The following is a 71,865-nucleotide window of genomic DNA, read 5'->3' on the forward strand; positions in this document are numbered from 1 at the left end:
CCTGCTGCTGATCCATTCTCTTGACACTGTGGTGCATGAAGTCTGTGAGGGTATTGGTGCTTGCTGCTTCCATGGTAGTGAGATCGTTATGTTGCGGTGGGTGAAAGGAAGTCTGGAAGCAAATGCGAGTTAACAAGTTTTAATGGGAAAATATGAATCTGAGTACACAAACAAACAGGGACGATGAGACAACGATAATCTGTGGTGATGGTGAAGAGGTGAGGAATCCAGTTGATGGCGGAGAGAAAGTGAGTGATCCGGATGACTTCAGCGTGTAGGCAGCAGGAGAAAGTGGCACAGGAACTGCGGGGAATAGAGCCGAAGGTAAGTGTCCGTGGCTGAGTGAACGTGCGGAGAGTGGATGAGGTTGAGGAAACACAGACATCCAAACGCAAACAACACTGAGAGCCAAACGAACAGGGGAACCCCATCGAACATTAAACAACGATCTCACAAACACAAGACGTGAGACAAGCCATTATATAGTGGATGAGTAAGAGTGGCAGCTGTTGCTGATACAATTACTTTTACATAGCGAGTTTTTTGCAGCCTGCAGCCTGTATCTGTAGGTTCGCATGATAAAACGCATGATGGTGTTACGAGGTGCTCCCTTAGTTCCCTAATCTCCTTTTCAAGTTCAGCAATCTTGACAGCATGTATCTTGACCTCTTCACTCATATGATATATATATATATATATATATATATATATATATATATATATATGAGAGATGTTTTTCACAAAAAGAGAGAAGAGAGTTTTTCACAAGAAACTGCAACTATTTTATCAATAGAGATCCCCTTGTTGTGTGTTTCATCCAGTTTAGCAGTTAGCTTCTGAATCACATCAACTTCATTTATGCCTTTTGAACTCACAAGATTCTTCAATGGAGTAGAGCAAATAGGCCTCGCAAGAACCTCTTCATTGGCAATGATTTCTGTGTCAAGATTAATATTCTCCATGTCGGTCGACTCTGCAGCATTCTTTCATGAAGTGTCCAGCTAGTATAGCGCTTTCGTGAATGAACTGATTTTTTTCTCTTTTTTGCCCATTATATGACATCAGAAGGTGCAATTCTTGCCAGAAAAATATTGAAAAATAATTTATTTTCTAAATTGTAACTTTACTTATTCAAATTTCAGTTTGTTAGCTTCAAACTCCTCAAACTACTTTAGACACCTATAAAACATGACCACTCACACTTTTGAAAGTAAACTATTTATGTGTTGACTAACAGAATTTTTTAATTTTAATGGACCCACTATATATTGAGTGTATTTAACTACTGTGTAATTACATTTAAATTTATCAATAGATACATTGTTATTATTGTGTACATTGTGTATATCGTGATATGAACTCACTCAGTTCCTGTACTATTATAAGGTCTAATTCCTGACTGGAATTCCTCAGATGTTGTGTTTTTATTTTTTTAATGAGAGGCTTAATAAAAGCCAATTTTATTGTTTTAGGGACATATCCTAAAGACATTGATGAATTAATCATATTCAGAAGATGATCTGTGACTTCTGGAAGCACATCTTGTATTAACTTAGATGAAATAGGGTCTAACATACAAGTTTGAAGTGTTTGATGATTTGACAAGATTATACAATTCTCCTCATCCTAGCAGAAAATGAGTGGAACTGTTTCTCAGGGGATCTCTATAGTAGCAATACAATAAAATTAGCAATACAATTATTTAGCAATACAACATGAACATACTGTACTTTATTTATTTATTTTTTACACAAGTACATAGCAGCAACAAACGCCAAATTCAAACTGGGACCATTTTGGCCACAGTGTATTAATGCAATGTGTAAAATTTTTCAAATAAAGTTTCATTTGTTAACATTAGAAAACAACATTAGCTGACAGGAATTAAGAATGTTAAAGGGGGGGTGAAAAGCTCGTTTTCACTCAATATCCTGTTAATCTTGAGTACCTATAGAGTAGTACTGCATCCTTCATAACTCCAAAAAGTCTTTAGTTTTATTATATTTATAAGAGCAAGATAGTCTGTACCGTTTTTTCCCGGAAAAACACGAGTGTCTGGAGGCATGACGTGTGGGCAGAGCTAAAGAATCACGAGCGCGAGTAGGCTTTTGCGTTGAAAGTGCTAGAAACTGTGACATTACCCTGAGGAAAAAAACATCATCCAAAACAAACCATGGCTAACAGTCAGATTCAGCGTATATTTATGATCCAGAATCAGATCCAGAGGCTGAAATTTATCAAGAGCAGCAGCAGCAACGACTACAGCAGGACGTCTCTATGTGGTATGTATTGAAACTGTATATATTTGCTTAGCGGTTTTGGAAAATGACTAAGTTCCACTTTATGTCTTTTTTTTTTTTTTTTTTTAGGTGTACATTCGAAAAGTGCAGTTTTATGCCAACATTGCATGTTGTTTACTTGATGTGCTTACACGCCGATTGCTAAGTTAACAACACAGAGATATTTGAAGCAGTTTTACTCACCGCCTGCGGTTCCAACACACGATCGTGACCCTTTTTCATTGCACTTGCACTTGCACAGCTCCGTTGATGCTCTGTAAAAATAAACTCCATTCACTGGTCTCTTAATGCTGTTTTTTTTGGAAATCTGTGCAGGGTTGTCTTGCCCTGGAAACCAAAAACACACGTCTTTTGTGACATTTCGCTCTCGCTCTGATCACTGAATGCCTCTGCTCTCAGTGCTCTGCTATACGGGAGCGCGCGCTCTTCCGGGAGAAGTGCCCTTAGGACCCATATAAGGTAATTCCGCTCCATCTAACGTCACACAGACCCATACTCGAAAAAAACTTTCTGAAACTTGTGACCAACCGGAACGTACAACTTAATTTTTTAAACTTTGTCCATGTTTAGCATGAGAATCCAACTCTTTAACAGAGTAAAAAACTCAGTATGCATGAAATAGCATTTCACCCCCCTTTAAATACTTATAAAGTATTTATTAATCTTAGTTAATGCTAATTTTGATATTAATACATTATTAACATTAAGTTCATATTTATTATTAATAATAATCATTCATTTTCATTGCTGTAGAACGAGATTACATTAGAGCATCAACCGACACAGTCCATTTTCATAAGTGCAAATGCGAAGGAGTGACATTGACACTGATCACAGTGACATAATAAGGTCCAACCTTATCAGCCATTGCACAGTATGTAAACAGGACAATACGACACTGGTAAGGAATACAGTGTATAGGTTAAATAAACAGAAGTAACCAGAAAGATGTCCCACTTAAACCTTGTCCTTTCAGTTCAGTTTTGTCGGGTCTACTTGCTACTTACATGTGTCTCCCTCTGTGATCCATGTTTGGAAAATGCCTATTGTCACGGCGCAGTAGAAACGGCACCGTGTAAAAGAACAAGATCTGGGTCCAAGTGCAGGGAAGAGACACTTTATTATAACAAGAACAAATGAGAACTAAAAGGCCAACACGGCAAAAACAAAACCAAAACGAATCACAGGGACAAGCCGGAACACGAGCACGAGAAACACAGGTAATCCACAAAGACATTACAGTATAGCCGGCCAGAGTGGGGGGTGAGACGAAACTATATACTCGTGAACAAATAGGGAACAGCTGTGTGAGTGATTATGTGCACGGGTGTACAGAGTGAGTGGATGCAACAGGTGTACAGAGTGAATAAGGTAATAGTCAGGGAGCAAGGGAGAAACACAGGTGGAGCAACTAAACAGTAATGAGGTGACAAGGTGGGCGGAGTCAGAAAAGGAAAGAAGAGAGCACATGGCACCAAATAAACACAACACAAGCCATGTGCTCACAGAAAGACAAAGACAGAAAGACAGAAGACTGTGACACCTATGTTGGATATAATAAAGCCGCAGGAATTCGCCGCATTCGTGTAGTGGACTCTGACTCTGCCCACCACGAGGGAGCAAAATGTGGAGCACCAAATGGGTCAAAATGAGGAGGAGGATCGTACAGACTGGGAATCTGAACTGGAAGAACTTTCCCCTCTCATCTCTCCGACGTCTCCACTGGTCCCGTCCAGCCCTCCTTCGTCCTTGGTTTCCTCGTCCAGTCCTGAGGGGGTTTTCAATTCACCAATGCCAGTTTCCCAGTTAAGCCCAGGACGGGCTCCAGTTCTACAGTTAAGCCCAGGACGGGCTCCAGTTCCACAGTTAAGCCCAGGACGGGCTCCTGATCCAGAGTTAAGCCCAGGACGGGCTCCTGATCCAGTGTTAAGCCCAAGACGGGCTCCTGACCCCCAGTTAAGCCCAGGACGGGCTCCTGACCCCCAGTTAAGCCCAGGAAGGGCTCCAGCCCCAGAGCTCGCTCCAGTGCCTGCTCCTCCGAAACTCCCACCCTCCCACCCGCTCCTGCCTCCTCCTCCGTTGTCGTCTGGCAGCCCCTCTGCTCGCCCTCAGCCTACCATCATTGTGGTGCGAGCTCAGCGGGACTCCGGCTCCGCCTTGGTCTGACGTCGTCCATCCTATGCCTCGGGACTCCACTCCTCCGACTTCGCCTCATCCCTTTGTTCCTCCGGCTCCGTCAGGCTCCTTCATCCCCTCGGCTACACCTCAGTCCTCTGTCACTCTGGCTTCACCGCGGCCTTCCAGATCCACATCGCCGTCTCAGTCACCAGAGCCATCAGTTCCACCTAGGACCTCCGGCTCCTCCCCGTCACCCTGGCTCTTCGGCTCTCCGTCTCCGCCTCGGGCTCCTCCTCCACTTGCTCCGTTGCCATGGGTCGAGCCCCTGGAGTCGGCGACCATTCCTCCTCCATGGCTCCTCCCACCGTCGGCCCCACCTTGGGCCGTTATGGCTGTGGCCTGGGTCCTGCTGGGTACCTCCTGCTCCAGATCCCTCCTGGCTCCTCCCTGGCTCCTCCCTCCGTCGTCTCCTCCCTGGCTCCTTCCTCCGTGGTCCCTGTCTGCTGGCCCCCTCCTGGGAGTCTGTCCTCCACCGGAACCTCCTCCCAAGTTCCCACCCACGCCTCCCTCTGTTGTTTCTACGGTGCAAGGACGCACCTACCGGGAAGGGGGGAGTAATGTTACATACCTGGACTCATTTAGTGTGTTTTTGCCCTGTGACCCAGTTTCTGTCTTCCGTATTTGGTTTGATTAGTTCCCAGGTGTGTCTATTCTATTCCCCATGTGTTCCATGTCCCTGTTAATTTAGTGATTCCATCCACCTGTGTTTCCCCATTATCCCAGGTACTTAAACCTTGTCCTTTCAGTTCAGTTTTGTCGGGTCTACTTGCTACTTACGTGTGTCTTCCTCTGTGATCCATGTTTGGATAATGCCTATGTTGGATATAATAAAGCCTTATTTCTTTTATTCCTCGGCTCCCTGTTCCTTCCAGCAGCGTAAACTGTAACACAGACACAGTGAGACCCAGGAATTTAAAACTGATTAAACTCTCTACTGCCTCTCTGTTGATGTAGAGAATGTCCAGGATGGTTTAATTGACTAAAGTCACTATATTTTATCTTGTCTTTCTGATGTTGAGAGCCAGGTTATGCTTTTTACACCACCCTGCCAGTAGTTCAGTCTCCTCCCTGTATGCCATCTCATTATTGTTTGTTAAGAGGCCGAACACATTTGTGTCATCTGTAATTTTAACGATGTGATTTGCAGGGAAGGAGGCAAAACAATCATGTGTGTAAAGTGTGTAGAGTAGTGGACTGAGCACACAACCCTGAGGGACACCAGTGTTGTATATGGTGTTTGAAATGTGCTTGCCTGTTTTCAAACACTGAGAGAGGTTGGTTAAAAAGTATCCAGTTACATAACGAGTTGTTCAATCAAAGGTTGCGCAATTTCTGCAGGAGTGTGTTCAGCCTGATTGTATTAAAAGCCTAACTAAAGTCAATGAAGAGCAGCTTTGCATTGGTGTTTTTGTGCTCCAGGTGTTCCAGAAGTAAGTGAAGCACAACAGCAATAGTATCCTCAGCTGATCTGTTCTCCCAGTATGTCCTAATTACTATAACAAGTATATAGTATATACATAACTAAACTTGACAACTGCCTTACTAACTTTTAATAAACTGCTAATTAGGAGTTTGAGGGAAAACTAAAAAGTTAATAGTGAATGTGTGTTCCCTAATCTAAAGTGTTACCATTTAAACTGTAAAGCATTTTCATTTAATTGCAAATAACTGTGTTCAAAAATATTAAATTACCGTAGATTTGCATTCAAATCTATTTGTATTATTTGCATAATAAATGCTCCTTTTTAATGCATACATACTCCTTTTTCACAAGGGATAGCTATTTGCAATGCAAGAGAGCCACTAACATATATTTTATTTATTCATTTCATACACCTTCCAAAATAATCTCTTTCTAGCTCAGATCTGTGTATTAATAAAAACATGGACTAATATAACCAGCCAATTCTACAACAAATGGTCACATCTAGAGACTGATATTAATGTGAACTAAAAGACACATTGTTAGGCAAAGGTTTAATGTTTAAGTTTCTACAGTACAGACGACCATTTGTTTCATACACTGTTCACATTTACAGACTGTAATGAGAAAGTATGTACTGGGCAAAAGCAAAACTGCTTTCAATCAAATGACCTACAGAAGGACACTGCTGCCACCTGTAGATGTGAGGGCTTTGTGTAAAGTAGTGTGACTAAGAGCTGCTTTCACTTTGACTTGATAGCTAACACACCTGTTCATAGTACACCTAACTATAGCTTAGATTACAATATTATAGATATGGACAATCAGAAGAAACACTGGACATTTTTATTATTTTGTTTATTTGAGAAAAGCTCATATACATTAAAAAAATGTACAGACTCTGTTCCACACTTCCTCCAAGGAGTCAAAGAATAACACAGAGCACCGTTTTGGCATAGGTCAAACGTAACAAGGCAATAAGAATTTTTTGTTGAAGATGGACTACTTCATGACAGATTAGATGCAATGACTGTACACTGCGGCTGATGAATTTATTTTTGTGAATGTTTTATTTTTTTTTAAACAGCTTTCTCACATGCATCTTTTTTGGCACACCTGTTATTTCACTAGAGCATAATATTTCATTGCACTCTCATGTTTTTTTGTTCTTTTAACTCTTAATTGTATTTATTGATCGTATTGTTTTTTGTTCTTTTATACTAAATATCTTTTCAGCGATCTGTAAGTCAAGGTTTATACTTTTTCCCTAACATCGACAAACATTTCAGATTTTTATTTTATTTAATGATGGATGTGACATGGAATAATTCAAACCTACTGTCTTAACCAGCAAGCCTGCGGCACCACATTTCATTAAAGTGCTGACAAAAATATAATACAAAAAAGAGAAAGACAAACATTGTCAGGGAGACATTTCACAGGTAAAAACCCTGACTGGGAGAACTTTGTTGGCATATTTTGGCCTATGATTTGCAGGATCTGAGAGTAGCAGTGCACTCTTAAGGGTCTAATCTTAGTCAAGACAAGACTGAGAGACCTACACTTAACACCTTCAAAGACATTCTTTGAACAAATCACAGCTCAAAGATCTGTGGCACTCTTCTCTGTCTAAACTGTCCTGATCTTAATCTGTTCCTTGTGGCTTATATCATTGTATGAATACAGTTATGCAGAGGATGGGCACTGACCACAGAACAGCACATTTACTCTGAGATGCTCATCTCACATAGGCCCAGATCTTATCCTTAAGTGAGGCAAATCCTTAGCCTAAGATGAGAGAGGATTTACCCCCTGGTGGGTTTCTACGACCAGAAGGAACCTCGGCGGTATGCTGCTCTCTTGCAGAGAGGTAAGGTGGAGCTGGTGTGTCATCCTGCTCCTGAACAGGTTCAGGTTCTTCTGTGCTATCTGTGAACATCAAAAATGAAAAGAAATATCAATTAATTATCAGATCATTTAATAACATTTCATTTCAAATATATGGAAATATTTTTTTTCTACTACTGTTTGTCCATGATCCATTTGTCTCAAGTTTAAAAATATCAAACTGATATCCTCCGACTGGATGGAATCATAGTCTAATGGAATTATTATGATTTTTTTTATTCTAATTCTGTGACCATCATACACTACATGATTTTCTATCTGTGAACTCAAATCTACAGACAGGCTCTTACCCAAAATTTAAATAGGGGAAAAATCAGGGCAAAGGTTGTGTAGTATATTCCAGCCTAAAAAAGTATTGGAAACATCTAGCACATGTCAAGTCACCTTTATTTATATAGCACTTTAAACAAAACAGATTGTGTCAAAGTAACTGAACAACATTAATTAGGAAAACAGTGTGTCAATAAAGCACAATGACAGTTAAAGGCAGTTCATCACTGTATTCAGCGATGTCATCATCCAGCTCAGTTCAGTTTAAATAGTATCTGTGCAATCATTTGTAATCAATGTCCCAAACTGTATGTACTCATTATATTCATGTTGAATACATATGTGTACACATCTTTATTATTATTATTTTCAACAATACATTTTTATATATATTTTTAGAATATAATGCGTTTTTGCATATATCATTAAATATTTATTTATAAATAATATTATTATATTAATATTATTATTCTTGGGGAGTGACATAGTAAAACCTGAACTAACCTTGCTTTGTCATAAAAATATCAAATAAATTGATATTTTAAGAGAAGAGGGTTTGCATGCATGCTCCTGCATGCTATCTTACCCACATGATTTTTTTTCTTTATGCCCTCAAAAAATTATATGAAATGAAATATAAACACTCTAGATGTGCATTCAAGTCATTTTTTTTAAATAAATGAATAGATCCAAGGAAAAAGTGTCTTGTCTTTGATGCAAATATATAGAGTTAGAACACTCACCAACAGTGATCGAGTTTTCCTCACCATTCTGTGCAAAAATAAAGGACATTCTCAGCAATATTTTTTACAGAAAGTTCATCCAAGGTCAAGTTTGTTTTCATTCAGTAATGAAATTGTCTCCATATCTTACCACAGCTACATTATTTTCGTCTGTGGTGTTACTTTGATTGGCGGGTTGAGCAGTACATCTTCTGAGAGGGGCAGATGGCTCTCCACACAACACACCTGTAGGCTTCCCACCTTAAAAACAAATAAATGTCCTGTGTATTGAGGTTATAAACAATAGTGAATACCTACAGCCCAAATGTTCAGACTATAAGTTGTATTTTGTTCACTGTTATGCATAAAATACACCATTACACTTTGGTAAAAATTACAGGACAGCTATACTTCGTTTCAATAACAAACGTTATTGTCAGGAAGTGTTTTTAGAAAAGCTCATGAAAAGACCTGCATTACTTATCACACATTGCAGCCTGTAAATCCATGTAACAAAATTTACATAACAGCACCTGGTGGATTGTTCCTTCGATGGGCATGAGGGTCCTCAGGTTCGGCAAATATACTAGATGCCATTTTGTTTTTCTTTACAGCTTTCAGTTCATCTGTCCCAAAGCAGATGTTTGAATCTCCACCTGGTGGATGCAGCACTCTGTTGGGGTAAACAAAGACACCTTAAGATACAACAAAATATGTAGTAAAACACAATTTTTAGATATACACCTTGTTTAGTTTTATTTTAAAAGTTCATTGGTTTGGAGGATGGTTTCCTGTTCATTTCCTGTCAGCTTTTATGTTTGGCTTCTAAGGACTAAATAAATACAAATTTTTAGTATAATTTAAGCCAATACTCCGATACTTGAATATACACATTCCCTAACAAAGAGATATATCACATTGGTTTTTGGGCAATATCAATCCAAAAGAATGACACAGCTTTTTCTTAAATAAATTTGAGTCTCCATCTCTAGTGAGCACCATATTACTTTACCTTAATTAATGACCATATAATTATTAAGGCCCTTATGAATGTTGAGTAAAATTGCTTAGTTCACCTAAAAAATAAAAATAAAAAAATAAAAAATGCTTTAGTAGAGAGAAAATAAGATTAGTTTGGGTAAGGGGGTTAAGCAACAGATACAAACAGGCCTATATGTAATGTAAATATATACCAAATGCTCATGTACATGTATTGTTTGTTTTAATTAGCTTAATCATATTCTGTAAATCAAAATAATTCTCATACTTCGTGCCAAGAAAATCTTCAATTAACTGAGCTGAAACAGCATGCTCCCTACCAGTCTATTGAAGAAACGACTGATAAACGATGGCGAATTCACTAATATGCACGTCATTAGTGCATTAAGTTGATGAAACGATAAGACGGATACAACAGGGAGCGTAAAGAAAACCTCTACTACACCAACTGAACCGCACCCAAACATAAATACTCATGCTCTCAAGCATCCTCCCGTACGATAAGACGGAGAGGGACCGGTTTCAAAAAACGATTTATGTAATGCATTAAAGAAGCTGTATTAATTCCTCATCAATCATTTCATTAATTATGTCCTTTCGGAGACGCTGCAGTCAAAGGCCGTGTCACAAAGCCTAGCGAGATGCCCGATTAGACAGCATTATAATAAAAGCGACCGTAATGCTTCAAATGCAGCACGCGATTTATCCCCCAAAAGACGTCTAGATCAGCAGCTTTTCAGACACAGACACGATTTTTAGACACTGCCGGAGGATGCACATACTGTTAAAATAAAACAGGGATTTAAAAAAAATCCAGTAAACTTTACCTGTAATCTAGTGTCATTTCATCTCCAAAACGTATTTGTGCATATGATATTGCTCATTTCTCATTAGCGTCTCCACCCGATTTTAAACTAGTAGCTATCGTAGATAGCTGGAGAGTAATTTTGTCGGTTATATTACATCTCAAATAACGTCTTTGGACATTAAAGCGATTAAATGAATTGTTGTTTGTTGCAACCTAAAGCGAATGAGCATTGTTATCTTCCTTCAGACATCTATCAGCACCTGGAGCTGCTCCTCCCGGTCGGGTCCTTGCCTTGAAAAGTGGTGGTGGTCGTCATCTTGAACACCCAAGTTTTCTGTTCACGGCTTTTCCTCAACTATATTCTACGGACTACTGTCATCAAGACACAAAGAGCGTCCCCTGCTCAGGTCATCAGTCTCTTGGTGCTGAATCCTGGTCGTACACGCCCATTAGACGCGATTAGAGCTGCACTTCCGCAGATTCGCCACTGGAGCGGCGCCAGACAGCAAACTGTTTTTGGGAAAATACACCTGCGGTCGTAATTTGGTGTAGAATAAAGCCTGTCCACAACTTACAAATCTATACAAAATAAGCAAACATTAGTGAATGTTCATGAACACGATGATCAGGGTAAATTGCATTTATTCTATATAACGAATAAAAAAAAAACATCACTGCTTGAGAAAACATGCAAATATTTTTCAAGCAATTACTTTGTGTTGTGGACTAAATGTAAACATTTGTTTTATCTATTGCAATACAGAATCACTATTTTTCAAGAGCCCTCTTAATTTTGTTTCATTTTGCAGATTCTCCAACGTGTTTAAACCACAACTGCTGGTTCCATTAAGGAAAATAATAAACAAGTTATAAAAACAATGACCCAAAAGCAACAAAAGATCTGCCTCAAGTGGTTTTGTAAAACGGTTTTATTCCAACAAAAACCTAAACATTTCAATTCACAACACAAGATACCGAATAAAACTGGTTCAGTATCTGAGTGCAAAAGAGAAATACATAAACATATGTTATACATATAAAAAGCCTAATGGCTTCAGAGCAAACAAAACACTGAAATTCTCTCTACCACCCTCCCACCCCCTCCCCCAAAAAAGATCTGATCACTGACTGATCAGAAGCATTTTAGAAGTAACACCCTTAGGTCCACATCTGATTAAATAAATATAAGTTTACATCATCTCAAGGTATTTCACACAAGCTTTTGATGATGTGAAGAGAGGTCAACCAAAATGTATAAAAAAAATAAAACCCGGCAAACAGGGAGGATTGTGGAGATGGAAGGTTGTTAAGTTGATATTTACATCAGGCCCGCTGTCTGTTCCTGAAATACTTCAATTGAATCCTGATCCTCCATCTCCAACTAGAAATAATAAATAAATAACAATTAATCAGACTTTATAGCATACTAAAAGCACTGTGACATGCAGATTGGTCATATCAGTGAACTGTACCTGAGCTGGTGTGTCAGTCTCATTAATTGTCTCCCCATCTAACTTGAACCGAATATACCGCATTGTTAGCCCCTGTTCAAAACAGATCAAATGTGGACCTGAGAGTTAAGTGAAGTAACCCTGAACACGCTGATTAGCTTGTTCTGGTGTGTTTAATTGGGGTTCAAATCTGCAGGACCGTAGGTTGGATACTGTGCTGCTTTTATTTATCAAGACATAAAATCAGCCATTCCTGTGGCCAAAACAAGCAATCTGTGGATGGGACTATTAAAGTGAGGACTGATTATGATGTTGTTCTGCTCCATTTCACAGGTGACAAGTTGAGGAAATTTTTAGAATAACATGACATTCATATATCACAACAGCTTTTTAGATAACTTTTCAATCATTTTCTCATGCTGCCACAACTGGAGCCTGCTTTAACAGGTGTGGATTATTATTATTCTGGGGAAGGTAAAAGTTGCAGGTGCATAAAATACTTACCTGTCTCTGACAATATACTTTCATCAGTTTTTTGAGGGGTGTGTGCCTCTTGATTTTGAATTGAATCACTGAGCCATCCTGGTCTGTTACTTTCAGATTTATGTGGGCATTATCTGTTTTCATACCCTCCTGAAACAGATGTGAAATAAAGTCACCAAAAATAATTATTGTGTATATATATATATATATATATATATATATATATATATATATATATATATATATATGAGAGAGAGAGAGAGAGAGCGGAACAAACAAAAAGTTATTGATTGATTTAGTGCACCATATCATATTAGAGTTTAGGGCTGCAACAAACAATTATTTTGATAGTCGATTAATCTAACGATTATTAGAACAATTAATCGACTAATCGTCGATTATTTCACTGTTTAATCAATAGAATTTGATAGATTATCAGATCAGTACGCCCGACCCCCAGGAAGTGCGTGCTTCTAATTGACTTCATTTGTCTCTGTTGAATCCAATGGGTCGCTGTGTCCATTTCTTTCATAGACAGTAAAAGAAATGGACACAGCGACCCCATTGGATTCAACGGAGAAAAATTAAGTAATTTAGAAGCACGCACTTCCTGAGGGTCGGGCATACTGCGCAGACTCAAACTGAGCTTGATAACGTAGATGTCACGTGAGCAACCTGTAAGTCTTCTAACTGCTGTGCCAAGAGAAATCTGAATCACCCACCGAATCTTGCAGAGAAGGCTAGTGTGAACTGGAGCAAATTTTGGGAAGTATTCTGATTAATTATCTCCCTTGACTTCATGCCTCCACGGACCCCCAATTGCCTCACAGACAGTAAAAGATTGCATTCGAGCTTCTCCTCCTGTGCATGCGGTAATTTCTCTAGTCGCTGGTTATAACGCAATCGTTAGCCTATTTTTTACAAAAACTGCTTCTACGGGACCATAACATAAGATACAAGGTAATATAGCCTTTTATACATTTTTGTGTTTCTTTAGAAATAATTAATGGACAAATGGAGTCTTTAAACGCCTCCGATGTAAAGTTATTCACTGTCAAAGTGACGCCAAAATGAATGGGAGTCAATGGAATACTAACAGCAGGTGGGGGTCCATGGCAGCGCCCAGGGGTGCTTCAAAAAATATTAAACCCTGCCCGCCTGATTTCTTTTACTGTCTATGGTTTCTCTGAACAGTGCTGAGGGCTGTGTCTCTTTAGCATGTTTTTAACATGCGTAGAAACAAATCCACTAGAAGTCAAGCCTGCAACCTTTAGCCAAATACACATAACAGCAAATGCTATTTATTTTTACGTTTTTATGAGGAAACAACTTATTTAATGAATCCACTAATCTTCAACATGTTTTATAATACTTTTGGACTGAACTTTTTCGATTTTACACTGAAAATCTGTTTTTATAAGAGAAGTCACTGACTTCTTGCGACAGGTGGGATTTATCTTACAGCACTTTTCATTTATTCCCATGGTCTCCATAACCAGAGATTGAGTATCACAAAACCCTGACTGAAAATGATGACTTAATGATGACTCTCCAACAGTTAGTAATACAGACCCTCTCTTCTTTTTCTACACAACTCTTCTACACAACTTTTTTCAAATATTGAAAGTCTAAAAACAAAACAAATAAAATGAAATAAAAATGGCTATGATGCAGTTAAAACACAAAGAAACTCGGAACACACCTTATCATACACTCCAAAACCAAAAAGTTAATTGATGCACTAGTGATGGGAAGTTCAGATGATTTTACTGATTTTGTCCTTTGGAGTCTCATTCAGCAAAATGAACAAATCTTTTTTTAAATCATTTTGTTAATTTCAGCAATTCATTTAATAAAAAAAAAAATAAAAAAAACAGCATTCTTCCATCTTAGAAACATTGCCAAGCTACGAAACATGTTACCTGTTTCTGATGCAGAAAAGCTAGTTCATGCATTCATGACCTCTAGACTGGACTATTGTAATGCACTTCTAGGTGGTTGTCCTGCTTCTTCAATAAACAAGCTACAGGTAAACCAAAATGCAGCAGCTAGAGTCCTTACGAGGTCAAGAACATATGATCATATTACCCCAATTTTACAGTCTCTGCACTGGCTACCTATTAACTTCTGTTGTAAATTATCATTACTTCGCTATAAGGTCCTAAATGGTTTAGCTCCTGCGTACCTAGCATTATACCACGTTACAACCCATCACGCACCCTAAGGTCACAAAACACACTTTTGGTAGTTCCTAGGATAGCAAAGTCCACTAAAGGAGGTAGAGCTTTCTCACATTTGGCTCCCAAACTCTGGAATAGGCTTCCTGATAATGTTCAGGGTTCAGACACACTCTCTCTGTTTAAATCTAGATTAAAAACGCATCTCTTTCAGGCATTCAAATAATGTATCTCTTAAATTGTAACTGCAGTTGCATCTGATCAAATGTGCATTCTTATTCTTTAGCTTGGGTTAAACTAATTAATTTTACTTTGTTGGAACAGCAGCTATGCTAATTATGTTTCTATTTGTTTCTCTGTTTTGCCACGGGACTAGGATTTACACAAGCTCCAGTCTGAATCCAGAACACCGGAGAAGAGATGATGCTGACCCTCAGAGGACCCCAGTTGATGCTAACCCCGAATCAACAAACAGAACTTACAAATATTGCTACAAGTGTGACTGCATCATATAATAATTATTAATAATATTAATAATGTTCATAGTCTGGCTGACTGCGTCCTGTATTAATTTTTCTGAAAAATCCTGTCATATGTAGGTATAGGTATTTACCTGTCATAGGTAAAGCTTAAGGGGTTGTCAGGTGATGAACAAATGACTTGAAAACGCTAAATACTGATAGATGAACTATTCAAATCTCTTTCCACCTCAAACTGCATTTGTTAAGCTATGGGGCTGTCAAGTGATGAACGAACGACTCCAAAAACCCGAACACTCAAAAGAGGCGAACTAATTTCAGAACAGAACCCATAGGAATGTTGCGCATGCGCGACTGAACGAATCACTCCCCGAGACGACTCGTTCGTTCCGAGTCATATTAAAGATTCGTTCAAAATAAAAGAACCGTTCAAGAACGACCCATCACTACGAATGCACCGAAAGGGTCCAGCGTTCTGCGCGTGAACAATCGCAGTGGTCCCCTTTGGCACAGTGCTTCATTCACTTTTTTTTCACAAAAAAATTATCATCACTTGCCTTTTGTATGATGTGCGAGTCACGTTAGTGAACTAAGATCATTCGAGCGTTAGCTTTATGAAAGATAATATTTAATAAATGAGAGACAATTAACAATAAATGAAAGGGGAAAATATCCTTAGCTTAAACATACCAAAAAAAAAATGCTTGCGCTTATTCGAACATTTATAAAATAAAATAATAAACTAGTACTGCACGATAGATAAATCCCATGAGATAAAATATGATCTTGGTTTTGCAACTTCTCAGTGAACAACGCTCTGTGTAGTAAATGCTGCTCCATGTGAAAGCGCGCAGGTGATAGTGATTTAACATTACAAAACCAGCTTTACTGGCAAGATGTGCATTAAATATGGCTTGCACTTTTTCACGCACCTTTGACTTCTCATCTGCCATGACTGCCTCTGCTCTGCCTCAAATAACACAAGACGCGCGTAATGACACCGGAAGTGACGACATTTAAAAGGGTCCATTTCCGGAGACCTATGTTACTGACACCTATCCTCAATATTGCCTTTATAGATAAACTAAATCAGGGAGGAATGTCACCAGATGCATTTTAGCAGCTAAGTTGAGTGTGCGTAATTTGAAGAAAAAATAAAAAAATAAACCATATGCCACTGTAAAATTCATAATTTGATAAAAACAATATATTTATTTGTCTTTAAAACAGTATACATTGCATTTAATTGTAGATTTCCCTTTAAAATCTAACAAGAACAGGAATCATTGGAAAATTTACAAAGCTCTTCTTTGAAATACTTTTAAATAATTTAGAATGTCTATTTCATTTACATGATTTCCCCCCATCTCTCATACACACATGCACACAGACAATCATTCAGTAGAACACACTAATAGACATATCTAGGCTTGTGACTGTCCCATAGAGTGCCAAGTAAATAACAGTGTCAAGATCCATAAAAAGGTATGAAAAGTCGTCGTCAGAATACTCCGTCTGCCATCAGACGTGCAATCTGGGTTATATGAAGCAATGGGAACACTTTCAAAAAGTGTTCCCATTGCTTCATATAACTCAGATGTCACTTCTGATGGCAGATGGAGTATTCTGACGACGACTTTTCATACCTTTTATGGACCTTGACACTGTTATTTACTTGGCAGTCTATGGGACTCTCTCAAGCCTCCAGGTTTTCATCCAAAATATCTTAAAAAATTAAATTAATGAATCAAAACAACTGCAAGCATGTGTAAACAAAAGCTAATCAGAACTGCAAAATAAAATGAGTTAAAATACTTGTTTATTACAGAAAAGTAAAGGTGTACTGTTACCGTTTCAATAATACATGGAAATGTATGAAAATGTAAATCAAAAAATCATCAGAACATTAAAAAATACATTATGTGCCTCTCACCTTTGGCGCAGCAGCCTGAAGCACTATGTTCTTCACCAACAGAGGTGCTGTGTTCAGCACTGACACCACAATCCCCAGAACATCAGGGTGACCAGGCGGGTGGTTAGTAGCAAAATGCCAAAACATGCAAATGCCGTCCTTATCATTGGCTGTCAATTCACACTCCTTACCTGTCAAAAGATACAATTTAACAAAACATAATACGAAGCCTTACAGTCAAGTAATTAACCTGGAATAACTGATATAGTTATCAAATATCAGAACAAAAGGAACCTTTTACCAGCAGCATCCACATTTATTTATTGGCCTTACTTGGTTTAATGGCCTCCAGTGGCAAAGACAATGGTCAGGGAGATATCTGAGCCTGAGGATGACTGACTAGTGGGCAATGTTGGGAACAAGGATCTGAAGTCAGGGCTGTCCGGCGCAAAGCTCTGAGGTTTGGCACACTAGAATATACTTTAAAATCTATTTACTCCTGTGATAAGCATAATGTTCAGTAGCCGTTACACCAGTCTTCAGTGTCACATCATTCAGAAATCATTTCATATGCTGATTGCTATGCTCAAAAAACCTTTCTTATCATTATCATAGTTGAAAATGGTTGCTCATAAAGTGTAATGAATCTTTCTGATTCTGAAAACCACAATGCTTATCCCTTACTTCTACTTTATTTTATTTAATCCTCTCACTACCTAGCCTTTTCCAAGTTCAGTATGGCAAAAATGCAAAGTAGCTGCGATTCTGCAAAGTAAGAAATGTTAGTGGATCAACATATTTTGTTGATCCTGGATCAACATTACTGTCCCAAAATATAGACTTAATACAATCCCTAAAACCTAAAAAACCTAACCCTACACATAATATTTTAAGCAATGGTTTAGATAAATTTGGCAAACTAGGGCAAGTTTGTTGATGTCACACTACTTTTGCCATATTAACCAATGATACAGTATAATTTTAAGAACATTTTGTTGCTTTACAGACTGCAATTAAGACAGTTTTAGTTTTATCCAGATGTGCAACATAACATCCAAGTAAAATATATAATACCAAACATGTCAGAAAACAACAACTCACTGAATTGGAAAAAGGATCTCCTTCTTATGTCAGTATTTAGTTGAAACAACTTTGGCTTTAATTACAGCATTAAGTCTGTTGAAATATGTGTCTACTAACTTTGCAATATTAACCCACTGTTCTTTGCAGAACTGCTCAAGTTCAGTTAAATTTAATGGGGATCATTTGGGTACTGCAGTCATTCCAGTTCAAGTCATTCCACAGATTTTAGTCTGGCATTTGACTGCCATGCAAGGACATTTACCTTTTTTCTCCTCCAGCTACTGAGTGCTCAGTTTTGCTGTGTGTTCTAGGTCGTTGTCATGTTGGAAGGTAAACCTTCTTCCCATTGACAACTTTCTGGCAGAGGGCAGCAGATTTTCCTCAATAATTTGATGGTATTTTGCCTCATTGTACAACCATGTACTTTATGGAATGCTTATAACTTGGCAAACAGACAGAGAATGAGAGAGCCAGCAAAACTTATACTTATGAAATTCAAAATAGCAGACTTTATAGTATATAAACAAGACAATGTAAACGCTCTCAAATTTTGAAAAATAACATTAGAGCAGCCAACATGACTGAACGTATTTCACACATATTGGCCCATTCAGAAACTGTAACAAATGTATGCCATTATAAACTAATATAAAATTAAGGAACTTTCACAAGGTATCCTATTGTTTTACCAACAAAAGAAAAGGTCAGACAATCATCCTCTGAGTTTGCAAAATGACCCCTTCTGCCTGTAAAAATATGAAGAATGTACATTGTATCAAACCTCTAAGAATAACAAAAAAGCCATACAAGTCATCTACCATTCAAAAATACTGTTGGTGGCTCACAGGTTTGGCTCTGGTAGTGATTGCTTTTCTTATTGCATCAAATCAATATCCAGTGTGGATTCGTGATGCCGACTTCAAAAGAGAACACCAAAACTGAACATTCTGAGCTAAACTCAAACTCTGAACACAACACATGCAAATGCATGAACATGAAAGCTGTCATAATTCTCCATAGTACTATTACCTTTTTTTTTTTCTTCTTCTCCCATTACTCTTTAGACCTTTTGAAAACACTGAATGCTTGAAATCCTAATCCTAACAAGGAACATCACCCTCTTCACAGTCCCCCTCAGTCAACTACTTCACTGTAGTAGTACTTGTGTGCAGTGTTAGTGAGGGTCCAGCCACTGGCCCTGAACTCCAAGATCTCCAGGAGCAAGAGTCTTGTCATGGAGCTGAGGTCTTCCTGAAGGAGAAAACCATCCCGTAGCAAATAAAACAGCTGATTCATGCGCTGGGAGTTTGTTTGCTCCAGCTGCTCGCCAACACGGTGGAGTTGTACGACCAGGCAGTCCACCTGTTAGAAACACACAGCAAATCCATGCATTTAGCCGTCATGGATAAAGCTGAAATTTGTAAAAATCATTTTTTGCTGCTTCCGAAATCACGTACTGACAAAGTAGGTGCTACATTCAAAAATTTGCATAGGGATATCAATGAGTAATTGTTTAGTCATCTTTAATAATGTAATCGGTTAGGATTATCTTTTGCGGATTCATCAATTTCAGCAAAAAATTGTGATTAGATGGTAATAAGAACTTAAATTGTAATTATTTACAGTCTTGTTACTCTGCCTCTTTATTCATAAGCACTTTATCATATGTTTAAATTAGTGCTGTTTGTGAGGAATCAGGAGAAAGCACTCAGTGTATTTTGTTAAAAGCTGGAATACACTACACTACTTTTGCAGTCTGGAGGAGTCAAAGCTAGTTGCAAGAAGTTACATTCAGTCTCCAGATTTTCAATAGATTTAGCAGAAAATGCAGAGTGAAATGCAGAGCACAATTAGGACACCACACTTGGCTACGTGTCATGTCACTTTCACACTATGTAGTGTATGATAAGCAAAAACTTTCATCGGATTCTATCCAATCAGAAGATATCAAACAAATTTTGATGTTTTAAGCCAATTTTAAGAACACAATTTATATGCATCATATGCCTACCAGCAACATTTGTTCAGAACCACTTGAAAGTCTGGTCGTGTATGGTCCTCGGTTGTTTAGTGATTGATGCCCAGTTTTTTCCATCGTCAAGTGGCCTATGGTGTCCGTCATTTATGAACACTTTCTCACGATTTCATAGGATCGCAAAGAGTCTATTGGAAACGCACTTCAGAATATCGGCAGAAATCATAAGTCAAAAATCATAAGGGTATTTTTCAACTACAGTTTTATGAATAGGGATTACTCCTAATTTCACATGTAAAATATTCCACTAAAGTATTTTGCAAGTATAAAGCTAACATTAGTTTGTCCTCTGACATTCTTTAAAACCTGTAGCAGAAAATCTATCAAGCATTTGACAACATTAATTTGAAACAGGGTTAAGGTTCCAAAGCAGCAGACATTCAAAAAATGTACTTTCAAATATGTGTGTGTTGAAATACATCTTACCTCTTCCTCATTCATCAAGGCATCTGGCTGAGCCAACCTAAAGAGGCAGTCATATATTGGATCCACAAGGGCCACAAGAGGTGCATCGTTCACCTAAAATTAAAACCTCATATAAGTGTCTAAAACCATAAAAATAAATTAAAAATTGAAAAACCTTGCGAATGAGATCTTTTACCTTTATGTAATCAAATATGCTGCAGATAAATGTGACCAAACACACCCACTCCTGCACGGAGTGGCTTCGGGTCTGCTCCCTGCCAGTGAACTCTTGCTGTAGACGCGTCAACAGATTTCGCCTGAATGCACTGGTAGCAGCTTTCTGAGCTTCTGCCTATTTAGTGATTAAAAGATTATTCACCATGTAATAAAAAGGGGTTTCAATGGAGGTTGATTTCATCCTGTGTGTTTTTGAAGACAGCAGCAACAAAACAACATGTGGGTTCATGAAAACAGCTTTATGTTTTGACTAAGTCACAAGTTAATGAACCTGAACTTACCTGAACTACAGCATAACACATTCGGCCAGCATCCTTACAGAATGAGAGGTCTTTCAATGACTGCTCTACAATAGCGTCAGACAGCTTCTCCAAATCAACTGTCTTGGGATCTGTGAAGAAGTGGTGTAAAAATAAATTCATTTGTACTTCGTAAGTTCTTAGCCTGCAGACCTAAGATAATAGAGTTTTTTTTTTTTTTTTGTTATGTTGCCAATGCAATTTAGGGAACTATCAGAAGAAGTCAGGTAAAAGTTTACATACCAGCAATCGCTTTTTGAACCATAGTCTGAGTTACTACATCAAGAGCCGTCCATGCTGAATCCATGCTGCTTGAGGTTAGAAATAATATAAGCTAACGTAATCAGAACAGGGCAACGATCACAGACATGCATTCATTTAACAAATAAATATGAAATCATTTGCACTGCATGACAACAAAACAACATGACGAGGTTCGCTCGCTTAAAACAATTAGATAAATGTTTCGGCAGTTTTCAACTTAGCACAAATTCCAGCTTCGTTGAAAAATACATGTATCAAAACATTTATGTCCAATATCACACCCTTACTTCAAACGATGCACGAGGAATCCTCGCGCTTGTTTGTTTGCGTCGTTTCCTTGTGTTGTGGGGGACTCGCCGGTGCGCATGCGCTTTTAGCTATCTCTCAGAATTTGGTGGATTTCAATCTATGATTTAAACACTAACATGCACACATCACCAACACCGTCTTATCATTATGCTATTCAAATTAACTAATGGATATGGAAGTATTATTAAATATTTAGCAATTAAATCAATTTCCGTAAACTATTTACATAAATATCACAATAGTGTGCAATTAAAAAAAACAAAAAACTTTATTTTGCAAGATGTCACTAGGGGGCGACAAAATAACAAGAATAAACATGTAGAGGCTATTGGTGGCTCCAACCAACAGAGACGAGAGAAAAGAGTGTCGGAATTGTCATGATAACGTTATAATGGAATTGAAAATGCATGCATTTTATGCTACTGTGTGCTTATGATTTACATGTTGCTCACAAAACCTTTTTTTTATGTTCACAGTAATACAGTGAAAGAATTGACTGAGAAGAAAGTTCTGTACTGCAGAGGTGTGCAGTCTTGCTCCTGGATGGCCACTGTCCTGCATAGTTCAGCTCCAACCCCAATTAAACAGACCTGAAGTGTACAAGCAATTTGAGGAAAAATTGCATGGACTGGTAGAAAAAAAAAAAGTCTTACAGAGGCATACACTTAGTAAATCAGGGCAACATGAAACAAAAGTAACAACCTCAAATTACATTATAAACAATGTACAACCCTCAGCTTCAAAAAGAGGCACCCAATGTCCGCTGTAAAGTGTGATAAGAAACTTTCATGACATTACAACAAAATATATACTAATAAGTAATCCATCTGAGCAAGTTCAGCCCTTTGTCAGCACAGTTATATGGTATCATTCAAGACGGCACAAAGTCCATATCACTGAATTTTGTTAACTACTAAGCAGATATATCAAACATTTGAGATTCAAACTTTATTTTTTCACACACACACAAAAATAAAGATCTGTACAAGTGCATTAGGAGGTTTTACTGGAAGTATCTTTATTCTGTGTAATTTATTCAGGAATCATGTAGAGTAACCAACTAAAAATCCCAAATGGAATTATATACCAAGTGCCATTTTAAAGGGCTTCATTAAATGCTCCAAATTTGTTACATTGTATCACTGTTCTGCTACAGAGGCTTTGGCACCATTACATTATTTTCAAGCTATTTAGATTTAAAGGGACAGTTTACCCATAAAAATCAACTCTGGCATCACCTTCATGATGTTCCAAACCTGTATGACTTTCTTTCTTCTATGCACATTTTGACTTACTTCTACAGTAAGTCAAACAAATCTGGAACAAATGAGGATGAGTAAATAATGACAGAATTAATATTTCTGTGTAAACTACAACTTTAATACAAAGCTATGACTATATGTAAGTCTACTTGACTAAAGTATGAAATTAAATTATATGGCTTAATGAAATTACGATTGATAATCCCACACCAAATAACACAGTAACACTATTTCTGTAAAGATGAAAAATACAAAAATCAAGCATGAAAAATGCTTGATGCATTTTAACAATACAAATCAAGCATAACATGGTGTTTTAAAATGAATCCTGGTGCAAAACTGTACTAGTATTGTGACGGTGATATTGTGGCTTTTTTTGTTTATACAGCTGATGTCTTATAGCATGAAATATAGTTGCATATGAAGCAAAGTTGATGTGATACACAGTACATGAATATCAGTCTGGAGCGTTTTTCTCACACAGCCTGTAATGCTTCTTAAACTGTCAACCACTCCAAACAGCACAGTCTTTATTTTTCCGCAAATCGACAACCATATCACCAACTGAGCCTTTTTTCTCCATCAATCTGCGGTTTCTGTTTCCATGGCAACCCAGCTGGAAGTCCACAGGTGCTTTAAGCAAGCAAACATTTTCTATGAAAGTTACATGTTTTGATTGACAGGTGTGACATAATTGCGAGGGAACATTCCGGTCTGTCCGTGACAAGCCCCTTTCCACCAATTAGGATCCGAGTTGTCCAGGACATGGATAAAATCTCCACGTCTGAAACCCAGCTCTCCATCCTCTTGAGGGTCGAAGTCAAACAAAGCTTGAACATATGTTGAATGCTGAGGAACAAAAGTAGAAATGTTGAGAATTATGACAATATTGCCTTGAATGTGGTCTAATGCCTGGCTGTAACTGCAATCATGAGTGTGCTTAGACTAGTTTGTTGGAGTAATATTATATATATAAGTGTTCCTTTTATAACTCCGGTTCCTTTTATATAGTAGCAGTTGAAATATTACATTAATGTTATCTGAACTTATAACATTAATGTAATTAAATCAAATATAAAACAAGCTATTTGTCACTGCCTGGACATTAACGCGTTAATAGAAAAAATTGTGTGAATTTTTCTGTGCCGCAAAAGTGATAGAATTGTAAAGCAATAAATTGTGAGAGGGACTTGTGTTACCGCATCCCATACAACTCAAAATAATAAACCACAAAGTTAGCTCGTCATTCTTTTAAAAATAACAGTGGACAGTGGTTTGTGAATGTTGATGCTTAGCCTAAATTAGTGCAACTAATTAGTGTTCCTGTAGCTCAATTGGTAGAGCATTGTGCTATCAAGCACAAGGATGGGGGTTTGAAATTGATTTTGGATAAACGTGTCTGCTAAATGCATAAAATATTTTTTTTAATTTAAGTAATTTGATCGGGAGCATTCCTTCCTGTGACCCATGATTTGTCTGTATGTGTATTCAGAGCCAGCGAGCATTGGACTTTCATAATAATAAAAACTGTGTTAACGTGCGATAAAATTATTATTGGCATTAATCAATTCATGCTTTAACGTGATATAATAATGCGTTAACTTGCTCAGCCCTAATACACACACACACACACACACACACACACACACACACACACACACACACACACACACAAACGGTGTAACGATTAATTTTTAATGTATACAGTCAAATATGCAATGTTATTTTACATTTAATTACTTTATTAAATTTCTGTACCTAAAAACTAATGATAGACCTACATAAAAAATCTGAAAAGTACTGTTTATTTTATTTGAATCTCTGCACAAGTGTGTAAATAATAAGGAGAAACACAATGGAATGTCTTTAAAAACAGCCTTTTGTGTGGAACTACTTGCCACAGATTCAAGTTTGAGTTTAAAAGCTGAGCCCAAGCCTCCGTTTTTTCATTAGAAAACATCACTTTAGAACTAGTAATGTAGGAGTGTTGAGTTGCTTCATTAAAAGCTTATTGTATTACTTTATTAAAAGCTCAATCTCACATTCAGAATAAAACATTAAAATGTGTATGTTCCTCTGAGGAAAGCGTTATCTTTGTTCTACTATCCTTTCATCTGCACAGTGCACTTGTTGGCTGCAACTTACAAAGTGTTGTTGAAAGTAAAAATTGTTTACCACCCTGTTTCAATCTTTCAATATAAAAGCCTTTACTGCTGACTCACTGGTAAAAACAATCTTTTGTAGCAATTTAATGATGGAAGAATTTAACTGAAATCACGAACACATCATTTCTCAATACTAAATACTATTATTAAACACTACTATTTATATAAACATTATTTATTGAATAATAATATTTAATAGACCAAATCAATAGCCATCATAAAAGTTGCTAGGCAATTCAGTCAAAAAAACAAAGGCAGTGCTATGTTACACAACATTAAAGATAAAATAATAAATTACAATAAAATATAACGTTATGTAACTTTGCCCTTGGTCAAAGCTATTTCCTCTGGAACAAATAATAGAATGAGACAAAAGACTGGCAGTTAGATTTACCCACAACAAATAATATCACGTTTAACTACTATATACACTTCTGAGCCATCAGTAAATTCCAGAAGAACTAGCCAAGATAAGGCTGCCCTCGGAGGGTTTTTGAGCACTGAACAGCCACTGATGCCCTAGAGCTAACATCCCCAAAAATGTTGAAGCTAATTTTCAAATAGATGTTATCTTCATTAAAAAAAATAATAGTAATAATTCTACATAGGGACAAAATTAAGGTCTTATTAATTAGAGGATAAAAAGTTGGTGCAAATGTTCGTTTGAAGTATTTATATTTTAAGTATTTAAAAGTATTTATGATAATTCTGATACAGAAAAAAAATTTTTTTTTTTGCTTTAGTCCTACCTGTGGTACCTGTTCAATGTCCCTGAGAAAAATGGGCTGATTCCTGGACACAGAAGTGGACCGATGATAATCCACTAAAGAGTTTAATGAGTTAAATTTGACCACCCACAAGAAGTATTTTCCTGCTCCATCCCGTAAGACTTTGAAGTGCTGGACATCATTCCCAAATCTAAGGGAAAGGGAAAGCAAACAGTGTATAGAGAATTACATCATATCCACTTGGATATTGCAATTACAGTGAAGAACTCTGCACTGCTCAGTTCATCAAGAGCTCTGAGGTCTGCTGCTATTGGTGGAGAACTGTTTGAATGATTCAGACAGTGTTGCCCTAGTTCAGAAACAAGACAAAAATAATTTGCAATAACACACAAATAAAGTGCTGAGGACAGCCATATTGTGTGCTGCATTGCATCAATTATTCATTGACATGCCCCTATTCAAAAGAACAGATTCAATTACTGCATCAAAATGTCAAAAGCAGCAGCCTTTGTTTCGAAGTGTTCATTACTAGAACAGTCATATACAAATTGGCGAAACATTAGAATTGATTCAGACAGAATGACCAATACATACTTGACAGACAGCGAGAAGTCTCCAGGTGCACTCTCACTCTCTCGAATGAGAAAAGCTCCATCGTGTCTCTGTTTATTTAACATTTCTTCTGCCTTTGCACGGGGAATCTTCCCATAAAACCAGCTGCGTGTTCAGAACAAATACAAAAGCATTAGTTAAAGAGACTTTGTAGAATGCACTGTGGACATGCCAATATAGATGAGTTTCAGATTTAGAGATCGCAAAGCATTTATGAGACAGGGAACCTGATCTGTAATGTATCAGATATATAATATATAATTGTGTCCAGGTCTACTGGATGGACAGTAGTTGAACTTGAGTATTAGAAATACAGAGTGTGTTTATTAGATTGGTTTTAGTGTATATTGTATATTCAGTCTTGTGTGTGTGTGTGTGGGGGGGGGGGGGGGGGGTATATTCCGTTACAGTTACATATGACTTAATGAAAAAAGTATCCATTAATGTTATCTAAGCACCACAATATGAATGTAAAGATTTCACTGGAGGCGAGTGTAGTGATAACCCAAGTGCAGCTTTATTTAAACAAGGTGAAATCCAAAATCCAAACATCCAAAAAGAAGAAAGAAATGTTTGACTTGGCATGAACAGACTTGACTTGAGCAGTCTTGACTTGGAATGGCACGGCATGAACAGACTTGGCATAAACAAGAACTCACCAACAGAGGTAGAGGGACAATACTCAACCTGAGACAATGACAATATGAGGGCTACAGTATTTATATCAAACAATAAGGCTCACCTGATAAAAAACAATCAATGAGAGACAAGACACATGACTAAGGGTGTACTCACACTAGGCATTTTGAACCGTGCCCGAGTGCATCCGACCCCAAAAGTCTGGTTCATTTGACTAGTGTGAGTGCTCTGTGCCACGCTCGGGTACGGTTCGTTTAGCCCTGGCCCAGTTGGAAGAGGTGGGCTAGCGCACGGTTCCGCAGAATGCATGCAGTGTGATCGCTTAACCGTGCTGGAGCGTGGAAAAGATACTATTTTATGTGCACTATTGTCATCATTACGACTGCAAACATATTGTATTACTACTACTACTCTACAATTTTCAATGCATTTTATTAAATTAAGTATATTTAGGTTTATAATGGCTCTGGTTCTTACCTTATTGATGAACAGGATATGTAGTTGGCGAATAAAGCTCTGGTTAAACTGCAAATTATTTAATCAACCTGAGCTGTCTCCATAATAATTTTCTGATACATACAAGTGAAAATCAATGCACGGCATGATTATAAATGAATTATTATTAATTATTCGGCAGAATATTAGCGAATGTGGTTTTCTCTGTTATCTCATACATGACATAAGCGTGCTATGGGCCGGAAAGTTTAGTGCCAGTGGGAGTACAGGCCAGCGAGGGAGTGGGGAGGGGGGATAATCGCACTTGGGCTTGGTTCAAGGCAACCGTGACTAATGTGAGTACACCATAAGACAACCAATGACAACATGACACATTGAGCAAAGGAACCAATAGCAGGATAACAATAGGGCAAGGGAATCACATGACTAGACAGGAACCATGACAAGGCAAAATAGAAGACATGAAAAGCATGAACAAAAAACAAAACCCCACGTTACAATGAAATTTAAGTAATCTGATTACTTTCATTCAAGGTCACATTTGTAAATAAATTCAAGTAAAATCAATATCATCAAAAATCCTTATATTTACTATGTATATGATGCAAAATATAATATAACTATAATCTGTTGAACAAAATAAAATACTTAAGAAAAATGTTCTGCTAAAATAAAACCAGAACACAACAGAAACACAACAGCAAAATAATACAGAATACAAATTTGCAGTTTTCCTCAAGCAAATATAAGACATATATACTGAATTATGTTAACATTAAACTATGCTAATAATATTGTACTATTCAAAATAACTGCAAAGTTTAATCCTGTGAAGTTTCACCCTTAGTCTGTTGGCAACATTTGGCATATATGTGACCCTGGACCACAAAACCAGTTAAGTTTCTGGTGTATATTTTTAGCAATAGCAAAAAAGCATTGTATTGGTCAAAATTTATTTATTTTATGCCAAAAATCATTAGGATATTAAGTAAAGATCATGTTCCATGAAGATATTTGGAATAAATAATTAAATGAACACATTAAGACTTCATTTTTGATTAGTAATATGAATGGCTAAGAATTCATTTGGACAAATTCAAAGGTGATTTCCTCAGTATTGTGATTTTGTTGCACCCTCAGGTTCCAGAATTTCAAATAGTTGTATCTCGGCCAAATACTGTCAGATCCTAACAAGCCATACATCAACGGAAAGCTTATTTATTCAGCTCATGAAAGACTAAATGCTCATTCAAACTGTTCATTCAGTTAAAACCTATAGCTCTGGGCAAAACTTTCTGTTGTAACAAAGGCCTTTCTCCATGTGGTCATCAGACATTCTGCTTCGACATGGTGGTTGTACATGTTTCTGTTTTGTATTTCCATTTTCTAGAGGTCCCTTGTTGATCTGTTCCATTAATTTTTAATTAACCCCACACCTGTTTCTGTTCTTACTGATTACATTCCTCCAGTTATTTAAGCCCAGTGTTCTCCTCAATTAGGTTGTTCTGTATTGATAATGGTGATTTGTGCCTGTTCTGTTCTCCCTGTGGATTTATTAAAATTACTTCCCTGTACTTTACTCCTTTGTTGTTTGCTTTTTAGACTACAGCCACACATAACAAAATTACAGTTACCAGTTTTTTTGTATCCTGATTACATAATGCCATTAAATGTATTCTGTTACTCCCCAACCTTGTGTATATTGAAAAGGTGCTGTTCTAAAAGAGGCATGGATTCATGACTTAATTGGTAATAATCAGACATTACATTAACATTATGCAACAAAAAAGAAACGACTAAAGTTTCAAAAATGTAATTTTAAATACAGGTTATTGCATTATTTTCCTACAGTTACTAACAGAGGAAATGCAGGGTATCTTTGTATAAATAATGAATTAAAGGAACTGTTCACCCAACCATAAAAACTCTGTTGTGCCAAACCAACTTGGAAGATTTTTGTTCAATATTTTTCTTGAAACCTAAGAGATTTCTGGCCCTACATTGTCTATTCCACAAAACAGTGATGTTTTATTGCTTGAGGCACTGAGAACAAACCTCACTGGTTCTTGCAGAAGCTCATATGTGTTTGTTCAGTGCGCTGCACGACATGAAAAAAAAGTTAAGTGTGTACTACAAAATAAACATTTCCTAACTCATTCCCTTGTTTCAAGTAAAATAGTGTACGCAATATAAGACATTGAGGGAAAAAATTATTATGTTGTGTGGAAGATTTAAATTTTTTTTCCCCTGCATGTTATGTGCAGGGCTATGTAGCTTGTGTGTCAAGTGAGTACAAACCTCATTGACCAGGCAAGTAAGGGTGAGCCTCTGGGAATAGCTCAATTAAATCTGTTCTTGATAGATATATATATATATATATATATATATATATATATATATATATATATATATATATATATTTTTTTTTTTTTTTATTATTTTTTTTTTTTCTCAGAAGACTTTGAATAAAATGCTCAGTTCATACAGATTACAGTCTTTATGAACTTTTTAAACATTCAGTTCTTTTTTTCCAGTAGACTTTCAAAGAAAGGGCCAAATTCATTTGAATGTTCTTCATTTGTGTTTCAAAAATGAGAAAAATTGATGTAAGTGAGTAATTGATAATAATTAAAATCTTTTGTTGACTAAAAATAGCAAATACTTACGGGTGTGGCTTCATTTCTATGTAATTTTTAGGGATGAATCCTTCTTTTCCATTGAGTTCTGCCTTGTACCAGTTCTGGTCACATTCTTCATTTAAAACCTGATGGGAAAACAAAAGACACTTAAAACTTGACCCAGTAAACCTTCAATCAGCCCACAGAAGAGCCCTAAAGAGCCCACCGTATCACTGGCTGTGGTGTTTAAAACCCAAGGCCTTGCTCTAAAAATAGCACACAGGAAATTTCCTTCATTTCAGCTTTAAGCTACTCATAACATCCTGTATACATAAGACTTCTCTGGCACTAATGAGAAATACATTGCACACAGTCTATTTTGTGGAAATGCTAACCTGAACCAGATGGATAACACAAAAAGATTTGGGCCATTAGCATCGGTCCTGATGGCTGGGATTTGATGTCTCTTTTCTTATAACTGAAGTACAATGTTTTACCCACAATAATAGCATGTATAGTAATGACCACCACCATCAAATATGAAATGAAGAAAGGAGTGCATTACTGCCCAGAGTACAATTTCAGAGGAAAAGGGCTGAAACAGATGAAGTGGACAAATATGAAAAATCATCACTTTATGTGATTATTTTAGGCTCACAGCAGATTTGCTTAAGTCACTCTTGCTAAAGTCAAGTATGTTATGACACATCCGTCTTAGATGAATGGGAATCCTATCCTATAGCCTGGAACGTTCTCACAATTCAGAAAGATGGCCTCCCCCCATCCCCTCTATCTGTAAACAACCATTAATCTGCTCTCACTCCCACCGCACCATGGCGCCTCTTTTCTCTGCCTTCAAGAAAAATAGAGTGACAGTATAAATAAGCCAAGATGTCAAATTCCAAATATTAAAAAAGGGGGGAATGAAAGTAGGTCTTGGTAACTTCTGGGTTGAAGAAATGAACACAGCTATATATACAGCTCAGTTATAAAGACTTACTTTTATTTTAGATTTTTTAAATCTACTCCCACTCTGAGAAACAAATAAAGAGAGGAAAATATAGTTTTAATTTTCACTTTTCCCTCTTGTCATCTTGGTGAATAACAAGCAATCAATCTGTGTCTCAGGAAATCTCTATGTGGGTGGGCGCAGTGAAGAATTTGCATATGCAAAAATTGCCCCAATTTTGTGTCTTTCCAGTAAATCCCCTCACAGTGGTTGGATGAAAACTGGTACGAGACAAAACACAGAATCAGAGCTTTGCTTAAATTTTTTTTTTAAAAATACAGCAGACAGATAGCTGAATGTGATGCCAAAACCAAGACCAAATTATAAACATAGGTTTATGGTTCAGAGATGTCAGCTGGGCCAAATCCACAACCACTAAATCCCTATTCAGAGGAAACCATACTAGCTGCAGCAAGCTTGCCCGCAGCAAAGCACTGTTGCTAGGCAGAAAGTGCACAGTAACAGCAGGAAAGTGGGAAAGAGTTTTAAACCGTGGCAAAATTTAGAAACGCTTTAGAAATTGATCGTGCGTTTTGCCCAAAAGAGTACAATAAGATAACCTAATTAGGTCCAACATGACAAATAATAATAAAAAAATAAAACACAAAAATAAAATAAAAGCTATTTCTGCCATGTTAAAGGCAAACGATTGACAAGGGCCAAAATAAAAAGACAAAATTAGAGGTCGACTGATAGTAGATTTTACAGATACTTACAGCTGCAGATTGCTACAGCAACGACATAACAAACAAAGTTTGCAAAACACTGAAAATACATTTACAATTTTTTTCTATTCCATTTAACCTGCTGGGATACAAGGAGCGTGAACTTCAATTCTCAGTTCTACGCGGCTGTTCATTTTTTAAAAAATTGGATTCAAAAAAACCTGACGTCGGACCCGAGACCCAAGCAGGGTTGGGTCCAAAACATTGACGAGATGGACCTGATAAGACCTGATCCTTTTAACATAGTAACTAGTGAATTTTTGAGAAACAAACGTAGAAAAGGAATATATATGTTTGTAACTAGGGGTGGCCGATATCTCGATATTTAAAATATATCGATATATTTTTTTTAAACACGAAATGAATTTTGACATATCGATTATATCGATATATTTTTATATTTAATTCTGATTCCGCCACTTTGGTTGTTTGTCTTCTCTGTGCTGTGCTCGCCCCCGCCTCCTTGATTTTGTTCCCTCTCTTCTCGCGTGTTGTCTCATAAACATGGCGTCGTCCGCAACCAGCCCAGAAGCTACAGAACTAGTCTCAAAAAAGGACAACTGGCTCAATTATATGGATATACTTCGGTTTTAAGGCGTCGGGCGAACACCAGGCAAATGTCTACTGTAGGGTCCTATGATTTTCGCGATGCAGAAAACACAGACGGAATCGCGGAATCCAGTCATAAAAACGGAATTTACAGTTTAAAGTGGAATGTCACGAAATTTGTCAAATTTTGAATGAATTATTCAAAAGTCAGCCATTGCAATCACATCAAATCGCGATATGAACTAATATCTGTAAATATTAAGCCGCAAAAAAGTCTATTTAAATATTAATCCTGCATGTTCTGCATGTCTGTGTTAATTAATGGCACAGAAGCACATTTTCTTCTATTACACACACGGAAGCGTGCGTGACGCTCACGGTAATTTCAGCATCTGTCGTCTGATTAAATTAGGATGTAAACACATGAAGAACATCTCAAGAACTTCACTGAGAGTCACTTCATGAGCATTTGACCATTTGATTTGAATAAAACTAGCATCACATATCATATCATAGACTGTAGTATCGCATACACAGAACTGTAAAGGTACGGTAACCCATCAAAATAAAAGTTTGGTTTAATTTAATGACAAATATTTGCCAGAAATCTATTACTACTGTTCAGCAGAATGTACATAGCCCACTTCTACTACTATTAAAACTTAATTAACATAATTGTTTTTTTAATAATCAAACATTTCTTCCATGTTTTATTTTAAATAATAAATCCCCTTTGTTTACCAAAAAATAATGTAAAATAAAGTTTTATGCCTTCATTTCATAACCAGAAAAGTTTAAATACACAGAATTTCAGAGGGGAAAAAAACATTTCATGAGGCTATTTTAAAAAACTTTTTTACAAATTAAGTTGTTTTTATGCATTTAAATAATTACACATGCTAAATCACAGAATTAGTTAACAATAAAAAAATAAAATATTTCATAGGGCACTAAACATAATATTTGGCATATTTGTTTTTGCCGTAGTTTTTGGGGGGTTATTTTTCTTGTAAAGATATCGCGATATATATCGTATATCAAGATATATTTTTTGTTCCATATCACCCAGCCCTATTTGTAACCTATGAGATCCATCACGAACCGTAATGAGTGCCTGTTCATGCAGGAAGGGCTTTTCTTTTTTGTGTGTAGAATCTCTTTGCCGGAGATGAGGTACAGCATTGCAGAACAGACAATTAGAATTCATGATTTATTAGGCTATCATGTTTATTTTTCCAATTCACTTGTCACAATTGAAAACCAAACTCAGAAATAACTTTTTTTTTATAACCATTAATCAGGCAGGCAATAATGTAATAATAAATTAAATAAATGTTAAATAAATCAATGGAGAAGTGGACAAATCAGGATTGATCTTTACTGACTGCGTGGCTGCAGGCTGCACATTTCAATGCCATTTATGCTTGGGTCCAGTCAGGTTAAAAAATAAATGCAGTCAGGTTAGCTCGGCCTAATTTCATGGAATGATTGCAAAAAAACAAATAAAGTATAAGGAATATGGATCGAATCAACACATAATAACCACAAATTTGTATTATATACTTGTATGCGGACAGAGAGATATGGAGCAGGGAAACTGTTTATAATTACATCAATTACATTCTCTGTCGCCACTACACGCACTATACAGTACCTTTAAAGACACGGCTCACATGCGTTTTGCATGAAATCACCAACAGTTGCTATTGTTCATGTTATCAGCTCTCAGCGAAATTGAATAACTTCCGGTCGTAATTGTCATGGCATGCCAGTTAAGTGTAAATCTGGAGGCATTGACAACAGTCATGCAGAGAGAGAGCAGAGTCGCAAGGCCTCTGACAAAATCTGTCATCCAGCCTGCTCTTAACATTGACAAGCTCTGTCCATAGGAACCCAAGACAATTCATACACACACACACACTTTCGACACAAACAAAGTCTCCACTGCATTACATTTGGAATCATTTTGTTCTTCACTTAAGTCTTGTGACTGTCCTATTGACTGCATAGTAACTTACACTGTCAAGGTCCAGAAAAGTATGAAAGACTTCATCAGAATTGTCCATCTGGCATCAGTTGTTCAACCGTAAAATTATGAAGCGACGAGAATTTTTTTTGTACGCGAAGACTTTATTCAACCATTTGTCTCCTCTGTGGCTCTCCGCATCACAGTAGTGCCACTTTGGACAATATCCGCTGAACACAAACAACATACGCTCTTCTGAGCATAAACAGTGCATCCATGCAACGCGGCTGACACAGAAGAGTGTAAGCTGCTTGTGTTCAATGGATATTTTCCAAAATGGCGCTACGGTGATGTGGAGAGACATTTTTTTTTTTTCTCGTACAAAAATTATTCTTGTCGCTTCATAGCGTTACGGTTGAACCACTGATGGCAGATGGACTATTCTGATGAAGTCTTTCATACTTTTCTGGACCTTGACAATGCAATTTACTTGCCAGTCAAAGGGACAGTCACAAGACTCCCATTTTTCATCCAAAATATCTTAAATTGTGTTCCGAAGATAAATTAAGCTTTTACAGTTTTGGAACAACATGGGGGCAAGTAATTAATGACAAAATCTTCATTTTGGGGTGGAGTATTCATTAAACCAAAGCAAAAGACTGAGAAGACTTGAGAAGAGGGAGAGAAAGATGGGACTTGTGAATATGGAAGGCAGAGGTCCAAAAAAAATTTAGAGAGGTCACCAGAGAATATTACCAAACAACCAGAGAAGATTAATGCGCAGAACTGTTAACCGCTTCTTTCACCAAGATGAAGTTTCGACTGTAATACATGGCAAATAAGGGCAAGACTTTTGTATTTTTGAAGCATTGCACAATAAAAATGTTTTGCACTTGAATGCATGATTGTTAGCAAAAAAGGGTTAGCAAATATTATCAGATTTTCTGCATTATCTTGGACAAGTATATTTATTATCATTTCCAAAATAATTGACTATTGGGGGTAGCCCTAAAAATGTGTTTTAAATTTTTTTATATATTTTCTTTTGATATTAAGTATAGCATGAAACTTTTTCTATGTTTTTGTTACTCAAGTTCCAAACAAAAAGTAAAAAATGAAATAAAGTAATTAACGTGTTATCCAAAACATTCTACACATTACCATGGCTATTTAATAATAAATATATTTGAAGATTATTTACAGAATTTAGAGTCAGTAAGATTTTTAAAAAAAATATTTTTAAAGGAGGTCTCTTATGCTTACCAAAGCTGCATTTATTCAACTGAAAACAAAGCAAATCACTTATATTGTAAACAATTATTAAAATGTAAAATAAATGTTTTTTAAATTAGAAATAGTTTTGTTCAACGTTTTTTAATTTAACGCGTCCATACGGAATAAAAATATACATTTCTTTGAAAATAAATGTTCACACTGCACAAACCAATCTGGCTAATGTAGGCCATTAAAAGTTTTCTAGGAAATATGGTCCAGTGTGCCTAAAGCTCTTATAAAAGAAAAGGAAGCATAATTGCTCTTGAGACAAAAATGGGAAATCAAGGATAGTGGCAGGGGGTGAGATTTTGCAGGATCTTATATCTTATTCAAGGATAATCATAGAAGCCTACTAAATGAACCATACAGGCAAACCATATTGGGCTAATAATAAAATCCTCTAAATCCAGGAGTTTTTTACAACACATCTGGCATGTACCTTTCTCAGCAGGCTGGCCTACCTAAGTTTTATATCTGTAATACACAGATTATTGTTGTGTTCAGGGGTAATGCAGATTTGCTACTGGTAGGAATGCCTTCAGCAGCTTATTCTAGATTCAAACTCAACATTAATTTGATCATTATTACTATTGGGCATTTGTGTAAATTTTCAAAGATATAAACTATAAGAATCTAAGAGATGCTTCGCAGATGCACAAGAGATATTTTTCAGGTTAAATCTCGAGACCTGACTGAAAATGACATCAGCAATGAAAAATAAACAAAAGCTGTTAGTGTGAAAAGAACAGCAATGCGATGACCATGACCAAGCCATGCGGTGTGTGGGCATCATTAAGTGTTGTGAAGTTAGGACATCGGTGATGTCAACCCAAAAGCTCGACCACTGAATCAGTGAATAGTGAGCCTGCAAAAGCAATATGTCAGGAAATCCCAATGAACCCAACATTTTCTAAAATGTATAATTAAAATTTGAACCCTAAAGACTTGCACAACTTGCATTTTGTTGTCTTAATAATCTCACATATAATTGTATGAACATATATATTTTAAATATAACATATGGACATATATATCAACACTTTTATGAACATATACACTTATATTTTATGTTTGGCTGCAACTACTGTATAAGAAAAAGAATACAGTTGCAGGTATTGTTTATGCACAGACAGTGGCATTTCTAGTCACGTCACGTAGAACCGCCATTTCTAGAATCTATTTAGTGGCCAGAGGCACTTTTGCATAAGTGTCACAATAAGAAGAAACTTATGAGCATCATATGAAGATGTTGTAATTATAAATCAATAAAATCCATACATATAAAATATATCACAATGTTAGTTTAAACATTTTACCTATAAATCAGTGCTTCCCATAGCTATGAATTATACTTTTGGTGGTAGCCGGGTGGAAAATCCTCCTATTACCCACGGCACAAAAATGGTCTACTACATGTGAAAAATACGGTAACAAATAATGTGTAATTTTGTAACAATATTTTAGTTTATTTTTAATTAATTATAATGAATTAATTTTAATTAATCTTCAGCTGGATCTCAGAATCCAAGATGGCGCTGTAGGGGAATTTACAGTTAAAACCCAAGGACCAGATATGTCGCAATGAAGACCAGGACTCAGAGATGAGTTCAATTAATAATCATAATTTTACTTGAAGAAAATAGTTTGCAATTTTATCAGCAGAAGTCAGCTTCAACACTCTCGAAGGAGTTCGCAGGCCGCCCCCAGTACAATACAAAATCAAGCACAGTTATACCCTGACAGAGGATACTAATTGCGTCAATACATGAGTCAACAAAATTCTGATTGGTTCCAAAACCTAGATAAAACTCTCCAAAGACGTAGATCTGATACGCTGGACACTGGCAGTTGATTGTTTGTCCTGGGACTGTCTGAGCTTCTCCCTGTACAGACAGATACTAACACACATACACAGAGAACTTATCTAAAATTCAAGGCTTTCTAGCACTGGCAAGTGTCTTATCATTACGGTTGGGTACACACACATATTATGTGGACATTCATCTTGAGGAAAAGAAATACAGCACACATAAGGTTACACATTTCACTCTTGCTATAACTTGATTAATAGTCAAACAAGAAATCATGTAATAATATAATATAATATCAGTATGAAGCAGACATGGGGACTTGGTCCCATCTCTGGTATGAAGGATATGGCAACTCGGCATCCACTCCTTCAGTCCCCCGTTTTAGATCAATGTGGGGTCTAATACCCCACATCTGGTCTAATAAATGAGGTCAGGTGTCGTTGTGATGCATGCTAAGAATGCAGACTGTTGGTCAACTTAAACATGTGCATACTTAAAATCTCTGGTACTGGCTGACATTTCTAGTAATAAACACATTATTTTGTACAAAATACTTCCCATATACATTCTTATTTCCCATATACATTAATCTACTTACTTAATCCCACAATATCGGCACTTGCACTAGTCTTTCTTCACATAATGTCTTTTCCAGTGAATCATTCTGTGTGTCCCTCTACCTGGAAAAGTGTCCTCACTTTCATCAACATATCTTTGTAAATACCTCTCTTCCTACTACAGCTACTTCACACTTACCCTCTAAAACCAAACATTTATCCAACAGCCTTAAGACTAAATTTGCATATTCATTAACCAGATTTAACAAATCATTAAAGAAAAACGCATACACTATAACCAATTCAAAAAAAAATTTAACCCTTAAGAAGGATATTTGTCTTATTTGTTTTCTTTTAACATGTCTTATACAACTATGATGAATTTTAGTTAATTTGGTCATATAGTAAAATAAACTCATTACAATAAACGTGTATATATATATTATTCTCTGGAAGCCGGGCTAAATGAATAACCACTGTTATTGCATTCCTGACATATGTCAGACCCTCAGTCACCTCACAGATACCAAATACAGACATTGCTTATAACCTAAATCCCAGTAAAGATACCCTTATTTTATGAAAATCTATCATTTTCCCGATCAATGGTACAATTATAGAGATTGAATATCCATTTTACCCTTTCATTCCAAACTTGGTGTTAAAAACACAAAAATAAACAAACCAAAAATAAGTAAGATCAATATTGAGCCATCTTTAAAAATAAAAATAATCATAATCATTATTTCCTCGAAAACCTAGAGCAGTTCCTAGTTTATTACTTAATAGCCCTTTTATTAAGCTTTACTTTCACCACAAATCCAATTGCAGTCATCATAGTTCACATGCTGTTTAAACATACATGAACCATTAACCTTGTCATTGTTAACACATTTGGTTAAAATTACATTTTAAGTATCGAAGTGTCTAACTTTTAAAATACAACTAACCTATCCACTTATTGTCATGCATGTATTTATTTTATACCATGACATTACTGTTAACCATACTCATTGCCTTATTATTACCTTCTTTTTTTTTAAATGCAAATCTTGTCAATTATCATACCATATTACTGTACTCAGACTATATTAGTGACACATTCAGAAGCAAATCCTCAATACTTAGTATAAAGTCAATTTAGTTCTCACTGTTTTGTCAGTGATAAATGCTTACAGGTCAGCTACTTGATCAATGTCTTAAAAACCCTCGTTCATGTTTGTCATTTGACATTTGGCAGTGATATTAATTTACTCAAAATTATTATAAACTGAAAAAGAGCAGACAGATTTCCCAATATTATTACTAAATGAACAATACTATTACTTAGTTCTAAACAGCCAAATATTTATTAAAGAGACATCCTCAGTTTCTGTAAATCTGTATTGAAACAGTATACATTATCAAAAAGACCTGTCAGTGTTCACAATATTAATTTGACTTGACAAGTGTTCATAAGCAGCTCCATAGAGCCTATTACAATTGTGTTGTTTAAACAAAATTTATTATTATAACTTTTTTTTTTGCTGTGCTATTTCAATTAATTCAAACCTCTTGTTATGGATTTGCTCCATTAAGGGGCTATCCACACGTTTTTGTTCAACTTATCTCTGTTCTACATAAACCACTACATAAAGCTTTTGCACTATATTACACAAGCAGGATTCACTCCTTTGTTTTCCCACCAGGCTTCTTTATGTGAGGGTTCTCTCTGGATAATTTGGTTAGTGACTTGGCCAATCTGTCACTGTTTTTCTGCCGTCAAGTCTAAAATATTTACCTTCACCATTCAAACAACAAAGTGTTAACTTGTTAAAATTTAGACCCTCATTTAAATTTAGGCATGGATTTTAAACCCATTTTGGACGGCAAACTTAAATTTCACAAATCCAATCATATAAACACTCTTTAACATATTAATCCAGAGAGTGATTTAAATCAGTATTATAAAAGACCAAATAAGTCATTATTACCAGTAGCAGACAGAGCTGGATAACCAATCCTCTTAAAGCTTGTCCCATGTTCGGCATTGTCTTTTCATTAGTTTCACTCAGAATTATCGACTTCTGTAAAGTAATTTCACTCAACACATCTGTAATGATAAAACACTCTTTCCAGAGGTTAGTAACTCAATTGAAACAAAACAGGAACAGAATTGTCCCCCAAAAATGTATAGTAGCCATCCTTCTAATATTTTAACAGCTCATATTTAAGGTTTGCTTTTGCAATTAAATCAGAAGGATTTAAACTTAAACATTGTCTGTGCATTTTACCTAGTTTGAACCTAGTCTCTTATCTAATCTCAAAGTTTGCCTGTTCATTAATGATTTTTATTTAGAGTAAAATCAGCTTGGTTGTTTTGGTCTTCAAATCATTGCTCTGTCTTGGTTACTCTGACTTAGCAGGCCAATAAAAGAAGAAGAGCACCATCCCTGCCTCCACTCAAGCACTCTCTCTCTCTCTTACTGTGCAAAATATTATTTATTTATTTTGACAATTTTTGCCAAACTTTAACTTAGACTATAATATCAAATTCATTACAACATATAACCCTAAATCATTCAAATAGGTTAAAAATGTCAAAGTTTCTATATCTCAAATCTCAGTTTAAACTGTTTAAAATACATAATGCTAGGAAAATTTCTTTAAAATTATTTTTACCTTACATGCTTAATTCCCTTAACCTTTGTTATCTAAACCATCTCTTGATTAAGCAGAAGCAGTCTTCATTTTTAGCCACCACCATATCTTGTAATCATCTTATGCCATGCCTAATGACCTGCATGAGTAAAGACTATGATATAGACATATTAGTTCAATATAATTTTAGCCTCATAAGAAATTTTGTCTCAAAATAATGACTGTCATCACATGGTCTCGGATGGTTCTTGACAGCCCATTGCCATTAACTCTTTATAAATAAGCCTCTTTTCCTCAGGGTTTGATCCACTGGCATAGTTGCATCAAGTTGTGGACGCTTGTCACAACAATCAGTCAAGGAATGCGGTTGCTGGTGATCAGGTCTGGAGGAGCTCACATTTTGAGGCAGATTGCTGTACTTCATACAGTTCCCCTCTTAATGATGCTCTAGGCCTATCAAGCATCTGCTCAACTCCACTACCATCTCACATATAACACCTCCCTTCAGGGCAGGTGCCCAGTGGCGGTGACCCCCTGCCTTAGGTTGTCCCCTATTGGCCAGAAGAGGATCTTACCCGTCATTGAGAAATCACCTCATGCACACTGGTAACCACTCTTTCCCGTTGCAACATCCTCGACAGTCTTCTTCCAGAATCCAGTATTTCCTGCAGCTTAGGAAAGGTGCACTCAAGAACCATGAGAGCCATTGACAGCACCTACTAGTGTTAAAACATTGAAAAAGGTTAATCAAACTAATATTTAATCGCTAAACTCAATTGGATACCTCCAAACTATCATGCTGAGATTACTCAGTGAATTTATTTTTCACACCCGTCCATTCATTGTAATTTTCTGTTGCTTCTGTAGCTGCAGCCATCAGCGCCGTGCATGTGGCAGCCTGTTGCAGCAGCTCTGAATGTTTTTAACCTATTTTATTTTTTTTATCTTCTTAATTTTTTTTATCGATGTCTGAAGAATGCGTTTAAGTGTGGACCCAAGCTTGAGAGTATCAAGAAGCATTGGATTGTGATTATTTTTATTTTGGTGTTCTTAATTGGAACTCTGGGGACAGTTTCAGGAGCACCAAACTTTAGCTCCATCATTTATTCAAAAGAACAACTATTAGCATTTCAACATACAGCGATGTCATCTGTACTTAGAATGGAGATTCCTATGGAACTACAGAGGAGGAGAAGAGGGTGTAGAGCTGGAGTAAAGCACCGAATGAAGAAAAGAAGACATAAACCATTTTTACCTGTGATTATCATGGGAAATGTCCGGTCACTTGGGAACAAAATGGAGGAGCTTACAGCACCAACAAAGATGCAATGGGAGTATCGTGAGTGCAGTTTTATGTGTTTTACAGAGACTTGGTTGAATGAGAGAACGCCGGATTCTGTTGCAAAACTGGATTGTTTTCATCTTGTGCGAGCGGACAGGTGTGCTTTGGAGACGGGTAAGAGGAAGGGGGGAGGGTTGGCACTGTTTGTTAATGAATGCTGGTGCAATCCGAGTCATATCACGGTTAAAGAAAAACTGTGCATAAGGATATTGAACTACTTGTGGTGGGTCTGAGGCCGTATTACTTGACAAGAGAATTTTCTTAAGTGACAGCAATAACGGTGTATATCCCTCCTTCGGCCAATGTGATGAATGCTTGTGAACATATTAATACTGTTACAGCCAGGATGCAGCTAAAATATTCTCAATTATGATTACTATCTCTGGTGATTTTAACAAAGCATCTCTACAAAATATTCTCCCCACGTTTACCCAGTATGTGGACTGTGATGCGAGAGACAATAAAATATTGGACTTGTTTTATGCAAATGTGAAAGAAGCCTATAAATCTTCACCGCTTCCTCCATTGGGACGATCAGATCATAACCTTGTTTACATTAGGTCTGTTTATTTTCCGGTTGTGAGGAAGCAACCGCCAGTTATAAGAACAATTCAGAAATGGTCTGATTCATCTTATGAAGCATTAATGGACTGTTTTGAAACAACTGATTGGGAGGTTCTGTGCAAATCACATGAGGAGGACATTGATAGTCTAACTGAATGTATTACAGACTATATTAACTTCTGTGTTGAAAACACAGTACCTACTAATAAGATTAAATGTTATTCAAACAATAAGCCTTGGGTTACCTCTGAGTTAAAAGTATTATTAAACAAGAAAAAGAGGGCCTTTCTAGTGGGTGATAAGGATGAGCAAAAGAGAGTACAGAGGTTATTGAAAGTTAAGGTTAGAGAGGGGAATGGGAGTTATAAGTTAAAAATGGAACAGAAACTACAACAAAAGAATGTGAGAGGGGTTTGGATAGATCTAAATATGATGTCTGGACATGAAAATAAAGTAAGAAGGTATATTGTCCCAGGTGGTCAGACATGGGTAGATGGATTAAATTTATTTTTTAATAGATTTGATGTTGGGTCTAATGATGATCTTGAACATCTCCCGCAAAGTAGTTTACCACAAAGCTCTCCAATCTTTTTATCCCAAGCTATTAGCTCATCAATTTCTTCCATTTCTCCAATTTGTGAGTGTATTCCTGGCTTTTCTATGTCAGTTGAACAAGTAAGAAATGGGTTAAGGAGAATTAAGATAAATAAATCTCAAGGTCCGGATGGCATTAATCCGAGAGTCCTTAAAGTCTGTGCTGATCAGATTTGTAGGGTGGTACATTATATTTTTAATTTGAGTCTGCGCTTGGAGAAATTACCTGTTTTATGGAAGACATCATGCATAGTACCAGTACCCAAGTTAATAAATCCCAAGGAGTTCTCACATTATAGACCAATATCTTTAACGTCACAGTTAATGAAGGTGTTTGAGAGATTAGTACTAGACTACTTAAAGTCAGTATTGTGTGGTGCTGTGGATAAACTTCAGTTTGCTTATAAAACTGGTGTTGGGGTTGACGATGCACTTATATACCTCTTGCATAAATCTTTAAGTCATTTAGAGACCCCGAACAGTACTGTCAGGATTACTTTCTTTGACTTCTCTAGTGCATTTAATACTATTCAGCCCTCACTATTGCAAAGTAAGATGGAAAATGCTGGAGTACATCATGGTATGGTAAATTGGATAATTGACTATCTTTCAAATAGACCACAGTATGTGAGGATGCAGGACTGTGTCTCTCAAGTAGTGAGGTGCAGCACTGGAGTCCCTCAAGGAACGGTTTTAGCTCCATTTTTGTTCACTTTTTATACGTCAGATTTTCAGTACAATTCTAAATCATGTCACCTTCAGAAATTTTCTGACGACTCAGCAATTGTTGGCTGTATAACGGACCATGATGAGAGTGAATATAGGGAGCTACTAAAGAGTTTTGTGGACTGGTGTGAGAGAAATGGCCTTAGGTTAAATGCAAGTAAGACAAAGGAAGTTGTAGTTGATTTTAGTAGTTTTCCTCAGCAAGTGGTACCAGTAAAAATAAGAGAGTCAGAAGTTGAGATTGTAAAAACGTACAAGTATTTGGGTGTATATTTGAATAATAAGCTCAATTGGTCTGACAACATGATGCATGTTTATAAGAAAGGTCAAAATCGTATTCATTTGTTAAGGCGACTGAGGTCCTTTGGTGTAAGTCATGTACTACTTAAGACCTTCTATGACTCTGTGGTCTCATCTGTGATATTGTACTCTGTCACAAGTTGGGGAGGGGGACTGCTAGAAAAGGAGAAGAATAAGTTAAATAAACTAATAAAGAAGGCAGGTTCTGTCGTAGGGTGTGTGTTACCCACCTTTGAGGTGATAATGCAGGATAGAATGATTGGGAAACTCTATACGATGATAAATCATGATTGTCATCCTTTAAATGAAATAGTTTGTGACTTTATGAGTACCCACAGCTTAAGATTGATCCATCCACGCTGTCACAGGGAGCGTTATATGAAGACTTTTTTCCCAAAGGCAATTAGGTTTTATAATCAGTGTTATTTAAGATGACATACTTTTTGGGATTTGGTATATAATTACAATGCTTTGCAACTTGATACTGGAGAACAAGTTTTTATGTTGTTTGTGAATGTTGTTTTAAAGTTGTTTTAACTTATTCATTGTATGGTTGTGCTGCTGTGACATCTAAATTTCCCTTCGGGGATTAATAAAGTTGAAGTAAAGTACGGTTGTTTGGTCAGCACCCCAGTGTGATTGCTGTATTCACACCTGCCAAAAAGGTCTGCACCAAGAGGAGAAACGTACTTGAGTTCAATTCAATCGAACCCAACAAGTCAGTACGAATGATGCTAAAGAAATACTGAAAATACATTTCTGGCTTTTGTCAAAGCACTACAGACAAATATATTGCAAATATATTTTTGTTACTTGAACAGAAGTGTTCTGCCTATTATACTGTCAACAAACAGCTTAAAGGAACACTCCACAAATTTTTCAACTACCCTAGAGTTAAACAGTTGAGTTTTACAGTTTTCGAATTCAGCCGATTAGCACTGTAGCTTCCATAAATTGCTCTGAAATTACAGAAATCCAGAGATACTGTCAAATCCCATCATTGCTTTTTTGTCTGTCCTAGGATTGGTGAGATTTATCCCACTTGCCATAGACACACACACGCTATAGCTATATATATATATATATATATATATATATATATATATATATATATATATATATATATATATATATATATATATATATATATATATATATATATATATATAAACTCTGCTGGAGTTAAAATTGTCCCAGTATCTCTATCACTCTATTTGCATGCCAAATACAAAGTAAAATGGGGGTTAAAAGGGCAGTGTGTGGTCATATTTGGTAGAATGGTTGGTAGAATCCAAAAGCAGAGAGTACTTCTGTACGCTGCTGATTAAAAGTTGTCTAAAACATTGAGAATGATGTGCACTTTGAAGCCTTGCGTTCTCCTAGATGAAAGGTCCAGGGGGCAAGAATAGCTGATCCATGACCTAAATTAAATTACAGCAGTATGGCAAGCGCTTCTGAATCCAGTCCAAAATCTTTTGGATGAAGCTGAACCCTTCAGGGGTGGATGGTTGGGGGGAGTCTGAGTAGTGTGACTTATTGGTTAAGAAGCAGGATGTGTTTTTTAATGTCTCTGAAATAAGTCTCTTAGGGTGCTTTCACACTTGGTTCACTTGCCTGGTCCGAACCCAAGTTCGTTTGCTCCCCCCTCCCCCTGCCCCGCTGGACTGTGTTCATATTATAATATTTGAGTCCGAACCGCAGTTCACTTCATCAAGCCAGCAGCTGTTTACCCCATTGTTTGTTAACGACAGCGCAGGAGAAGACAGCAAATGCATAACATTACTCTGTGCACTTTTATGTATTACATTTTTGAACTGTTTGTTTTGTTTATAAAGCTTCGGTACATAACGGCACTTGAGTCTGTCTTACGAATGTACTGAAAATGCTCTAGAGAACGTTGAAGGTGAACATAAATGAAATGTACAGCTCTCTGCTTGCAGCGCGTCAGTCACGCTCATCAGGAAAGTAAGTGAAACACACACACAAACACACATTTTCATCAAATAATTTGTCATTAACAGCGGTTCACTTCTGCGATTTGGTACGATTGCGTTCACCTAAGCAGCAAACCGTACCAGAGTCCACATGATGCATTCCCCAGACCACTGTTTTTAAGCGGACTCGGGTACGGTTCGCAGGTGCTCATCCAAGTACGGAAGACAGCGTTCACATCATCCAAACGAACCGAACTCTGACATCAATCGAACCCGGGTGCGCACCAAAAGTGCTAGTGTGAAAGCACCCTTATGCTCACCATGGATACATTTATTTGTTTAAAAATACAGTAAAAATAGGAATATTGTTAAATATTATTATATCTCAAAATAAAAAAATTTTATTTGAATGTATTAAATTATCATTTACTTCTATGATAGCAAAGCTGAACTTCCAGCAGCCCTTACTTCAGTGTTCAGTGTCACAAGTTCCTTTCTAATATGCTGATCTGGGGCTCAAATAACATTTCTTATTATTATTATCGGTGTTGAAAATGGAAAATTTATTTCTTCAGGATTCTTTGATGAATAAAAGGTCAAAAGAAAACTGCCACTTATGATTAATGCAGTCTTGATGAATAAAACATTAATTTCTTTGAAACAATAAATAAGAAATCTTACTGACCCTCAAAATCTGAAGATTATTGTATGCAACTCTCAAGCTAGTTGCAGGTAAGGAGGAATATATAATATAAAGAGAAAGCATTCTGATTCATTTTAATGGCAGTTGTGAACAGGTGTCACCACCTTTGCCATCTTTTCCTCATGGTTCTCATGTTCTTTCATGCTATCATCTGAACCTAAATGTAATTTAGGCCACACTATGACATCATGGGAAAAATTTAAGTCTGTTTCACACTTTACTGGGCACAAAAAAAAAAAAAAAAGAACTGTGCCCCGGCAACCAATGAATATTCTGAAATATGTGCAAACACCCTTATGTAATTTTATGGCATAACTTATCAAGCTGTAAAAAATATGACAGCAATAAGAGCCAAGATAAAATATTTTATGGCCTCAAAGCTAATGAAAGTTTTTTCATACCTTCATTTCAATTTATTTAATGTCTGTTCAGTTTAAAGCAGATAAACAAGACGACATGACATCCAAATTCACAATGCTGAGTTCCTACCATCAGTGACAAACTGTGGGCTATAATTTCTTGTTGCAGTCCATCACTTGATTATTCATATGATTGCAAAATGTAAAATATACTAATCACTCATATATAATAGCTTTATATTTAAAGTAGCAAATATAGAACATCCAACTTTAACCACACACATAAGTACACTCATGTAAATCAGTACATAACATATAGCACATCTTCCTCTGTTATTGTTTATATCATTCCAGAATGTAAACTATATTTCCACCCAGCTCTAATCTGCTCTAATTAAGATTTTCTGTAAAGCTGCTTTGAAACAATGTGCATTTGAAAACTGATATACAGATAAAACGGACTAGACATTGACTTGCTCATTCAGACTTTATGAAATCAATGCTATATTTCCAAAACTGATTAGAGTTAATAGGTCTAAATACCTGTAAACCAGCCACTGGAATGAGGACAAACAGATAAGCTAGAGATTTCTGTAGACATCAGGTTCCTCATAGCTTGATCATACAGAAAGACGGGAATGAAAAAATGCAGCAGTAACAAACGGCACTTACCTTTAAAATCTCTCCTCGCTTGAAACTTAATTCATCATCCGCAGTAGCTTTGAAATCGTATTTAGCTATTGCCTCCATGGCATGGACTGTGTGGACACGAGACAGATATAAAGCTCCAGAAGGAAGTGCTTCTACAGGCAGAATAACAGTCCTGACTGATCTGATTCAGTCCAATATCTGTCCTTGTCACTGCTGACTGTGGAGTGACAGATCTTCCTTGTCTGGGTGCTGTCAACCTGCAGACAGACATAAAGATCTGAACCAAATGTAGTTATCTATGGACAAAGCATCAGGGGAAAAAAAATTCTCCCTTTTAATTAGATGTGGTATGAAGCAGCTGTGCAATGTACGTAAATATAAAGGGAACTGAATAACTGGGTCGAGCTGACGTTTTCTTGCAACAGACTATTAGCCAATAAGAGGAACCAGATGTAATGTGGGGTGTCTTGGTGAGACTTGAGGCTGGTGAGAGCTTGATTCATGCTGATCTGACACATTGGTTGCAAAACTGAAGTCACAACAAAGGACTTTTACATGTTAGCTAATTACAAGTACAAACAAATCCTTCGTTCCTGAGTGAGATGCGTCATTACAGGCATTCACGACAAGATCCCGTTAAGCTTTTATACGTTGAAGATTGATTCATTCATACCAGTGTTTCGGATCAGTTGAATCGATTCACTAAGAAGATTCGCTTACTGATACATCATATGCCTTTTCAGTACTTCAGTACCTTCTTTTACTGTCTATGTTCAGTACTTTCAGTACAGTGTTTGAGTCAATCATTCACTCAACCGATTCGTTAAAAACTCATCCTTTAATAAAATCTAGTGAGAGAGTTTTCGCTTGTTAATTTTACAACAAAACAGATCATTAAACTGCATGAATTTGTATGAGAGCAATTATATAAATAAAATAGCCTTAATAAATAGTAATGAATTTACGTAAACGTGCTTACGTCATGTTAATTCTGTGTGGTCATAATTCTTCCTTGCTGCTCAACGACATGCCCCTTCAGTCGGTTAGCAGATCCATATTTACGTAAAAATGGCCAGTTATTTCAAATCCCTTACGAACGAGATATGCCTCGTTCATTCATATCGTTCACAAATCGTATTCGAAGTCAATGGTTCAGAGACGATTCTCCGAGTCTCGTTCAGTAAGGGGCGTATTCTTTCAAACGAACCAACCAATGAAAATCTCCTTCCACAGTCCACACTCGAATATTATTTGCTGACGGGAGAAAATGCCAGTGAGTCACGCCCTTACTCGGACGAACCAAACACGAGTCGGTGCAAAGGAATGAACGAACGATTCACTTAAAAGATTTGTTCTCTCCGCTATTCGATACAGCCAGTCATGCGATATTCTAGCACTTTGCCGTTATGATTATGCTGTCAGGACGCTGCAGACAAGCAACGAGTCCTCGAGTCCAGACTGACCTCCGGACAGCTCGGAGAGTGGCTGAACTCCATTTGCAGTGGGCCCCGCCCCCGGGCATCCGTCACGACTGGAGAAAGCTTCGTTGATGATGTTAATACGAGCATTATAGTTTGTCGCTTCGCGTCGCTCGTCTGCAGTGGGTGTAATATAATCAGTTGTATATGTAAATATTTAGGATTAAGGGAACAGATTCGTTTACTGATAAATATGCTGTGATTGTGAAGATGAGATCCTTTGTTTTGACACTAAACTTTTCAACAATGTGAATCATACACAAACACCTTCGCCTTTTTTTTTACTCTCACCCGCATCTAAATGTTCTTCTATCTAGAAATCCGCCAATCTGACTGAAACCAGCCGAACATTAGTTATTCCAGTGTAACTCTCTTTTCGTCAGCTGATTAGATAAGAACAAATGACTTACCCAGCGCATCAGGGTTCAGATCTCTCCCTCTTCGATCCTCCTTACGCAGTGAAATAAAGAACTAAATAAAAATTCTGTATTTTAACAACAGTAAAATCATGTTAAACGGTTTACTGTTGCAGTTAATTTTCCCGACTCCGGAGTGGCTCCGGGAAAAGCAAGCGGGCTGTTAATTTCCGCTTCCTTCGTGTTATGGTCTGCAAAGATGGAAAGGTCCTAACAAAAACTTCGCACACTGAGTTAATTGTGAAACTACACAAAATGACATATCGTGCACCATAGACCGGAGATTCGATTTAAACGCGCGTAACCTCTTATCTTAAATCTTTAACCTCGCATTTAAAATTGCAGGATAGATTGGAACAAACCAGAAGAGATTGGTTGTTCCAGTTCTCCATCAGAATAAATGCAGCATGACACAAGAGCGTATGTCTGCGGACTGCAAGATGAACGGAGCGACATCGGGTGGTCAAAGAGTGAAAATGCTGGACCCCATAATTCAGAGAGAAGGCTGGCTGCAATATATATATATATATATATATATATATATATATATATATATATATATATATATATATATATATATATATATATATATATATATATATATATATTCTATTGCCATCGGCACCATTATTAAAAAGACCAAATGCGAGGCTAAACAAACGGTACCAGACATTGTCATATTCAATCTCTCTGTGGTGGATATGCTTTTCCTCTTTGGCATGTCCTTTCTCATTCATCAGCTCCTGGGAAACGTATCTGTGTGTTTTGGAGCATCTATATGCACACATCTCTGCCCTAGATTCGAACAGCCAGACAATGAGCTCCTAAATCCACACAGTTATGACCTTGGACTGTTATGTGGCTACTGTCCACCCATTCCGCTTTAAACACATCCGGACAACCTGTGTCTCCAGTTGTGTGGTGGGGATGGTGTGGGTGCTTTCTCTCGTCTCAATTACTCCTGTTTAAATGTACACTGGGTTGATGCCTCTCCACAAAGGCATGGTGGGATGTGCTCTCATTCTACAGATTCCATCCATCAGCATCCTCTGGTTCAGTTTGTACTGGTGTTCGCCCTTCCACTCATGATTATCTGTTTGGTGTTCTTTAAAATTTTGAAGCACATGTCTACCACAGTGGCACATCTTCCCCCGAGGAACCAACAAGTGTGCACTGTTGGGCTCCGTGCTACATCCTTCAGCTTGTTCATCTGGGAACACAGAAACCCAGTGCCTTGTTTTATTATGTCTATCATGTTGCCATTAGCATTGGTTACACTAACAGCTGTATTAATGCTTTTCTATATATTATTCTGAATAACAGCTTTAAAAAGCAGTTTATAGTGGCCATCCAGCCTGCACACAACCACTTTCTGTTCAACACGAGAAGCACTGAGGCCACTGTTTCCCTCCATCTGGCCGCAGACTGACAAAGACATTTACCTGCTAACACTTCAGAGTTATGGAAGCATATAGGTAGCATTATTCAATTTGGGATGTAATATGCAAAATGACAATGCAATATGTAAAATGGCAATGCATTTCTGTATTTACATTTACATTTTCCAATACATTTCTGCAACGTTTGGTGCAAAATTAAAATGAAAATTAAATTACATAATTTTCATTTGCCATTTACTACACCAGTTTTAATATGTAAAATGAATATTAATTTTAACGCTTTATAAGTTGCAAAATTAAAATGAAAATGTATTACAGAAATGATTAGATATGTCTAACATGTTAAAGCAAAAACTGTGGCAAAATGATCATTTAAATTCTATTTTTCTTAATTGCATTAACACTCACAGTCAAGACACTTACGATTGCATTTTCATTCGGTGTCCCGCAATGAATGTAGCAAAATTCAATGTGCACATTGAAAATGCATTCCGAGCCGATCACGTGTCCCCGCCCTCGCGCCACGTCAATCATTGTGTGAACAAGGCGGGGCTTACAGAAGGTCAGAGACTCAAGTCTCAAGAAGAGGATTCAATCAAGTGAGACAACATGGACAAGACAGTTGGTCCGTGTATGTTTTGATCATTTCTGTTTATGGCTTCAATATTTCATTCGGACTTGTGGGCGGAGCTGAAACGCTGCTTTCATCTGATTGGTCGAATCGGATCGGTTTTCATCTGACAGCCTTCAGCTCGGTCTTGTCATTCTTTCAGGCAAAAGAGTCAGTGCGAATGAAGCACTGAAATGTCTGAAACTACGCTCACTGTTAATTAGCATAATATTTGAATCAGATATAGCTGGGCACATAATTCGTGCTGCTGAGACCTGCAAATTATTTCTAGGTTGTAGTATTGTATGAATATTGTCCCACTGATAAATACAGTGCAAATAGTTCTGTCCCTTTGGATAACAGTGAAGTGGAAATTAAAATCAATAATAGACTGAACAGTTCCATGTCTGTAACATTTACCACTCTCATCTTTTAAGTCATAAGGCACTAGGTATGTGTGTGTGTGTGTGTGTGTGTGTGTGTGTGTGTGTGTGTGTGTGTGTGACATTAATAAATAATTGTAAAAATGAATATAGTTACATTTCTAAATAAAAATAGTAAAATTAGCTCTATGCTGCTCAGTGCTCCTGTAGCCTACCCCAGAGCGCCCTCTCGCGGCTGTAGACGGTAATGTTTTCTCTTGGTCTTGAATAAATGTGACATATAGTCCAGTGAGACTTATATTATATAAGTCAAAAATACGTCATGACGATATGTTGTTTTCCTCGTCATGACGTATTTTTGGACTGATGCAACTTATACCGAAAAATACAGTTAACATTATTATTATTATTTATTATGAGAGTAATTGACACAGACTAGAACTTTAATGTTTCACCCAATTCAGCTCATATCTTTAGACTCGTCCGACTCGTGTTGCTTGTATAACTGGCCAGACTTACCTTCCCAAAAAATCCTATTTAATTTTATTTCATAAATGTAACTATATTTATTTCCACTTTACTGTTATCCAAAGGGACAGAACTATTTGCACTTTTTTTTTATTGGTGGGATAATATTCATACAATACTACAACCTAGAAATAATTTGCAGGTCTCAGCAGCACGAATTATGTGCCCAGCTACATCTGATTCAAATATTATGCTAATTAACAGTGAGTGTAGTTTCAGACATTTCAGCTGAAGGCTGTCAGATGAAAACCGCTCCGATTCGACCAATCAGATGAAAGCAGCGTTTCAGCTCCGCCCACAAGTGCGAATGAAATATTGAAGCCATAAATAGAAATGATCAAAACATACACGGACCAACTGTCTTGTCCATGTTGTCTCACTTGATTGAATCCTCTTCTTGAGACTTGAGTCTCTGACCTTCTGTAAGCCCCGCCTTGTTCACACAATGATTGACGTGGCGCGAGGGCGGGGACACGTGATCGGCTCGGAATGCATTTTCAATGTGCACATTGAGTTTTGCTACATTCATTGCGGGACACCGAATGAAAATGCAATCGTAAGTGTCTTGACTGTGAGTGTTAATGCAATTAAGAAAAATAGAATTTAAATGATCATTTTGCCACAGTTTTTGCTTTAACATGTTAGACATATCTAATCATTTCTGTAATACATTTTCATTTTAATTTTGCAACTTATAAAGCGTTAAAATTAATATTCATTTTACATATTAAAACTGGTGTAGTAAATGGCAAATGAAAATTATGTAATTTAATTTTCATTTTCATTTTGCACCAAACGTTGCAGAAATGTATTGGAAAATGTAAATGTAAATACAGAAATGCATTGCCATTTTACATATTGCATTGTCATTTTGCATATTACATCCCAAATTGAATAATGCTACCCATATGCTTCCATACAGAGTAACATACTTTCTCTTTAAAACAACCTAATCGAAGAATTGGTCAACTTTATTTGATTAAAAATAAAACGGAAGGATTCAAAAAATAAAAAGGAAAAAACTAAGTGATGGAACAATAGATCAACATTTTGGCATCTCTATGCGCTGCATTTGTATCATGTATTTATACATCATCACATTATGACCATGTTTACTTAGAGAAAAAACTGTGAAAACTGTTTTAGGGGAACAGGAAACAATTTTAGCAGTAAGCGTTGAGTATTGTTAATGTGCTTGAAATTTTATGACTGTTGTTTTGGCAGACTCCCTTGATACTGTATATAGAAAAGTCAAAAGCCAGTGTTTTTAAATCATGGACAAAGAAAAAAAAAATAAAATTACCATATGTTGTTAAGCACTAATATGAGTATGCTTCTGTATAATCAAGTCAAGTGTAATTTCAACTTACACACTAAAATTAATAAAATGTAATATTATCAGTCTTTCTACACTACTAATAGTATCAACTAGGCACTGTACTTGTTTTGCAGAGGAATTTGTTTAAGAACATTTGATTACGTCTTAAGTCCCTGTTTTATTTCTTTAATTTTGGATGTGTCAAAATTTCAGACCTGTTCATATATGTAGCCTGTATAATTGATACTCTTTATTATGCCATTAACATCAATCAAACATTGATTTTTTAAAAATATTTTATTATTATTATTTGTACTTTGTTCTACTATATTGTGTAAACTGTTTGCTTATCTTTAATCAGAGTGGAGAGAAGGAGGAGAGAGGGTGTGCATTGGTCATTGTGAAGTTATCCTCAGTTTACGGTGTAGATAATTGGTCACTGATGGTTCTTGTCTTATTTGTGAAGAAAACGGCAAAGTCGTCAGCTGTAAGATTCGATGGAGGAGGAGGTGGAGGCGGATTAAGAAGAGAAGAGAATATTTAGAGTGTCCGAGCGTCACAACAGTTGTTAATTTTGTTGTGGTGGTATGATGTTTTAGCAGTGAAGACATTTGGACATTTGCAGAGAAGGAAGAGAGGAAAGACTGATACACACTGAGGTCGGTAGAATTTCTTGATTTATGCCATTTCCTCTCTGCAGCCCTGAGTTTAGAGCAATGTTCACGGAGAACATTGGACAGCCAGAGAGCAGACAGTGAGCAGAAGTTGTCCAAGCAAGATATAAGAGTGGAGCAAAGAGTGTCAGTAGCACTGTTCATGTCCAGAGCTGAAAACTGAGAGAGCGAAGGAAGTGAGGATGAAACCACAGAGGATAGGCGAGATGGAGAGAGTGAGCGTAGGTTCCGTCGAAAAGTGACCTGCCTTAAAAAGGTAAAAAAAAAAAAAAGTGCATGTCTTTTGGAAGCTTCAAATTAAATCACAAACATTGTGATTCATCTTGAAGATGTCTGTTGGAACAACATCAGGGAGAGTAAATGACAACAAAATATCCCTTTAATGGGGCCATATATATTTTATTACAATTTGTTATATTTATAATTTTAGTTTTCTCACTGATATTTTTTTTCTCAACTTATAATATAAGGGGTTCTTGCAAAATTTAGTTTTTCATAACTACTTACCACCCTTTCTATTTTCTTTTTTATATTATTAATATAGTTTACACTGCCTCATCCTTCTTTTCAAAGCCTCTATTACATTGTGACAGGTTAAAAAAAGAAAGATTTATTAGATTTAGAGATTTAGACTCATTTTTGGAATCTTAATTTAATATATATATATTAAATATATAATATATACATTATTTTCTCCTTGTTTGGGAACCACACACACCCAACCCTGTGATGTTTATAAAGGGACATGCCTTGGACGCAGATTTAATTTTAATTTAAAATTTATTATAAATTAAATATTTTTGTTACTTAGTGGTAAAGAGATGAGAAGTATCTTTAACTGAATAGGGCTGGTCACACTTACGTTACATGATACTTAAACTGAAAAGAGAAAAATGTATGATTTGTTAGAAACCAGTTACAATTTGAAATGTAAAAATTATAGACATTTTAAGAAAGAAATCATTTACCTGCTGAGAGTGTGTTGACAATCTGTGTAGCTGGATAGTTGAACTAAAGAAACTCAGCAGGCCTAATGAGCCATTTTAGAGTGTAGTCTCCGTTAGTAATAAGTTATTTAAAAAAAAAAAAAAAATCTAACAATATGGATTATAAATTCAATGTCTCTGTTACTTACATAGTGAAGAAGAGGAGTATCCCCAGCCAGAGCTGCTCACACGTAATAAATATGATCAAAAAAGGAGAGAAAATTACATTTTGGTTTGAAAAACAGATATGATTTTAAAGTTAAATTTGTATTTAAATTTAAGAATGAAATAATTTACCTGTTGAGAGTGTGCTGACAGTCTGTAATTGGATCACTGAACTCCAGAAACTGAGTAATGAAGTGCTTTGACAGTTACCATTTGAAAAACAAACGGTGGGAATAAAGAACACCAAACTTTTCAGCATTAAAATGGTTCTTCGGGATGCTATTCTTCATGTAAAGAACGTTTAAAGAATCATCCTTTTTTAGAGTGTATGATGACTAAAACCTTGTATAACAGGCATTTTTCATATTTATTGCCATTCTGATAAGTCGCTTTGGAAAAAAAAAAAAAAACATCTTCCAAATGAATAAATGTATAAATAACAATGTAATGTGTAAGATATGAATAGGTGACATTTTGTCATAGCACCAGCAGTCTCATGGTAGAGGTGTCACGTTCGGCGTTACAGGAACGAGGCGAGAGAACCAGATGCAGGTGTGAAATATTTAATAAGGGTAATCCGAACGGGTAGTCAAGCAAAGCAGGGTCAAAACCAGAATCCACAACAGAACATAAACAGGACACGAACACAGGGCAAGGCAAAGCAAGGCAAGACAAGGCAAGAGTGACGGACATGAAACGCACTGACATCAAACAAGGACTCCGGAACAGCATCGGGTACATCGGGCATCGGGCACCACCTCGGGCACCGCCTCGGGGACGGCAGCGGTCCGCTCGAGAACGTCCTCCTGGACGGTAGCAGCCCGCTCGGGGACGACCTCCTGGACGGCAGCGGCCCACTCGGGAACGTCCTCCTGGACGGTAGCAGCCCGCTCGATGACGACCTCCTGGACGGCAGCGGCCCACTCGGGAACGTCCTCCTGGACGGTAGCAGCCCGCTCAGGGACGACCTCCTGGACGGCAGCGGCCCACTCGGGAACATCCTCCTGGACAGTAGCGGCCCGCTCAGGAACGTCCTCCTGGACGGCAGCGGCCCGCTCGGGAACGTCCTCCTGGACGGCAGCGGCCCGCTCGGGAACGTTCTCCAGGCCTTGAGGAACGGTAGGTGCCCGTCTCCTCATCCTCCGTCCTCTATGACGGCGAGTCGGTGGCACCTGGACTGGCGACTCAGGCGTTGAGTCGGCCATCTTGTGCTGTGACTCTAAGCTGGCGGCCATCTTGTGCTGTGGCGCTGGGCTGGCGGCCATCTTGTGCTGTGGCTCTAAGCTGGCGGCCATCTTGTGCTGTGGCGCTGGGCTGGCGGCCATCTTGTGCTGTGGCTCTAAGCTGGCGGCCATCTTGTGCTGAGGCGCTGGGCTGGCGGCCATCTTGTGCTGTGGCTCTAAGCTGGCGGCCATCTTGTGCTGTGGCGCTGGGCTGGCGGCCATCTTGTGCTGTGGCTCTAAGCTGGCGGCCATCTTGTGCTGAGGCGCTGGCTCAGCAGCCATCTTGTGCTGTGGCGTTGGGCTGGCGGCCGTCTTTCCAGGAACCTCAGTTGGGGTTGTTGCATCCCACTGAGCACGATGGTGCAGGTAATCCGTAAACCCCCAAAAGTCCAGGATCTCCAACCCCTCCATCTCCCATTGAGGCAACGGATCATCCAGGCAATTGTTAAACAAGTCCTTTAGTGCTTCATCATTGTAATCTAACCCGACTGCCAAAGTCCAAAACAATTGCGCCAGGCCACCCACCTCACTTCCCTTTTGACGAAGGGTGGTTAGATTCTGAAATCTCCCCCTCCGTTCCTCCATGGTGGCTGGGGAACAGATTCGAAATGTAACACCCCTGGTTCTCTGCATGACGGAGTCCTTCTGTCACGTTCGGCGTTACAGGAACGAGGCGAGAGAACCAGATGCAGGTGTGAAATATTTAATAAGGGTCATCCAAACGGGTAGTCAAGCAAAGCAGGGTCAAAACCAGAATCCACAACAGAACATAAACAGGACACGAACACAGGGCAGGGCAGGGCAGGGCAGGGCAGGGCAGGGCAGGACAAGACAAGACAAGACAAGACAAGACAAGACAAGACAAGACAAGACAAGACAAGACAAGACAAGACAAGACAAGACAAGCCAAGACAAGACAAGACAAGACAAGACAAGACAAGACAAGACAAGACAAGACAAGACAAGACAAGACAAGAGTGACGGACCTGAAACGCACTGACATCAAACAAGGACTCCGGAACAAAGACAGAAACAACCCAGGTATTTAAAGACAGGTGCAAACGATGTCAGTGGAAACAGCTGAAAACAATGAACAGTGACGATAAGGGGAAGTTAAACCTCTAGTGGACACCCAGGGATACACAGACCAGACACTGTGAGAAGAGGCACCTGTTTCTCCATACATTGCCCCTTTATATGCCCAGTGTCACCAAATCTGAGTAGCCTTTTTATTTTAAAAAAGCAAATGCATTCTACTGTTTTATCACACTTCACTCCATTAATCCCATAGTGCTTACATAAGAGCTGATAATAACGGGAAACATGAACAAAAAATAAATAAACAATAAAAAAGTTAGCTGCTACGGAGCGGGAGTGAGGGAGGGAGGGAGGGCAGAGCACGTCACATTCGTAGAAATGTACCCTCTGTTCATGTTTCTGCTGACTTAGAAAAACATTCATACCATTCCCAAGAAAGGTTTAAATTTTCTTTGTCATGCGGTGTGACCATGAAGTAAAAGGTAATAACACATTTTCCTTACACCCTGAATATGTGATTGTGAACTGAATTATTACTGCCACAAGTTTATCACCAGTGGGGAGGAACTGCCACTCCACACACCAAACTACACTCAAGAGTTTTTCAGATATTAATAGCCTAAACACTGAAGCCATTTGGTTATGATGTTAACATCTATATTTTTTTTATATATAATAAAAATAAAACATATACCAAGCTACTTTAAGGTTTTATTTTCCAAAATATTATTCTTTCAATCAGGCATTTTCCTCTTCATTGTGATTTCAGACAAATGTATTGCCCTGACATTTTTAAATTAATTAGAGGATGCTTGCACATAAAAAATGTTATGTCATTCACTAACTAAATTAAATAACAAAATCAGATCTGGAAGTTTTATATGTCGATCCCATTATTAGTGTTACACAATTTAAAAACTAGGTATATACAATAGAAATAACATAGAAAGTGAATACTGTTATTCCAGAACTATTATACAGTATAACCATCATGAGTATTTCTATCATGACTACTCTGAAGATTTTAGCATGGTAATGGATATGACAATGTTAATGTATCCCTGATACGGTGCCGTGAGTATTTAAGACATAGGCCTACTGCTGCTGCACAAATAGCATATATATATATATATATATATATATATATATATATATATATATATATATATATATATATATATATATATATTAACAAAATGTATGAAAACGTACTGCTGCTATACAGTAATATGCTTGAAAGCATCCCCAAAAGGTAATATAAGAGATGAAATGATAACGCCCCCCAAATCAAGTAGATCTATTGCCAAGACAGATGTACTGCTGCTGCTCCAGAGAGCCATGAGACCTTGTGTTTGTTATCTATGTGTGCCTAACTAGTGGCTAAGCAATGTGAACATGAGTGCTGTACCCTTTTGACTAATGACCTAAATAACAATGTGTGTCTAAGCCAATATACTGTAGCTCAAACGTACCTAGAAACATGCACTATGGTGCCATTAACAAGCACGAATCATATTGTAGGCTGATAAATTAAGTACCTCCCAGCATCCACCTGACTCAGGTTCAGGTGACATTAGCAAGTAGTTTTACCTTTTGTCATTCGATATTTGTCATAGTCATTATCCTCTTAACTTAAACCCCCTCACATTTACATTCATCAAAGTCACTCCAATGAAAATATACTTACCTTTAAACTATTAATTAACTAACAAAATGTATTCTGCAAAAGAATAAATTGCTTTACATTCTGTAATTGTGGAATTGTATGCCCATAACTATAATGCAGCTACTCACTTTTTTCAATATAAAATATATTGGTATTGCATATTAAGAACAGTAATGTTTGTAGTGTATGATCAAATCTTTAGCTAAATGCCTGACTCATTCCAGATGATCTTAAGCAATACACTATGTCTGCTTTGCATGCTATATTCTGTAATATTCCCTACATTGCTGATTTCACTGCATACTGCTGCTTATTCTTAAACCAATCAGCGAGCTCGAATAGTGGAAGCATAGTTACAGTTTAATTTATTATTTATTTAATTATATATATGAAATTGTATTATTGTGTTATGACTTAGACATTTTTACATATATTAACAATATTATTTATTTTATTATTTCTTTTAATAGTAATTGGTGGCCCACCTGCAATACCATCGCGACCCACTAGGGGGCCGCGGCCCACAGGTTGAAAACCACTGCCCTATTCTATTTCTGATGTACTTCCAGTGCTCTATTAAGTAATCTATTTCTAATACGAAATAAAAATGATTTTGTATGATCGCATTGTCGCTTCCACACGTACAGTCTGTTACGCCTGGCACCCTGATGGACCATGAGTATGGAATGTATGCAGGTAAATTATGTGGGCATATTTAATTTTTGTTAACAGTAGGAATTTGTGGAAGCCAGTTATACTTTTATACAGGGCCAGTGTCATGCAGAGTTTAGCCCCAAGTTGCCTCAGCACAAGTGCCTGGAAGTTTCTAGTAAGCAAGACCTTGATTAGCTGGTTCAGGTCTGTTTAATTTGGGCTTGAGTTAAACTCTGCAGGACATTGGCCCTCCAGGAGAAGGATTGGACACCCCTGTATTAAGCCGGTGCCATCTGTGTGACACATAATGAGCTGCCATTTAAGGCTAAAACATAATATCTGACTCATCTGAGTATAAACACAATATGTACAACCAACATGTGTTTAGTCTCCAACAATAATAGGGGGAAATGGTGGAAGGTGCCCTCTTAAGAACAGTGTGCATGCTGCTTAACAGTAAAATGTAGATGTGTGTATAAAATGATGAGTCTTGACTGGTTTAGGATGACCACATACTTAGGGCATTATCTCAGTCAAGAATGAAATGCATCTGAATTAAACTAGGCATACATATTTAAAGGCATGCCTTTAACTAGCCAAATAATCATGGCAATAATGAAGACAGATAAATAACATTAAGAGAAAACTATCTAAAGGTAAATCTCTTCTGCTTCATGGTTAAACAAATTTATGGTTCAAATCAAGTGCTGAAAAAAGAGAAACTAGCCTTTAATTAGTGCAGACAAACTAATACCTGGAGGCGATGAAGACATCATCATGAGGATTTCTTTAGTGGTTTTTATATAAAAAGCATATATGATGTACAAGCCTGAACTTGATTTCTTACCTAAAAATGTAGAAGCTCATTAAATTTTCTTTTTCACCTTATAGTAGTGTAACTAGAACTTAAAGGCACTGATGGCCAAACAATAATCCAGAGACTTAAAAATTACATAATTATTCATATGGTGCAGCTGATATCAGCAGCCAATGAGCTTGCTACTCAACATTCAGATAATAAGTTAGTCCATGCTGTAGCAGTTGCAGCGCAATTTACAGCTTTAGAAACCTCCACATTCCCCAGCTCCACCTGTATTGATCGGCCACAGGGTGATTTCATGTCTGTTATGTATGGAGGTTATTTCATATGTTATATATGCAGCAACAGTATTTTTTACATGCTCACAGCAGCATGTCTGTGAAGTATCAGTACTTTTTCTGCTGCAGCATAGCAGATCTATTTCGCCAAGACCAAACCCATTTACATTGGAACAGGAACTTGGCAGTTATCTTAGTCTGTATGTACATGCATGGCTGAATTATTTTTTTGCAGACTTTTTTTTAGAGATGCCAAACATGTCAGAGATAATTACAGTTCTCTAGTGGGCAGACAAATCGAGCATCACTTTCTGTGATTATGGTGAGTTTGTCCTTGCACTTGCACTTGCACAATATTAAAACAATTATGACAGAATTCTAACATTCTGAAGTGCATAGTAAGTTTCTTTGAAGCAATTTGCATCCAAAATAATATAAATCAAGCCTCTGTGAATAAATACAAAAGGTAGAAATGCTGACACATTGACACTAAAGTCTACAAACTGAAGATCGAGACTATAGGGTAGTGCATGCTGATGAGGAATGGATCATGCTGCTCTCTGCATGCACTGTGAAGATTCCCTCAGGAACTGGAGCTATTGTAGCCAGCGCAGAAAGAGTGTTTCACTGTCAAAGTGTGAATGCCAATGTCTTTTTAATTTCAAAAATTATACAAAAATATATCAGTTGTTATTGTAGACACAGGTCCACATATAGTCATCTTGACAGCAGAACATTACAGTACCCTTGTGCAATAATCCAATGATAATTTGAATTTTACATATAATCTATCCCTACATATATACTGTTCCCAGATATATTATCCATAGATTTTTGTATAACATTTATATACATACAAACAAAGACATTACAAAATGTTTATAAAAAGTTGAATATAAATCATCTCAAAAACCAAATAATAAAAAGAGAACATTTCAGAGTAAGATCCTTCATTCATTTTCTTGTCAGTACAAGTGTTCATTATTTCAAGCATAGTGAAAATTAGGATTATATTGGAAGCATGGGAGTGGAAAAAAGAAATGCCTTTGTGGAGCCTTACCTGTGTCTACACAAATCCTGTTACATGCTGTGTAATTGCTGCTATTTGCATAACCCCTTTGACATACTCAACAGAATAACAGGGATGATAAGACATTGACAGAAGAAGACACAAACCGGTTTTCTACACAGATTTCATAAAAGTAATAGACAAAAAAATGCAATATAAAAGTATACACTTTCTTTTTTTCTTTTGACAGTGATGTCCTTTGTTCTGAGCATCTAGACAAAGTTTATGAGCACTGACACAAACAAAAGTTTTTTCATATCTTTGCTTATTCAAATCAACAAAAACTAATATAAATTGTGTGATATAAACAGCATATATGTACATTTTCCACCATTAGTAAACCTAATTCTACAGTGCAATTCAAACTTTACTGCATACAGTACCCAGGTTCACTGGGAAAACATGGCTGTGGCAACATTTCGGCCAGGTTATATTATGTTGCTTCTTGCACTCAAGCATATCATTTTAGCTTGCATCTACAAGTCTTCAAGCTCTTTTATTGTGACTTGTGTCTCAGCAGTGCTCCCGCGCAAGTGCGCCTCATCACATTTGCAATGTTGTACCAGGTAAGTTACAGAGCATGTTTACTTTATCAGATGGAGCATAATATATGGAGCTGGTCATGTAAACGCTATGTATTAGTTTACAAATCATGCAGTATGGTAAAAGCCTTCTGAGGTCATACCATAATATGTTGCAAGGAACTGCACAAAAATAAGTATTCATTAATAAATAATTAATATAATTTATGAATAATCTGCTCCTGTAATCATAATTTCGGGAGTTTTGCAAAAATGGAGGTAGAGGCATGTTTTTTAATGAGCATATGTTTGAAGAAATTCAGATAGATTTCAAAGAGATAAAAAAGACAGTGTTTTAGATTTGAGGATATTCCATATCATGTGCAATCATCAATAGGACACTTACTGTTTGGTCTATATCATGTTAGATTAATTTAAAACGCAAATGTATGATTTTTTTTTTTTTTTATATTTTAGTTTTAATTCACTCACAATCCCATTGAGAAAAAAAGGAGAAATTTAGTCTTTCATAATGTGTGATGCATGCTAAAGTGTTATGGTTTCAAAATAATTTGTTTTGCAGTGTGTATATAGCAGTAGTGTTTAATGAGCTGCATTTAAAACAGTTTAAATGCTTCTAGAGAGGGATACATAAGAATGTCTGTTTGTCTTGCCTTATTAATCAGATTAATGGACATAAAGACCCAATTTGTCCAAATTGGAAGGAGGCAATTTGAGTGTTATTACAAGCAATTAGAGCCAAACACAATGGGTGTCTTGGATTTATATTCTAAGGTCACTTTACTGGTTACATCGAGGCTTTTCTTTATTCTGCAGTCATTGGTATTTCTAGATCTCCACGTTATTTAAACATGTCAAACATTTTCAGATGAGCTAGATTAAAGGAATATTTCCTAAAAATTAATAACATAATTATTGTTTCAAAGCTTTCTTTTTTTCAGGTGTTGTTTTTTTTTTTACCCCTAAGGCGATTATCAGCAGAATATTCACACTGCTCTTCTTTTTCATACAATAAAAGTCAACAATGACTAGTTGGTGTCAAACTCAAAATATATCTAACAGCACACTAACAGTAGTCCATATTACATGTCTGATACATTTCAAGTGTTCTGAAGCCATATAATAACTTTGTGTAAGGAAAAAGGAAATGTAGGTCAATCATTATCCACTAATAATTTTGTGTTTGTTTACATTCTTCAGTCCAGTAAATCTTAAAATATTAATATTCCTACAATAGTTATTCTTACATTTACTTACATGTACAATAATCAAGGTTTCAAAGCAAAAAGACGTGCCACAATTTTTACAATTATACTAGAACCATTGTTCTCTATAAAAATACCATATACCATCAATCAGAGGGCAGAAGACTTGTGGAAGATTGTGTTAAACATGTAGAACAGGATTTAATAACATTTTGATTTGTTTATCATTTAGAGGCCCTAGTAAAATGTATGGCTCAAACAAGACACAGTAGGGGTTAATGGTGTCATTTTGGAGCATGCTGGTTATTTCTTTGAATAGGAAAGAGCAGCATGAGCATCCTGCTTAACATGTCCTTTTGTGGTCTATTGTATATATATATATATAAAAAGTCAGACATGTCTGGAACAACATGATGGTGAATAAACAATGACAGCTTTCATTTTTGGTGTACTATCGTTTAAGTTAAACAGGCTCTTGTTACTGCATTCAAACTGGGTTTAGGTGGTTAGGTTACAGATTAAAAGTGAGGTTATTGTGATTGTGCTTTTTATAAGTGACCCTGTTTTACTTAGCTGTTCTAATACATTGTGTTGTCAACATGCCATCCATTGAAATATATCTCACCTAAAGCACAAACATTTTAGATTCAGTTTGATTTCATACTTTTTAAAAGTCATTTTTATAATACAGATTTGTAAATGTCTAATTAATGCATAATGCAAAACAAGGAAAAATGAATAAGCTCTGTGTTTTGGTCTGAGAACACGTTTAAGTCAGACAATGGTGCAATAAATTCACTGAAAGTGCAAGAACTGACATCTTTGTTAAATGTCATGAAAACCCATGGGAGGTTAGCAGCCAGTCAGTACAATCGGCAGAATCATAAAAGATGAAACTAAAAAGTTATATAGAACTATTCCCTTCATGTATTACAGGTGATAAATCTATTTAGTGACACATAAAAAATCTAATCCAAGGCAAATAATTTTTCAATTCAAAATGATGGTGCAGAGGCCAGCGTATAATGTACTTCCAGTGCCAAAACACAAACTGACAATTAAAAAAAATAGCTCTGGTTCACAGGCACTTCATATAAGTAAACAAAAATACCATCCACTAGTTCCAAATGTATGTGCAACTTCATATTGTGCTGCCATCATTTCAAACCTATCTTTCTTACCATAGGTCTTACGTGGGTTTTTAGATATTCGCTACGCTGTTGTGATATTTGGGTGTAGTGAAGTAAGTCTCAGAAGCTTGATTCAGGTACTGCCTTCTTTCTGCCCAGTGAGTTTGTGCTGTAGCGTGTGCGTTGCAGGGTGGTCTGAGAGCCCCTGTCCATAGGAACACTCTGTGGCTTGGCCGCCAATGTGCCGTTCCTGTGTAAAGATGCACTTCTTCTTAAACTCAGATCAGCCTTGCTTTGAATATTGGAAGAACTTTGTGAGCGCTTGATGTCTGATGACCCATGAGTCACCTTGCCATTTGCAAATTCGCCACCGAGTCTGCTACGAACTTGGTTTGTGCTTTTAGCTTGAACTTCTGAAGTTCTATTGTGTGTCCCATTGGAGAGAGTATCTCCAGATGGACTCTTCACCTCTGCATCACCCCTTTTCACAGATTCACTGTCTCGAGACCTCCGAAGCGAGTCTTTCTTCATGAAACCGCCTTTAAGGAATGCAAAGACACTATCAGGACGTTTTGACTCCTGGCCCTTTCTCTGTTTCTCCTCTAGCTGGTCTTGCTCCTTGCTTGGATTATCCCTCTTTGTTGTTTCCCACCCTCTTGGACCACTGGAATTGGATTGGATCCCTGTGCCGGAGCCGTTTCTGGACTGCGATCGCTCCTGTTTCGATTTTCTGCTGCTCCGTCTGGTCAAAGTTCCATCTTCTTTTGGTCTACTGCTGCTGCTTGGTTGTTGGCCCATTGCTTTCTCTGAGCTACTTATTTCTTGACCCTGCGGTATTTTGAGATGCTCTAGAGGTCCGAGGCTGCCGTGGCTTGAAGATTTGGCTGTGGGTTTTTTTGTATCGTTATCTTTACCGCTTTCTTTATCTGAAGGACGAGTCATTAGGGCAACAATGGGGTCTTTGGTGCATCTTGGCCTTCTGCCAGATTCTAGATACTCCACCAGCTCTGCAGGAGCCTGGCCAGGATCTTGCTGGGCAGCTTTGTGGCGGTCTTTGTTTCCAAAGGACCATCGCAGTGGGAGCACCCTGGTTTTGGTGGGACTTTTCATGCTTACGCTACGCCCTTGGATTCCTCGCACGAAAGGTCTGCTTTCGAACCCACCTAAAGACACTGACATTTAATACAACATTTACCACATGCTGGAAAGACTTTACCACAGCAAAACAAGTGAAGAACTATGATGAAATCTCTGTCAAGGTGCATCATTTTTGTATTTGTATTTACATTTCGTATTTACAACAAACTTGCTGGCTAAACTCACCTCTCTCTCCCGTTGAGGGTTCATTTTGGAAGACGGGAGACTCTGGGGAGTCTGGGATGGAAGAAGGGCATGTTGTGGAAAACCGTGAAACCATACTTCCTCTTTTGCTATCACCATTCAAACGGATGAGCCAGTGATCTGACATGGAGGAGCTGATGGAACCTGCACAATGAGACAATACAGACAGTGGCTGATCCATGTTTCTCTCACTGACCCTTCATTTTGCATTGTATATGCAGAGGCATCTGATAAAATGAAAGAATGATAGGGAAGCGACAAGTGGAAATGAATTTTTGGGGCAATAAGCATACTGCAAGTACTGTCCATTGAGCTTCTAAGATAAAATGACTTGTACAACAGACAGAAAATCTGAACCTACACTCCAAATTCCGTAACTGGAACATTATCTCTCCTGTACATATCAGGAAAAAACTGTTTCGGCTACTTTCTATGTTGATCCTCTGTGGAAAAAGGTCAGTCAGCCTCCATCTGGAATGTAGCCACAAGGCTCATTTACTCACCTCTGACCGAGCTGTTGGCGGACCAGGGCGGGATGACATTTCTTCTCTGATAGAAGAGGATATACGCCCCCCGTGTGCACAGTTCCTCCTCTGGCACAATCTCTACACTGCTGTCGTCATAACTGTACCAGTGGCCATCCACTGAGTTCCTACAGTAGGCTGTTTTACAAAGACATATGCTGTAATCTGCTAGAATGGTGTATGTTATGTATGTACAAATCTTAAATAGAAATCTTTTCTAATATATATATTTATATATATTATTTATATTTATATAATATATATAATATATTTCTAATATTTCTAATATAAATCATTACTATCATTATTTTAATCAATTTAACATATCCTTGCTGAATAAAGGCATTCATTTCTATTAAAAAAGAATAGAAAAAATATGTTTAAAACATAATGTTCACCACATAATATTTAACACAATACATACGAATTCACCTATAATGCACGTATTTAAACTACATGACATTTACTCGACAAATAAACTACAGAGTGTTAAAAGTGTAAAAAAATATATATAAAAAGAAATAGAAATAGAAATATTTCCCAGATTATGTAAATAGAAAAATGCTTTTAAGATGGACAAACTACCTCCTGCTTCTTGCGCTCACCTGTGTAATGGCCTCCGTGCATGCCTCCGTGGTGGTTGCAGACTGCATACAGGTCGTAAAGGAAGTCAGTATCTCCATGTTTCCAAGTTGAAGGCCACGGGGCCAGATTCTTCATGCTCTGACTGCGTTTCACCACATGGGGAGTCATATCCAGACCACTTATAGGAAAGCGAATGAGGGTGGAGAGCTTGTTTCGCCGCTTGCCCACCTGCCGAAACCGCTTGAGGTGCAGGATGAGGATGTCAGGCAGGGTCCATAAGCTCATCTTCACCATCCCCTGCTGCATCTGCTTACAGTGAGGACACTTCCATGCATCGTCTGGTTCCAGCTGCAAGGGCAAATAGAAACATTTGCTTTAAACATAGTCTATTTCTCATGTGTGATGCATGTCACAGAAAACGTAGTCAGTCGATGTAGTTAGACAGCTACTCCCTATGTAAGATTATGAATAACATTCTGTTTTGGGTTTGTTGAAATGCAGGTTTCTCCATGGTCGACTAAAGCACGTTTTTATCTGAACCTGTTTAGTCTCAGTGTGTTGCGGTAAAACATCTATATCTCTGGAATCCACTCCTGCGAAACAAACTACATTCCAGTGAACATGCAGAGAGGAAAGAACAACACAACATCAATAAAATGTTATTTATATCTGCAAAATATTTAGAATGGAAAAATAAATAATTTAAATCCTGCTGGACAGTCATATCTCACATGCACTGCAAGTTAAAATCCTTTTTTCCCATAAGTGTAGTCCTGGTGGAAGTCTTTCCTCAGTAATGACATGACACTGTTAGAGGATCGATAATAATTTGTAGAGCCAATCATAATGAGGCAACTCTCAGGGGTTTATGGGTAAGATTTATCAAGTGGTCCTTGTCAAAAACAGGCAGTATACAGAGAAACTGAATTCAGAGTGACCTTTGTGGGATGTGAGAGACAAAGACAAAAGTAGGTGGGAGACCAGCTCCATTTGTTCGGCAAGAATAACCTTGAATATGAAATGTCTAACACCTTGACTTGCAAGTGTAGATTCTGCAGAGAACATTTTGTTCTGTATTATTTCCCACTAGTGTCAAAAATAACGTTTTTATTTAACAATTGCCCACCAGAAGTTATTCTTTGGTGCATTTTGATCTATAAGAGTGTTTTTTTCCCCTTTGCATACAAAAACACAGCATGTTGTCCATTTATGTGAAATACTTCAACTGAATAATTTAACTGAAATAAATTCTTAATCTGAACAATTATAACCGCTACATAAAATTAAATCAAAAGCTCTGAACATCCTAACAACATAATTGATTCAGATCCTAAGGAACCTAGCAACATAAATGCTCTGCTAGAATACAGATTATATAATTGGATGGCTCTTATGTTAAATTGTAGAGCTCTCTACATCACAAGAGATTTCGGTGTAATCAGTTTCCAGTATTTTTCTTCATGTTCATTTCATGTTTTAAGAGCTGATTTTAGTTTAGCTTTTCATCTGAACTCACTTTATATACTTAAACATTTGGCTCTGAGACAACAAATAGATGATAGCAACATGCCACTTCAGTGTCTGCAGAGGCACTATACTCATAACCAGACAGACCATAGAATAGAACATTAGAGAAAAAAAAAAAAAAAAAAAACTAATGATAGGTTAAAAAATAAATAAATAAAAGAATACATTTTCTGTGGTATTTTTCAGTCCTAGTTGAAGATTCAATCATTATTAAGTCCTCCCCATGTCTTTCTAACTCTACAATCTGCTTTTATTGTGGAACCTAAAGAGTGACCATTAAATACAATCACATTGTTACAAACTATTCATTTCTAATTCACATTTCTAATTCAAGTAAATGCTGTTCTTCCCCCCCCCCCCCCCCCCCCCCCCCCCAAAAAAAAAAGTATTACGTTTTTAACATTGATAATAATAAGGAATTTTACTTGAGCACAAATTCACCATACAATGATTCTGAAAAGATCATGTGACACTGAAGAATAGAGTAATAGCTGCTGAAAATTCAGCATTCTCATTAAAGGAGTAAATTATGTTTGTGAATATATTCAAATAGAAATAATTATTTTAAAAGTTAATTAATAGTTAATTCATATTTTAATAGTAATTTTCACATTACTGTTAATACTTATGCTGAAATGAATGCAGCCTATGCAGGTAAGAAAACAGTACAAAAAATAAAAATAAAAAAATAAATGGAGTGTATGATTGGAGGAGAGAGTACCTGCTCCTCTTTGGTGTAGAGCTGAAAACACTCATCCAGCGTGCAGCTGTGCTGCTGTACATGGTTCTGCTGCTGGATCTTCACACTCTCTGCATCCTCAATAACTTCCTCTTGAATGTTACCGAAGAGACTAAAGGAGATATGAATCACACAGGACTTATGACTTTCAAATGAGAAGATTCCTACTAATTCTGGGAATTTGACATATATGGTGGTTTTAAATGAAATGAATGTGTCTGCCTGTAAATAAGATCCCTATATGAGGCAGCATGTATCTTACCTCTCTTTGATTCTGTTCTCCCATTCAATCACAAGCTTCACATGCAGAGGACCACCAGGACCACATAATTTCAGGGCCCTGGGAGAGAAAGACACGATTTAAATAGTGAGTTTGGTATTCAGACGCTAGGGGGCAGACTACAATCAGTGTTGTGAAGCTTATTTTCAATTCTAAGTCACTACATACTTTGGCAAACTGACACTGCCATTCTGTTTTATTGTGCCATTGTTTTTTTTTTTTTTTATTATTTGTTGTAACTGTATTTACACTACTTTTCAAAAGTTTGGGGTCAGTAAGATTAAACATAATACTTTTATTCAGCAAGGAAACATTCAATTTATCAAATGAGACAGTAAAGAAATTTACAATATTACAAAACATTTTGATTTCAAATAAGTGCCATTCTTTTGAAGTTTCTATTAATCCAGAACTCCTTCACTAATATTAACAACCACATTTTTTTTTATAAAATAAAGTATTTTTACTACAATTTTATTAAAGGTTTAATTGTGGAGTAAGGGGCGGGGAAACAACCCAGAGGGGAGGTATGACATGAAACTGGGTCATGACCAGACACTATAACTATAACAATTATCTCTTACCGCTGTGATATGCCACTAATATAATTTTGTTTTCTAGAATATGTACTTTCACTTATTTTATCATTGCAAAACAAGACAAAAGTATGAAGAAAACAGAGGGAGAGAGAAAAGGCTATAACAAAAAAAAAAGTCACAGAACAATGAGCAGTTAATTTATCCTTTTAAATTGCTAGTCTTAAAATAGATTTTTATTACTCGTGTTAATTACCAGTATTATTCATCTATAGGTCTCACTCTCATTACAAGTCTTCAGACTTAAAAAATAAATCACTCATACAGTATATGGCCTAGTCACACAAACGACAATAAAGACCTGGCTAAAGCACAAGACAGAGTTCACAGCGTTGGTCCTCACTGTTCACCCTGTGCAATTTTGCAAACAAAGTTTTTCTGAGAGCTGGGATAAAGCCAAATTAATTCTGACATGCAGTCCATCTGCGTTAATTGCGATTGTTTCTGAGAGGATTTAAAGCAGGGAACAATAATGAAGACGTGAGGGGAATTCACTTAAATTCATCAACTCTGGTCTATTGAGAAGAAAGCTGTGACACACATGCGCAGGGGATTTCTTATCTTACGCCGAACAACTTATCTTGTCTTACACTGAACAATTTACCTCATCTCAACCTGAAATTTGGGGAGCTAACACACACACACACACACACTTTGTCTCTGGAGTTACCCTAAGACTTTGCATGCTTTTTCTCCATTCCCTGGACTTGGGTTTCGTATGAACAATCTATTTGATGATACAGTAAATGTTTGTGGCAACCAT

General features: G+C 37.0%; 5 protein-coding genes and 1 pseudogene across 11 annotated transcripts in view; 1 reads left to right on the top strand and 5 right to left on the bottom strand.

The window, feature by feature from the left end:
- Positions 1 to 6,742: 6,742 nt before the first annotated feature.
- On the bottom strand, positions 6,743 to 11,057 carry LOC128015502 (jupiter microtubule associated homolog 1). 2 transcript variants are annotated; one of them, XM_052599368.1, is made up of 5 exons: positions 10,869 to 11,057; positions 9,335 to 9,474; positions 8,953 to 9,062; positions 8,823 to 8,850; positions 6,743 to 7,830 (listed from the first exon to the last, which is right to left on the bottom strand). In XM_052599368.1, exons 1-5 carry the CDS (start codon positions 10,922 to 10,924, stop codon positions 7,685 to 7,687), a joined length of 480 nt encoding a protein of 159 aa, XP_052455328.1. In that variant the 5' UTR covers positions 10,925 to 11,057; the 3' UTR covers positions 6,743 to 7,684. The 2 variants fall into 2 exon arrangements, with proteins under 2 accessions (XP_052455328.1, XP_052455329.1); XM_052599369.1 differs by having other exon boundaries at positions 10,628 to 11,030.
- Positions 11,058 to 11,519: 462 nt separating this feature from the next.
- Positions 11,520 to 18,539, bottom strand: LOC128015504 (small ubiquitin-related modifier 3). 2 transcript variants are annotated; one of them, XM_052599374.1, is made up of 4 exons: positions 17,132 to 18,539; positions 12,564 to 12,692; positions 12,081 to 12,152; positions 11,520 to 11,989 (listed from the first exon to the last, which is right to left on the bottom strand). In XM_052599374.1, exons 1-4 carry the CDS (start codon positions 17,255 to 17,257, stop codon positions 11,927 to 11,929), a joined length of 390 nt encoding a protein of 129 aa, XP_052455334.1. In that variant the 5' UTR covers positions 17,258 to 18,539; the 3' UTR covers positions 11,520 to 11,926. The 2 variants fall into 2 exon arrangements, with proteins under 2 accessions (XP_052455334.1, XP_052455335.1); XM_052599375.1 differs by lacking the exon at positions 17,132 to 18,539 and adding an exon at positions 16,131 to 16,234.
- Positions 18,540 to 18,679: 140 nt separating this feature from the next.
- LOC128015503 (MIF4G domain-containing protein A) lies at positions 18,680 to 21,837 on the bottom strand. Of its 3 annotated transcripts, none has more exons than XM_052599371.1 (6): positions 21,721 to 21,837; positions 21,413 to 21,477; positions 21,152 to 21,261; positions 20,830 to 20,985; positions 20,655 to 20,747; positions 18,680 to 19,555 (listed from the first exon to the last, which is right to left on the bottom strand). In XM_052599371.1, exons 1-6 carry the CDS (start codon positions 21,798 to 21,800, stop codon positions 19,328 to 19,330), a joined length of 732 nt encoding a protein of 243 aa, XP_052455331.1. In that variant the 5' UTR covers positions 21,801 to 21,837; the 3' UTR covers positions 18,680 to 19,327. The 3 variants fall into 3 exon arrangements, with proteins under 3 accessions (XP_052455331.1, XP_052455330.1, XP_052455332.1); XM_052599370.1 differs by having other exon boundaries at positions 21,413 to 21,480; XM_052599372.1 differs by having other exon boundaries at positions 21,413 to 21,503; positions 21,721 to 21,763.
- Positions 21,838 to 22,735: 898 nt separating this feature from the next.
- Positions 22,736 to 50,238, bottom strand: LOC128015505 (growth factor receptor-bound protein 2). Of its 3 annotated transcripts, none has more exons than XM_052599378.1 (6): positions 49,816 to 50,238; positions 47,949 to 48,184; positions 30,271 to 30,368; positions 26,492 to 26,614; positions 25,928 to 26,087; positions 22,736 to 23,853 (listed from the first exon to the last, which is right to left on the bottom strand). In XM_052599378.1, the coding sequence occupies exons 2-6, from the start codon at positions 48,024 to 48,026 to the stop codon at positions 23,668 to 23,670; spliced, it is 645 nt and encodes a 214-aa protein (XP_052455338.1). In that variant the 5' UTR covers positions 48,027 to 48,184; positions 49,816 to 50,238; the 3' UTR covers positions 22,736 to 23,667. The 3 variants fall into 3 exon arrangements, with proteins under 3 accessions (XP_052455338.1, XP_052455336.1, XP_052455337.1); XM_052599376.1 differs by having other exon boundaries at positions 25,919 to 26,087; positions 49,816 to 50,231; XM_052599377.1 differs by lacking the exon at positions 49,816 to 50,238 and adding an exon at positions 48,907 to 49,358 and having other exon boundaries at positions 25,919 to 26,087.
- Positions 50,239 to 50,432: 194 nt separating this feature from the next.
- LOC128015102 (melanin-concentrating hormone receptor 1-like) lies at positions 50,433 to 51,250 on the top strand (annotated as a pseudogene).
- Positions 51,251 to 64,119: 12,869 nt separating this feature from the next.
- The window catches only part of LOC128015103 (ubiquitin carboxyl-terminal hydrolase 43-like), a 24,623-nt gene continuing 16,877 nt past the window's right edge, over positions 64,120 to 71,865 (bottom strand). The window contains exons 6-11 of the mRNA XM_052598798.1: positions 70,489 to 70,566; positions 70,209 to 70,338; positions 67,981 to 68,308; positions 67,355 to 67,513; positions 66,834 to 66,995; positions 64,120 to 66,673 (exon numbers count right to left, since the gene is read on the bottom strand). Of these exons, the coding sequence (XP_052454758.1) occupies positions 65,631 to 66,673; positions 66,834 to 66,995; positions 67,355 to 67,513; positions 67,981 to 68,308; positions 70,209 to 70,338; positions 70,489 to 70,566 (1,900 nt within the window). The 3' untranslated portion in view covers positions 64,120 to 65,630. The remainder of the gene's footprint in view (positions 66,674 to 66,833; positions 66,996 to 67,354; positions 67,514 to 67,980; positions 68,309 to 70,208; positions 70,339 to 70,488; positions 70,567 to 71,865) is intronic.

Source organism: Carassius gibelio, chromosome A6 (assembly GCF_023724105.1).
Source record: "Carassius gibelio isolate Cgi1373 ecotype wild population from Czech Republic chromosome A6, carGib1.2-hapl.c, whole genome shotgun sequence".
Classification (NCBI taxonomy): domain Eukaryota; kingdom Metazoa; phylum Chordata; class Actinopteri; order Cypriniformes; family Cyprinidae; genus Carassius; species Carassius gibelio.

Bases quoted from the DNA above. Each gene is read 5' to 3' on its own strand.
- LOC128015502 (XM_052599368.1), bottom strand. From the start codon at position 10,924: ATGACGACCACCACCACTTTTCAAGGCAAGGACCCGACCGGGAGGAGC. The intron at 9,475-10,868 runs GTGCTGATAGAT...TTACCCCAACAG, and splicing joins ACCGGGAGGAGCAGCTCCAG to AGTGCTGCATCCACCAGGTG. The intron at 7,831-8,822 runs GTGAGTGTTCTA...TGATGTTCACAG, and splicing joins GGAAAACTCGATCACTGTTG to ATAGCACAGAAGAACCTGAA.
- LOC128015504 (XM_052599374.1), bottom strand. From the start codon at position 17,257: ATGTTTTGGCATTTTGCTACTAACCACCCGCCTGGTCACCCTGATGTT. The intron at 12,693-17,131 runs GTGAGAGGCACA...CATCTGTTTCAG, and splicing joins TTCAGGCTGCTGCGCCAAAG to GAGGGTATGAAAACAGATAA. The intron at 12,153-12,563 runs GTAAGTATTTTA...TGTTTTGAACAG, and splicing joins AAGTATATTGTCAGAGACAG to GGGCTAACAATGCGGTATAT.
- LOC128015503 (XM_052599370.1), bottom strand. From the start codon at position 21,800: ATGCGCACCGGCGAGTCCCCCACAACACAAGGAAACGACGCAAACAAA. The intron at 21,262-21,412 runs GTATGTAAACTT...ACTTCTTCACAG, and splicing joins GGTTCAAAAAGCGATTGCTG to ATCCCAAGACAGTTGATTTG. The intron at 20,748-20,829 runs GTAAAAGATCTC...TTTTAATTTTAG, and splicing joins GCATATTTGATTACATAAAG to GTGAACGATGCACCTCTTGT.
- LOC128015505 (XM_052599376.1), bottom strand. From the start codon at position 48,026: ATGGAGGCAATAGCTAAATACGATTTCAAAGCTACTGCGGATGATGAA. The intron at 26,088-26,491 runs GTATGTATTGGT...CCTTTCCCTTAG, and splicing joins GACTTCTCGCTGTCTGTCAA to ATTTGGGAATGATGTCCAGC. The intron at 23,854-25,918 runs GTAGGACTAAAG...TTTGTTCCTCAG, and splicing joins ACATTGAACAGGTACCACAG to CATTCAACATATGTTCAAGC.